Consider the following 70,753-nt stretch of genomic DNA (forward strand, 5'->3'; position numbering starts at 1 on the left):
AGACTTTTAACTGACAAGCATCACATGTGAAATCTTAACTTACCTTTCTCTTTTAGTTGCTTGATGACATACTGTGCATCTCCATCATTGTACCTTTGACCATTGAAATATTTTCCTTTGGGAATATAATTTTAAATTATGCACTTTTTCAACAAAAAAAAACTCCACAAGCTAACTTCTGTGAGAAAAAAAAAAACTTAGGTCTTGAAATTGTGCTGTGGGTAGGAATGATGTTCAACATTTATATTTTCTCCTTCCTCTCTCTGCTATTTAATCATAGAATGATACAGTGCCAAAGGAGGCCATTTGGCCCATCTGCCTGTGTCGGCTCTTTGAAAGAGCTATCAAGTTAGCCCCACTCCCCTGCTCTTTCCCCTTAGCCCTCCAAATTTTCCCCCTTCAAGCAATATGTTTAAAATCAATGGATTACTGCCTCCTTTTAAAAAGCAGAGAGATTTCCGATGAATATATTAAAGTGTTACACCTATTTATCTCTCAGCATACTTTCAAGAGATTATTATCACTTTGCCAGAAGCAAGCAACAAATCAATCCTGTTCAAATACGGTGTAGGATGGTTTACGAGTAAAATATTCAAATAAATCAGGTGGATATAATAGAATGTAACAAGCTGTTAAAATTGTACTTGAATGTAAAATGATACTTCAAACAGTGGAGAGAATCTGAAATTTAACTAAAATTAAACCAGAGTTCAAATGGAAGTGAAACAATGTGGATTTGTTAGCCTAGCACTCATTTTCATTGGAAAATGAGGTTAACATTTGTTCATTAGGTTTGTTTTTTGACCACTTTCTAGCATAGTTTGGTACAGATGGGCAGCAACTGATGGCAAAGGCCAGTTAGTACAATAGATATTGGCCAGTCCACACTAATAAATCAATTGTGCAGCGATACTGAAGTTATTCATTAAACTTATTTGTACATACAATGACATTAAACAAGCATGCAATGTACAAGAATATTTTTGTATTTGTAAATACTATAGCTTATGCATAGCACCAAATACAGCCATACCCCGTACCTATATGGGTGGCATGGAAGAATGTTTTAAAAATGTTAACTCCCCTATGGAGGAATTTGCCAACAATTTGGAATTGCAAAATAAATACAATACCAACCATAATTGAAAGGTCACCACTAAATCTTGCTTCCTTTGAGCAAGTATGATGCACAGCACTTACACTGTTACTCAGAATACATTTCATATCCTGTTTGCCATTTCTAGCAAAATCAAACACAGTATGATTTTGCAACAAAGTGACGAGAAATCCCCATATGGCCATTTGAATCTGTGTAAATGGGGCAACCAGATATACAAAAAGTCAAATATTTTCCCAGAACCTATATAGTGCATTTGTATAAAACACTCCTTTACTCAATGAAAATTGAAAATCAGAATCAGTGCTAATTTCCAGCTTCAGCCATCAGTTTATAGTGATTCAAAAGGCTTTGACATTGCCGTTAAAAAACATTCATCTGTTACCTATTTGTCCTTGGCTACAGACTTGTTTGCTTTTAGATACATCTATCCAAGCCAAGAGAACCACCAGATCATTTCCATTCAATGAATTATTCATACACTGGTACAAAACTCAATCCTTCTCATCACATTTTCCCAAACCTCAATTCTTTATAAGAGATTCAATTTCAAATCCAACTACTCTATGGGCATAACTTAAAAAGTATAAAATTTGCAGTTTTTAATTTAACAGTCAAAGACATCCAAAGGTGTATTTTCAGTTTACACATATGCAGACCTGATCCTAAAAAAACATGACTGAGAGGCTGAGAACAAGAGTACAGTTAAAGACAAAAAAAATTGAAGAGCTTAAAATTTTTTTTACAAAAGGTGTGGTTAGAATTTGGAATTCTGTCATAAACTGTTGTTGAAGCAGAGTCCATAAATTCTTTTAAAGAGAATTAGATAGGTGCTTGACATATAGGAATGTTAAAATGGCATGGAATGTGAACAGAGGAGTGGGATTAGACTAGGCTGCTCACACGGAGAAAAATTAGCAGAAACAGGCCATTTTTCTCACCAAGTCCATGTTATAACAACAATCTTGGATGGCCCTCAGCATATTGAGGCTGTAGACATTAATTTCACAAATAAAACTTTAAACTGAATACATATTTATTTTTCCAAACAGAAATTATGTACTTGCTACAGGCTTGGTATTTTAAAATTAAAAATAAATAAATAATGCAGGGCTATGGGGAAAGAGCAGGGAATGGGACTAATTGATAGCTCTTCCAAAGAGCCAGCACAGGCACAATGGGCCAAATGGCCTCCTTCCAGCTGTAAAATTCAATGGGGGTAATTTTGACTGAGATAGTGTAAAATGGTGATAGTGAATTGGCACCCTGTTTTACATCGCTACTGATTTTTTATTTCCATTTAAGTTAAATTAACCCTCTGTGAATAATCCCCAACTTCCAAAACAAATATATTTTCAATCCCAATTATTTATGCAGAATCATTCATCTCCACCTGGACTACACATGCAATGGCAAAGAGTATTTTTTATGGTCCTTAAAACATGTCCCTCTCCTACCTAATATTCGATGCTTCATTACTATTCCTGCCTCGAGTCTTACTGCCGTACAGTTCCAAAGCCATAGCAGCTCCAGTATTTTTCTGAAATGGCCATTTATGTGTGTGAATCTAGACAGAGTGTCTTAACAGGCTATTCAACTATGAATGTTACTACTGGCAAGTCTGATCTTGTCTCCACCCAATATGCATGTTTTCTAGCAGGGATCACTGCGATCAGAAACAGGAACCCTGAATGTTCTTTCACCTTCCTAGCCCAGCAACACTGAAGCCAACTGCTTCTGACTGAGTTCAGCTAACCCAGCACAGACTTGGAATTAAACCAGTGACCTTTCTTGTCTGTGACTAAACACCACAAGGCAAGGTAGTATATTTCCCATTAAGCCTTGTGAACTATAAATATGTTCTTTTTTAAAAAAAGATACAAATCTCTCTGCTAGTTACTTCAAGCCAACAGTAAAAAACACATTTGAAAGAAAATAATCCGATTGATATCATCAGCCAATAACTTCCATTCATGTGAATTATAACCCTACATATAATTCTATTGCATTGTAAGGCTTGTATGGTCCAGTGTAACTTGCATGAAAACTAAGTTCCAAAACATTTTTGATGACCATCACGAATCTTCATCATTCATTTCTAACATTTGCTTTTTCACAATTTCTTCCAGTTTTACTTTCCCCAAAAATCTATTTCATCTGCTCCAGCTTCTATGGTAGAGAGTCTGGATTATATCTAAACTTGTAGCCATATGGTCGTAGATGGTAAGTCATGTATTCCAAATAGTACATGGTCTTAGAATCAATGTAGTGGAACGACACTGCCAGATCAGAACAACATCCAGGCCCCTGTGAAGAAAACAAACTGCATCAAAAAAAACTCAAAATTTGCATAAATCTGGTCCCAAATACACTATTTGTATAATAAGTAGCTATTTTTAAAAAAGGTTCACTAGATAGGTTCGGTTGAAGACCATCGCATTTGATCTCATCTGTCCAGAATACAAACCCTACCATCTTCCCATTAAGCATGTAGTGGCTCAAGAATCCAGTATTTTGGTCTCAACCACTGATCCTGACAGCCTGCTTTTGCATTAATACTTACCTGACATCTGTCCTAAATTTGCTCTTCACAACCTCGAACTTGTTCCCTTGCATCTTGCTGAACTCTTGTAATTGTTATATGATATTATAAAGATAGAGAAGGGTCCAGTCAAAAACATGTATTCTTATTTGAGAGCTTCCATAATCATGGGAATTCCTTAACAAAGAAGGAACAATCTTCCAGTTATGTCAGAAAATAGACTGCAAACCTGCTACTCTAAAAAGGAATTTAGGATTCTAATTTTCCTGCCCAATTTGAAAACAACCACAGAACGTTCTGTAAGCATCTGTCTGGCTATTTGTCAAATACATATTCCAAGAAAGGTCTCACCAATGATTTTTGGTGAGCTTTATTCCAGTATTTTGCAATTTGTTATGTAAGCAATTGAGTTTAATACCTCAGTTGTGTTTCTGTACACTTGTGGCCATTATATCTCTCCACACTTTTTTTTTTAAACAGAGCTATCACACTCTAATAACTAGATAACATTATAGTATCATGAATGCCATAGTATGAGCGGAGAAGAGTGCAATCATGATACACAGGATAGCAATTTGTGGATTAAAAGACAACAGAATGTACGGTTTAAAAAAGTCATACCAGGCAAATATTGGGTTAAAGCTTAGAGAGTTTTTCGTCACCCTTTCCTGGATCATTACTTTCAATAGAGTTGAACAAATAACCATATGCAAATATTGTACAGATGATATCAAGATTCATTTGAGGAAATGCTGTGTTCAAAGTTCAAACACACAACCTGTAGATTAGATTATGAAACACAGAACAATCAGCACTGCAGCTTTCTGTGTGTTTAAGACAGCTGTTCAGTGTGTTTATTCTAGCTGTGGAACATGGGCTTTGTTGGCGATTCCCAAATATAACCAGCAGCCCAAGTTCTACAGAGTTCTGCTGTACTCCAGGAGGTCCATCCCATTGAATCTATTTTGCCAATCCACTCAAGCCCCATGTCACCCAGGCCATCTTTCTGCAAGATTTCTCCACACTTCTTAGGACCATCCTCAGTAGGGTGAAGAAAATGAGAAACTTCTTTTTCAGATTACTGTAGCTCAGAGACAGTTTAATTGATGAATTTCTTTAATTAAAATTGTATACCTGGCTCTTGGTATATTTAAAAAGGCAAACTTTAAAGTGAGGGAACAAATTGATCGTGTGTGTGGGAAAAAAAGGAGAAAAAAAATGTTCAACACTTCAGTGGAAGTCAATTGCAATACTTTAAGTGATAATGCTGAACATGCTGGATAAATACATACTTAGGATCAGGAAGACAGACTAAACAAGTATGGCCCTGAATGAAATCAGAAACCAAATATGGAGAAAGATCAACCTCTCCAAATCCCTCAGGGAAAAAAGGTGAAGGGATTCACATGGATCAATATAGAAACATACAGAAATAGGTTAAAACATAGTTCAGGGGTAAAGAGGAACCTGGTTTAAAAATAAACATAGCAGCAGGCATAAAGCATAAAAGTTTTAGTACTTCAATAGCAAGAGGGCAGTCAGTAAGAGGCAAGAAACCTAAAAAATGCAAACTATACTGAAACGGAGGATGAATACAAAATAATTAAAATACTAATAGATTAGTTCCTCCAAGTATTCACTAAGGAAAATATAAGAAACATAAAAGGTACTTAAGTACCAACAGTCTAAGTAGAATCAACAACTTTGATATAAATGAGATGCAAGTCCTAGAAAGGCTAAAATCGTTGAAAACAAATAAATCCCCAAGGACAGACAGCAGTTATCTCATAGCACAAAGACAGACAAGGGAAGAGATTTGAGCAGCATTCACAGTAGTTAAGAGGAGATCCTGCAGATTGAACACAGGCAACGACAAGCTTCGATATCAGATCAAATAATGGAATAGATCAGGAGTAAACTTGAAGGCTACCTGTAAATAGTAACCTAGTTAACAGCAGTCTACATGGATTCCAAAGGGATGATCCTGCTTGATCAATCTCCTTGATTTTCTGGGGAGTGACAACCCAAGTTGACTGTGAAAAGTCCTACTCTATGGACCTAGACTTGCAGCATTTGAAAAAGTTCTACATGAAAGACTACTCATTAAGGTCAAAGTGGTGGGGATTCAAGGTAAATCTTCAGAATGGATAAGAAACTAGCTAACAGGTAGAAAGCTGCTGATATTAGTTAGAGGAGTTAAGCTGCGGTGGGCAGGGAAGTGCCGAGTGGGTGCCCAGGGACCACTGCTGGAACGCTAACTGTTTCTAATTTAGATTAAATGACTTGCATTCAGAAGCTCATTAAAAATTGGTCAAATTTGTAGATGATAAACTAAGACAGGCAGTTGAATCTGAGCAGCAGCTTGGGAACTATACAATGAATTGGAAAAAAATGTAAGTGGCTCAAACAACAGCAGGTAAAATTTAATATAGACAAAGTATTGGACAGAGGGAAAAGAAGGACAATGCAAGTACTCCACAGATGATGTTGAAAAAGCTATGGATGAAGTTAAGAGATCTAGAGGTCTTCGTAAACTCAATGCTCAAAATGTCCAACCACCACAGAGCAGCAATCAAAAAAAAAAATAGAATGCTGAACTAAATACTAGAACAGTAGAGGACAAGCTAGATGAGGTAATGCTGAAATTGTCTAGAGCATAATAAGACCATGCCTTAAGTACTGCGTGTGCTCAGTTCTGGGCACTGAAACACAAAGGAGACGTTCAGACACAAAAGGAGGCACTTAGAAGTGCCCTGAGGTTGGTCTCTAGTTTTTTTTAAAAAAAACTAGACTCTTTATTTCATTAGATAAAACATAATAGACAAGATAAAAAGAAAGTCACTGAGGAATACACAACTTTAAACGGTCTGCGCCAGACAAGTGCCAGGCAATGACCATCTCCAACAAAAGAGAGAGTCTAACCACCACCCCTTGACATTCAACGGCATTACCATCACCAAATCCCCCACCATCAACATCCTGGGGGTCACCATTGACCAGAAACTTAACTGGACCAGCCACATAAATACTGTGGCCACAAGAGGAAGTCAGAGGCTGGGTATTCTGCAGCGAGTGACTCACCTCCTGACTCCCCAAACCTTTCCACCATCTACAAGGCACAAGTCAGGAGTGTGATGGAATACTCTCCACTTGCCTGGATGAGTGCAGCTCCAACAAAACTCAAGAAGCTCGACACCATCCAAGATAAAGCAGCCCGCTTGATTGGCACCCCATCCACCACCTTAAACATTCACTCCCTTCACCACCGGCGCACCATAGCTGCAACGTGTACCATCAACACGATGCACTGCAGCAACTCACCAAAGCTTCTTCAACAGCACCTCCCAAACCCGCGACCTCTACCACCTAGAAGGACAAGAGCAGCAGGCACATGGGAACACCACCATCTGCACGTTCCCCTCCAAGTCACACACCATCCCGATATTGCCGTTCCTTCATCGTCACTGGATCAAAATCCTGGAACTCCCTACCTACCATCACTGTGGGAGAACCTTCACCATATGGACTGCAGCGGTTCAAGGCGGCGGCTCACCACCACCTTCTCAAGGGCAATTAGGGAGGGGCAATAAATGCTGGTCTTGCCAGCGACGCCCACATCCCATGAACAAATAAAAAAAAACATAAAATGAGAATGCAATTTTTATTTCAGTAGCAGGCTATTATGGAGAAAACCAAGTATTCTCCTATTTTTTTGTTAGACGAATTTCATCTACTTTCTTAGTAGGCAACAGAATATCTTCACATCACGAGAAAGACAAGCTAGCCTTGCCTCTCTCCATCATTCCCTAACTTACCATTGTTGAGAAAGCCAGAGCGTGTGGTTCAAATCAGTTCTAAAAAGAGTACAGAGCGAGAAGATATCCCAAGGAGTAAGTTCTCCACATGTGGAGGGCGCAGGCACCCAACAAACTGAGTTGCAGTTCCAATATATGCTGGGATTTGAATTGCTACTCACTTTTCTACCCAACCTGGATATTTAATGCTTCTCCTAATTCCTTCTCTTGGCTCATAACCTTAAATAAAAAAGCTGAGCAGGAAAAATGACACCTGTTCATGCACACCCCCAATATGTGACGCTTAAGAAAAATTAAAATGAACTTAGTTTTATTGGTATGTGCCATTTTGTACCTCAAGTACCTACAGTGCCGTATATTAAAAAGGGATTTTATATGCAGCTTGGAACAACTCCATTCATTTGAATAGGAGGCAATGCTTTGGCCTGGTTTGGAGTTCAATCTCGAAGCATGCAAGCTGGGAAAAGTTCATACGTGAAAAAAGAGATGCTTAGAGAGATTTTTTTAAAAATAAAGTATAAATTGGGAGAATACTGAAGTCAATGGGAATCAGGGGGAAAACTCTCCAGTGGCTGGAGTTATACCTAGCACAAAAGGAAGATGGTAGAGGTTGTTGGAGGCCAATCATCTCAGCCCCAGGACATTGCTGCAGGAGTTCCTCGGGGAAGTGTCCTAGGCTCAACCATCTTCAGCTGCTAAATCAAGGACCGCCCCTCCATCATAAGGTCAGAAATAGGGATGTTCACTGTTGATTGCACAGTGTTCAGTTCCATTCGCAACCCCTCAGTTAATGAAGCAGTCCCTGCCCGCATGCAGCAAGACCTGGACAACATCCATGCTTGGGCTGATAAGTGGCAAGTTACATTCGCACCAGACAAGTGCCAGGCAATGACTATCTCCAACAAGTGAGAGTCTAACCACCTCCCCTTGACATTCAACGGCATTACCATCACCGAATCCCCCACAATTAACATCCTGGGGGTCACCATTGACCAGAAACTTAACTGGACCAGCCACATAAATACTATGGGTACAAGAGCAGGTCAGAGGCTGGGTATTCTGCGGTGAGTGACTCATCTCCTGACTCCCTAAAGCCTTTCCACCATCTACAAGGCACAAGTCAGGAGTGTGATGGAATACTCTCCACTTGCCTGGATGAGTGCAGCTCCAACAACACTCAAGAAGCTCAACACCATCCAGGACAAAGCCGCCCACTTGATTGGCACCCCATCCACCACCTTAAACATTCACTCCCTTCAAAACCGGTGCACTGTGGCTGCAGGGTGTACCATCCACAGGATGCACTGCAGCAACTCACCAAGGCTTCTTCGGCAGCACCTCCCAAACCCACGACCTCTACCACCTAGAAGGACAAGAGCAGCAGGCACATGGGAACACCACCACCTGCATGTTCCCCTCCAAGTCACACACCATCCCGACTTGGAAATATATCGTTGTCCCTTCATCGTCACTGGGTCAAAATCCTGGAACTCCCTTCCTAACAGCACTGTGGGACAATCTTCACCACACGTGCTGCAGCGGTTCAACAAGGCGGCTCACCACCACCTTCTCATGGGCAATTAGGGATGGGCAATAAATGATGGCCTTGCCACCGACGCCCACATCCCATGAACAAATTTTTAAAAAAAAATTTTACACTGGAACTGCTTCCCTGACCATTTCCTCTCCCTTAACCACCCACCTAATATTCCAAGTCCTTGCAATGCCATGTCATGATCTTTTAGGTCCCTTAATTCCACGAGATGCAGGAGACATAGTAGTGCAAGTTACTAACATAGGAGGCTCGATTTTAAAAGGGTGGCAGGATGGCAGCGGGGTGGAGTTATTCAATGGGTGCACGGCAAACCCAAATAATAAAAACTTACCGTTCCCCACGCGATCACGACTTAATTGGTGCCCCTGAACCTTGTTTCCGGGTTTGCCGTCCGAAAGCTGCGCAGTGGGCGGACTGCGCACCTGCACGACAGGCTGTCAGCTGGAGCGTCTGGATTTAAAGGGCCAGTGCTCCAATGGATTTTGCTGGAGCAAAGAGTAAGACCCCTCAATGGAGCAGCACAGGGCAAGGCTGCTCCAAGATTCAGTGATGCCTCACTTCAGGTGCTACTGGCTGGAGTGTGGAGAAGGAGGGAAACTATTTTACCCAGCAGACAGGAGGAAGTGCCCTGTCTCTGCCATCAAGGCCTGGCTCGAGATGGCAGAGGAGGTCACCAGCAACAACATTTCCCACACCTGGATCCAGTGCAGGAAGCGTTTCGATGACCTAACTAGGTCAGCAAAAGTGAGTACACTTACTAATTCTCCTACATTCTGTGTTCCACACCAACCCCCCCACCCCCAACTCATTCTGCACTGCCAAGACTTCTCCATCACATCACTCTTCACACCCACTTAAGGCTCATCCTCAACTTACCTGCACTTCCTCACCTCCCCATTTGTGACCCCACCACTGCCACTCACTCCAATCCTGATCCAATGTGATCTCTCTGACTGATGCTCACCCTCTGATGCACCTCTTTCACGGTCAGCCTCAACCAAACCAATGCATTCATCGGTTGGCCACTTCACCATCACTCACTCACACGTCTGTACTTTCTCCCCTTCTAGAAGAGAGCACAAAATGCACGCAAAAGGGCGAGGATTGGAGGGTGGCCACAACAAATAGTGGTCCTCAGACGTGGAGGAGGCAGCTCTGGAGATCAGCCGCACCCTCAATTGCCTGTCCATTGGGGACGCCTAGACTGGCACCCCACAAACGTCTGGTGACACAACTTTAACATTCATCACACACATGAATTGATGATAACAATGCTTGCAATGTGGAACACCTCAGTATGCTCATCACGACACATCTGTGATTATGCTTAATAGTGCTTTCTGTTCTCTTACAGGCCCTTCAACGACCGCTGTGATGGCAGAGGGCGATTCCTCAGAGGAGCTCCCGGTTTCTGAGGGCGCACCGTCACATCTTAGCGAGCCATCCACCAGCGCAGATACTCTCACCTCGGTGGGTCCTAGCAGTCAGTTAGTTGGGTTGGCACCTGGTGAGTCACCACACAAGTGAGCACAAGCAGACACTGGTGGCAGGGGCAGCTGTGGAGAGTCCGCGTCAGTGGGCGCACTCCTCGCCAGGCTCTGCGCAGCTGAACGCAGATGCTGAACCCCAGGGGCCATCCTTTAAAAGGAGAATAATCAAGGGACAGCAGCACATTTGCGAGGTACTGGAATAAGTGCTACGCACATACTCCAAAATAGCACAGAGGATGGAGTCCAACTCCTGCATTAGTGGAATGGTGGCACACGTACGTGAGAGAATCTCTGAGATAGTGTCAGAGACGTGAGCAACTGTCCGAGATTGTGTCGGATGTAACGGCTGAAACGTCTGAGATAGTGTCGCAGGTAAGTGTGGCAATGTCTGCAATGGAGAGAAGGCTAGCCTCCGTTGAGCTTCAAGCATAGCTCATAAATGAGTCCATTCCGGCCCGGACAGCGACCTTTTGGACTCACGGTGAACATTCTGCCACCTTCAACAGGCGGACAGAAACTTGACAACTGAGCTTCCAAGGCATCACACATGTCCTCCAAACTGTTCTCCAGCTGAGTGGTAGGAGTGGCGTGGGCCTAGTCCAGGAGAGGCGAAAGGGGACGTGGAAGTGGTAACACCACTCAAAGCGCTCCCATGTTTCACCCGTTGCCCCCCCTCAACCAGTACCCGCAATGCTGCCTCCACTCCAGGTGGCCGAGTCAGCCCCTGGACAGGTGCAGGTGGAGCAGTCTTTGGAGGGGCCCTCACGGGCTCCAAAACCCAGAGGGCGTAGGCCGAAAGCATCTAAGCAGTCCAGGCATGAACATGAGCAACCTGCCACTACCTCTGCTGCAGCCACAGGGGATGCACCACGTAGAAATAGTAGGAAGAGAAAGGCTAAGGATTTGTGATCACGAAGGGTATCTGACAGACTGGCATTATTTTCATTTATATTTGGTTTTTGATGAAAGTCACATTAAATGTTATCATTCTCACCACTACTGCCACGACTTGCCCATTCTTGACTGACTTTTGTGATAGAGCCATCTATGTGCTTCACCATGAACGGCGACTCGATGTCACCCAATGGGTCACTTTACAGTGGGTGTATGTGTAGTTGCAGACTGTTTTGTGCCGGCAAGGGCTGGTAAAAAACAAAGGGCTGGTGTTGGTGCTGGTCTTTCCAGGTGGCGTGAGGACTGGACTCTTCTCACTTTCTCGCTGGTGCGTATTGAAGCACTCCCCCAAAACGATCGAGGCACCAAAATCACATCTTCAGCAGTCCTATCACATGTGCAATTATAGACCTGGTGACGATGTGACGGTCATTGTATAGACACTGTTGCTCGGTGATGGGGTTCCTCAGTGATGTCGTGAGCCACATGTGCAGAGGGTATCCCTTGTCCCGAGGAGCCAGCCCTTAAGGGTGTTCGGTGCGTGGAAGAGGCCCGGGTGTTGGAATCCCTCAGGATGAGCGAATCGTTGCAGCTGCCAGGGAAACATAGAAAATAGGAGCAAGAGTAGGCCATTCAGCACTTCGGGCCTGCTCCGCCATTCAAAATTATCATGGCTGATCGTCTAACTCAGTATCCTGTTCCCGCTTTTTCCCCATATCCCTTGGTCCCTTTAGCATTAAGAAATATATCTATCGGCTTCTTGGATACATCTAATGACTTGGCCTCCACTGCCTTCTGTGGTAGAGAATTCCACAGGTTCACCACCCTCTGCGTGAAGAAATTGCTCATCATCTCGGTTCTAAATGGCATACCCCGTATCCTGAGATTGTGACCCCTGGTTCTGGACTCCCCAGCCATCGGGAACATCATCCCTGCATCTAGTCTGTCTAGTCCTGTTAGAATTTTATATGTTTCGATGAGATCCCCTCTCAATCTTCTAAACTCTAGTGAATATAGGCCTGGTCGACCCGATCTCTCCTCATAAGTCAGTCCTGCCATCCCAGGAATCAGTCTGGTAAACCTTCGTTGCACTCCCTCCATGGCAAGGACATCCTTCCTCAGATAAGGAGACCAAAACTGCACACAATACTCCAGATGTGGTCTCACCAAGGCCCTGTGCAACTGCAGTAAGACATCCCCGTTCATGTACTCATATCCTCTTGCAATGAAGGCCAACATACCATTCGCCTTCCTAACTGCTTGCTGCACCTGAATGCTCACTTTCAGTGACTGGTGTACAAGGACACCCAGGTCTCATTGCACGTCCCCTTTTCCCAATCTATCACCATTCAGATAATAATCTGCCTTTCTGTTTTTACAACCAAAGTGGATAACCTCACATTTATCCACGTTATATTGCCATGTTCTTGCCCACTCACCCAACTTGTCTAAATCACATTGGAGCCTCTTTGCATCCTCCTCACAGCTCACATTCCACCCCAGCTTTGTGTCATCTGCAAACTTGGAAATGTTACAATTAGTACCTTCATCCAAATCATTGATATATTGTGAATAACTGGGGCCCAAGCAATGATCCCTGTGGTACCCAACTAGTCACTGTCTGCCACCCAGAAAAAGACCCGTTTATTCCTACTCTCTGTTTCCTGTCTGTCAACCAATTCTCAATCCATGCCAGTATATTCCCCCCAATCCCATGTGCTTTAATTTTGAACACTAACTTCTTGTGTGGGACATTATCAAAAGCCTTCTGAAAATCCAAATACTCCACACCACTGGTTCTCCCCTATCTATTCTACTAGGTACATCCTCTTAAAAACACTAGTAGATTTGTTAAGCATGATTTCCCTTTCATAAACCCATGTTGTCTTTGTCCAATCCTGTTAATGCCCTCCAAGTATTCTGTTATCACATCTTTTCTAATACTCTAGCATTTTCCCCACTACTGATGTTAGGCCAACTGGTCCGTAATTCCCTGTTTTTTTCTCTCCCTCCTTTTTTAAATAGTGGGGTCACATTTGCCACCCTCCAATCTGTAGGAACTGTTCCAGAGTCTATAGAATTTTGGAAGATGACCACCAATGCATCCACTATTTCCAGGGCCACTTCCTTTAGTACTTTGGGATGTAGATTATCAGGCCTTGGGGACGTGTCAGCCTTTAGGCCCATTAATTTCCCTAGCACTATTTTTTTTTACTAATACTGGATTCCTTCAGTTCCTCCCTCTCACTAGACCCTTGGTTCCCTAACATTTCTGGGAAGTTATTTTGTGAAGACAGAACCAAAGTATGTGTTTAATTGTTCTGCCATTTCTTTGTTCCCATTTTAATTTCCCCCATTTCTGACTGTAAGGGACCTACATTTGTCTTCACTAATCTTTTTCTCGACATATTTATAGTATCAGGCATGCACATGAAGGAATGTTTTGCGGTGGTCACAAACGAGCTGAGCGTTGATGGAGTGATATCCCTTTCCGTTGATGAACAGTCCTGGCTTGTGTGGAGATGCTCGGATTGCTATATGCAATCAATAGCACCCAGTACATGTGGGAAGCCAGCCACAGAGTGAAATCCCACTGCCCTCTCCGTCCGGCTGAGGTTGTCCATGGGGAAGTTGACGTATTGCGCAGCTCTGTGAAACAAGCAGTCGGTGACCTGCCTTATGTACTTGTGTGCAGATGACTGAGACCCTGGCGATGTCACCAGTGGCACCCTGGAATGATCTGGAGGCGAAGAAATTGAGACCAGTGGTCACTTTGACTCCAACGAATAATGAGATGCCGCCAGGCCCAGCAGGGGGCAACTCGGCATGAAGGAAGCTGCAGATGTCTGCGACCACCTGGCGACTCACTCTCAGCCTCCGTATGCACTGCTCCTCAGAGAGGACCAGGAAGCTGAGCTTTGGTCTATAGACCCTCTGACGAGGGTAGTGCCTCCTGCCATGTTGCTCCCTCTTTTGTTGCCCTCTCTGCTCTTGTGCAGGTGCCTGTAGCACAGTACTGTGTTGTGGAGCTCCAAGTGGCGGAAGTGCACACTGTGCCTGGCGAGGATGGTGATGTTGCTCATCCTTGGATGTAGTGGTGAATGCAGCTATGGTGCCCCCATCCTGATGGTGTCAGTTTGAGGGGGTCCAAAAAGTTAGTAAATATGTGTAAACAGAACAATTCTGAGTGGAAACCAAGAATTCTCAGTCTGAACACACAGATCTCCCAGCCAAAAGTTTGTCTGAGAGAACAGAGTGCCCTGCTGCAATAACTCACCTTTTATCCCCATGTGTCAAACAACCATTTGAATGTCCAACTGGCTGCCAGCTGAAACACCACTTATTCCCCACGGCATGTTTCACACAGCACACGAAACACGCTGAGGCAGCGTTGAAATTGCTTGCCTTCACTCTTAATTAGATTCATGTACATTTCAAGTTCAACAATGCAGTGGTTCATGATCTGCTAATATGAGTGGGATTGTTTAAGCTCTACACTTTATGTTTAGGTATTGCAGTAGCAAATCACTTTACAAAGAAGTTGTTCATATTAGTTGCACTAGGGAATTCCAACAAGCTCATTTTTGAAAGGTTGAGTAAGAAAAAAATCACTTTTCACATTTAAAGTTAAAGTTAATCGGAAAGCACTTTACAAGTTACTGACTTAATATTTCTAAACAAGCAAATGCAGATACATGGACAATTCCCATTTTAAAAAACAGCCGTGAGAGCATCATTTTTCCACGTACGGCACACTTGCAAAAATATCAGCTTCTCTGCGTTTGAATGACTGTGGCCATGGATGCCTCCATAATTATCACTGCTGCTTAATGAACAGTTTTCCAATTAGTGTAATTCAATTGTAGTGAATGACATAATATCTGTGTTCTCCTTCTCCCAGTATGAATTACACAGCCTGGTTTGGACCAACTTGTTCAAGAAAATTAATGATTAAAGGGATTAGGTGAAAAAAAATATTGTGATCAGCCTAGAAAGTAGAGAGTTACTCATGTTTGATGCCTTACCTCCTCAGCAGGGTAAAAGCAATAGTTCCAGTACCAGAATGTTTTGGGTAGATAGCTTTTTGACAGATGATGCTCTGGTGGAAAAGGATGAAATGTTTCCTTTTTATTAGTGTCCCTGGAATCACCAGCTTCTACGTTAACGGTCTCCATACATTTCCCCATGGCCAAATCTTCTGTAGATGTAAAATGACCACATTTGCCCGTCTTGAAGGCATCAATAAATCTTTTCAATGCTTCCTTGCTCAGCACATACCCAGCTCCACCACTCATGTATCCTTGCTTAACATATGGCTTAAATTTTCTTCCAAAGAATATAGGCTGATCAGGGGAGTACTTTGATAGCAGCCAGCGCAGATTGTCAACAACAACATAAGTATCATCATCTGCTTTCATAAACCAATCAGCATCATTCAAGTGATGTTCATAAACATACTGAAAAGCTTTGATAGTTTTCCAATATAACTGGTCCCTGCCTTCTTTAACATCCAGACCCACCGTAGGGAAATCTTTGTTTTCTTCTGAGCTCATGAAAAGCATAATATTGCATTTTTTGCTCCAAGTGGCTTTGACATGTTTGGCCTTCGTGGCTAGGTTCTGGGGCCCAGTCATCACCCAGCAGAGGATTCGTACTTTCTTATACAGCTCATCGGCAATGCTTCTGTTTTCATCTGGGCAGAGAAGATACATGTATTTTTTTTTTAAAAAGATTGACAAAATATGAGAGAATTAGTCTAAACAATCAGCTATGAACATTCAGAATTCTGTGTACCCATATTACTTCAGTTAAAATACCTCTAAACTAGAGAACACCGGAAAAAAAACTTACTACAGCAAATGCAGGGATTCCAACAATATCTGTACATTTCATTTATCTTTTTCGTCCCTGTGCAATTGCCATTCTTTTCTGGCTGGGAGGGAAGACAAATTCTGGCTATTCAGCATGAACTGTTTTCAAGCAGGGGAGAGGGGGGCTGGGGAAAGAGAAGTGAACTGGAATTTAACATTGATGGAGATAGAATGGGACACTTGGAATGGTTCAGCGAAAATCTGAACATTCACCTGTGCTAGTTATGCCTCATTGCTGGTGGTAATTTGAACTCCCTAATCTATGTTAGGGATTAAAGCACTCTTTTGCTTGAGCTATCAGATTTTGCGTAGATGGTTACATTTGTGCAATCTATTGCAAAGCAATTACTTTATACCTTATAACTCAATAAAGTAAGTTGAGTCCGATCACATTTTACTGAAGTACCTTCCAGCTCAGGCCATCAATCCATAAAAGCTAAAATCAATCTCCAACCTCACTTTTCTTAACTTTTAAGCAATGTTTGGGTTACAAATTCATTTTTTCCATTTCCATCTGTATCATGTGGGAAATTCAAACTTCCTATCGCGTTATTTAGGAGATGGGTATAATTTTCTGTGAAAACTCAGAAGGAAAGTAATTTCAAGGAAATATTGAAGTACTGACCATTATATAGTTTTCTCTATCTTTGAACAGAGAGAGGAATAGATTGTTAAAGCAAAGGGAAAAAAAAAATCAGTGCAATATTCCTCGAAGTCTTTCCCCCCCCACCCCCTCAGTAGCCTCACTGATGACAATGCCCCTTAGACCCCTCCAGGTGAGCCATCTGAACTGCCAAAGTGAAGCAGCAGAGAAAAAATCTGAGAAAATGAATAAGGACAGCTGAATCTGGGACAGTCTTGACTAATGGCACTTTTAGTATGAACCTATTTGGCTGTTTTCTGCATACCTAATGGTTTGAGAGATTTATGTAAATAAATTACTTTTATAAGTTAAAATAGTGATAACTGACTCAAGGAGCTGAATGGCATATCCCTGTTCCTATGTGCACATTAGGCCTTATTCTGGATTCCTTCCTCAACTTTTAACAAAAAGGGAGCAGAAGCGACCGAGACACAATGTCAACTATAGAATAAAAGATGCAACCATGCCACCATGAACTAGGGTGAAATAAAGAGAAACACTATCAGGTAGACAACCTCATATTCTTCCTGATTTGTTCACCTTCTACACACAAATTAATTACACTAAAGCAGTAAAATAACAGAAGTGGGTAACACTTAGTGAGTGGTTAAATTAGCACAGTAATGCTAATAGGAAGTACCCCAACTCTACCATGTGGTGCCTCAAAGAGTCCACAGGACCTTTAGCATGATTAGTCCATGGATCTCGAGAGGGAAGAGCATCTGAATTGCATGGTGATAAAATCAATCCTATTGTAGGGATACTTTGCCTAGATATGACTTGAACCAAGTACCTATGGAGGACAGATTGTCTGACTACAATTTGTTGAAGAAATTGTTCAGCTTCCCCATGGCACTCAGGATCTGCTGGCTGGATGGTTGGTTGCCTTTGCAGATTTCCGAGAGGGACCTTGGAAATTTAGTCATCAGGCTACTGCAGAGTTAAATGAAGGCAGTCACCTTGAACAAGAACTTTGTGAATAGTGCTGAATGGGAATAACTTAGGGTTATCTAGGGTAGGGTTCTCTGCCTCTGTCGAAGTACATTTGTCAGGTCTTTGGTCAAGATGGGTACTGTTACCACACATCATTCAACTGGTCTGAATGATATACGAAAACAATACTCACCTGTAACATTTCCTGATGGATTAAAATAGCAAAGAGCCTTTGCTCCACTACAGGTCAGAAATCTCCCATACTTTTGGTGACAATGGGGTAAAACAGGGGTAGAAGCAGCAAGTCATTTTCTTGTGTTAAGGGAGCATTCTCCAGATTGATAAAGAAATCTTTACATTTAAAGCTAAAAGCCCCAACAGGAATACTACCTGACTCTCTCGTGTAAATTATTCCTTTGAACTGCAGGTTGCATTAAAAGTCATATGCCCTAGAAAAAAAGCGATGCTCAATCTTTTAACCAACGAATTATTACAGAATAACCAGTTTGTCATGTTAAATCACTAAATGGAAGACAAATCCTACTCCTAGCCCACAAACAAACAAACAGAAAACAATATTATACAGGTTTAACTAGTATACAGGTTATACAAAATGCCCCAAGACACTTTACATCAGAAGGAGGGAAAAAAAAAAATCAATCATTCACAGAACAAAAATTATAAGAGGAAAGGGAGCTAACTGAAGTTGAAGAAATAAGTTTTGAAAACGGAAAGAGAAAAACCAAGTTGGAGGGGTTTAATAGACAGAATTCAAGAGCAAAGGACCATGGTTAGCCGAAAGCTCTGCCACTCATATTTGAAGCTGGATGGGGACAACACTCAATCCAAACTCTCAAGAGCAGAGGAGGGGAACAAAAGTGATGAACTATAAAGCATCACCTTAACTATATTCTAAAGTAACTATAATGATATTTCTCATTCTTCATTTTGAAATAAAATGCATGTTCCAAAATACGTAGAAGACTTTTTTCCCCAACCTACAGTGGATTATAACGATCTGTTGTGACCCTGACCAATATAAGACCAGGAGTAGGCCATTTGGCCCCTCGAGCCTGCTCCGCCATTCAATGAGATCATGGCTGATCTGATTTTTACTTCAACTCCACTTTCCTGTCTTTTCCCCATATCCTTTGAGATTATATAACTTTACTCAAGACTTCACTCACTGATTTGGGTTTAGTTGTGATCTAAAAGATGGACTGTAAGATACCATACATCTTCTCTCCTTAAACTAAAAGTATGTTCCATACCAAATCTATTAACTTACATTTAGTTGAGCCACCTCACAATGTAATCATTCAAATTTAAACTTTATGGAGCCCATTCATGTGACAACAGGCATTGATGTTTTATATTTTATTAAAAATTCTAGAGTGCTAACAATAGAGTAGTATGCAGGTGGACAACATGCACAGAGTGATGGGACACAGACTCCATCTCAGTCCATTGAGTTGTTGATCTCAGCCAGGTCACTGTTGGAAAGCATCAAGTGGATACCATGGGCTCAATTTTAAAACGGAGCCAGGAAGGGGGCAGGGGAGTCAGTGAGGTTGGGAATCCCATTAGTATGGGTTTCCCGGATGTCCTTACAATTTTGACGAAAGGACTTTTTTTTTTTATCGGTTTCCCTTCCAACTGGGAAGGGAGACGAGCTTGGGGGGGGGGGGGGGGGGGGAATTTGGGGTAGGAAAATTGGGGTTCCGGTCAGTGCAGATAGGCTTTTTGGGCCTGGGGGAAGCACTCTTGCTCCTCCGGGCCCACAAGCTGTGCCCTTCTATGCACTTACCCGTTAGACTCGGGCCTTCTCGCCTCCTTCCACGAGACGTTAAACAGAAGGCCCGGAAATCCCAGCCCCCTGGGGTTGAAATAGAGAATTAGTGAAAATTGGAAGCAGAAGCCTCCTTGAAAAGGTTTTAAGGCCCATCCCGCCTCCTGGGAGCAGGTTGGCAGCCTTCCCCTTGTCCCGCCCCGTGAAAACTGAAAATGGGTGGGTTGGAGGCGGGTCTGAAATGGTGGCAATTTTCAATGCCCCCCCTCTGCCCACAACCCACCCGTTTTTTACTTTTAAAAATCGAGCTCCATACATTTGGCAATAGGGAGGGAGGAACAGTCAACATTGATCACTGTCAAACCTTTCCTACTGGCAGCTTCAGATCTACATTGCCAGAGGCCTCCTAAAACTCGATTGCCCACAGATTGATGACACAGGAAAGAAAAAAAGTGAGGCAGGGCACAGCATACTCTTTTATATAGGTTTGAAGTTAAAAAAAGACAATAGAATTTGGGTTGAAACAAATCTGTTGTAGCAAACATTCTCCAGGCCCCAACTGACGTTCCAATACAGCTAGCAGAGAAGGTCAAATTGCTGATTTTGTTTCGAGTCATCGCCATAGTTTCTGGTAAGTGAAGTCTGACTGTACATTAACAAATCTTAGTGAGATGCAAGCCATTTGAACCATCTCGTGCTTCAGATAGCATTTATTAAAAAAAAATTGAAGGATTCTGATTTATAATATTACCTGCAGCTATCAACTACCTTATAATTCCCCATTACCTATCGTGATGGTACAATATAGCTTTAATCAGGGTGTAAATATCTATGTAGTTCCACCATATATTACATAAAATGAGAAAGATACCTTTATGTTGACTGATATCGGCATTAAAGTTCATCTCTCCTTGAAGATGTTGATGGTGTTGATCTGAGTCCTCTAAATGGCCATGAGGGTCATTGTAGAGCAGATGACTGTGCTGCGGCGTTTCCTTATTTATTGCATTAATCGCTAGATGGCAGATGACAAATCCTAATCCCAACCCACAACAAAACATGAGCAGAGATATTATAGACCGCGACAATGCCATTTCCAAGCAGTAACGTGCTGGGGAAGAAGAGGAAAAAAATGTCACCCTTAATAGATTGCAAACACATTGTGACACTTCATTACAGGTCAATTCACAAATGTAACAGCCGATCAGGAGATTGATTGTTCCACTGTATGGTGCTTCCAACAAGGGGATATTTCCAGAGGTACAGGTCTCTGCCACCAAAACTTTCAAAAGGACTCACTGAAACTTTCACCCTTCAGTCTGTGCGGTATATTATGTTTCTGTGGAAACTCTAAGTGAGTGGCCTTGATTATTATGTGTTCCTTTACCTATATACTTAATTATATCGCTTACCTTTTTTAACGCCCAGGAGAAACAGCAAGATGGTCAGAAGGTATTGATGGCTTCACTAGGGTTGGGGAGTACTCATGGGGCCTGGCAGTAGTGGGGCTAGGGGTCATGGGTTTAGGTAGCATTGAGGGGCGATGTTGGGTTTGGTGTCACTGCAGTGGGGGTGCTACAGTCTGGCAACACTACATTGGGGATGTTATGATTTTTGAGGATTAGGACTTTCCTCCCTTGGAGTTTAGGTGCATGGGTGTGGGGGCAGGGTAAGATTTGGAAGGATATCAGTGATGGTACTAAGGGATGAAGGTTTATGGCATGGTGGATGTTGGGGGGTGGGCTCTCTGAATGTGAGTGTAGGGATGTTGCAGCACTGCAGGAAGTTTCTTTGTTGGGAAGAATTTATATGTGAGCCTTTACTAAGCACAAAATCCAGCAGTTTCTATAGTTTAAAAGCAACCAGGCATTTTGCATAATTAATAGAAGAACATTCACAAGATATTCTGCTCTATTGTTCGTACAAGTTTGTTCTTTGGTCTATGGCAAGTTGGTTGATCTCTGCCACAAACCACAGTCAGTACTAGCACCCCAAGGCTAAAGAATAGAAAGTTACCTCTGCTGTAAAGTCTGTGTCTGTCTGCATGGGCATTGGTTAATGATTTGATCAGACTTGGCTATGGTAACTCCCAATGGTTGGATAACTAACCAACATCTAGGCTTACACAAAGAATGGACATACTGGACGGTTGTTAGCATCTGTGGAGTCATACCCCACCACAGGTCAGCATTTTCAGGAGAGTAGGGGAAACAACTGGGGGACTGCAAGCACACAAAAAAAAATCATGGTTGATGAGAGTTGTTTGCAAACAACGAAATTGTGATTGCCGTGCCCCCTAACAGACCTTTGAAAATGATCAATAATGCAGAAATTAAGAACTGTGTTTAACAGTCAGTTACAAATGCTACTACCATTACCTAAAACAATACCGGCTGACTGAAGCTGAATTCAATATAATGATGATTAGTTGAAATTCAAATTAAGCACTACAGAAGGACCCTAAACCAGCAAATTGCACAACCACATTTTTACATTACTGATTGTCTGGCACTAGAACCAATTTAGCAACTTTATTAAGGAAAATATTTTATAGAATTTACAAAGGAAGCAGAGGACATTAAAAAGGTCCTCCAGTGTCTACCTTTAAGTATTTATTGGAAAAGTATTAATACTAATCGCAGACAGGTTACCATTCAATTGGGGCCACCATCCTCATTATTCTCTTCCTCCCACCCCTCCCCCCACCAACTCCTTGTTGCTTTCAATCGAGTAGTAGAGTACTGAAAAATGAGGGCAAACAATAAAACTTATTCTGCACCTAGTTGGATACACTCTACAAAGAGATTACCCCCAATTGAAAGGCTAGCTATCAAAAGGCTGAATTTCCCCATCGTCCATCGTAACTTCAACAGAACTTGATCTTTGGATCTTCCGCCAAATTTACGGCAGACAATTGGGAGAATCCCCACAGAAATTAACGGCACGTGTTTAGTTTCTATTCTAAAAAGGTCTGATATACGAGTGGACAAGGTAGGAACGTATACCGGAGAACTTCTTCAAAGTCAATTCATTACTGCACCAAATTTTCTCCTTGATGATTTTAGTGATCTTGTAATTCAAGCTAAACTCTCTGCCATTAAAAATTTTGACACTACATAAATCATTTTATTTAACTTTTACTACTTGGTTGAATTGGTACTCCTTCCATTTTTGTTTGCATGCAAGTTATGCTATTTACACTAACAGGTTAGGCAACAGTGCGATCACTCATACTAATCTGCAGGGGTGATTAAAAAAACAGGAACTATAAGTACTGTTTACCTTTTCTTCCTTAACCCGGGCCCCGATTTTCGAATCAAATTGCGGGTGCATTGGGGGCTCCAAAAATTGGGGAAATCCCGAGTGGGATCGGAAGCCGGCTCCAACCCACCGACTTCCGGGTTCCCCAAAGACGTGTCTGTGTGCGCGCCTCACGAATGCGGAAGTCCCACCGGCAATTAAAGCCGGCGGGATGATACTTTAAGTATTTGAAGTAGTTGATTTCATGGTGATTGAGGCAGGGAACTGATTTTCATTCAGCCTCAGCGTGTTTCCCGTGCTGTGTGAAACACTGTGTTTTAGGAGACATATTTCAGCTGGCAGCCAGTTGGACATCCAAATGCTTGTTTGACAGATGGGGATAAAAGGTGAGTTATTGCAGCAGGGCACTCAGTTCTTTCAGATCTCTCAGCCAAAAGTTTGTCTTTGTGTTTTCACTGAAAATTCTCAGTTTCCACTCAGAATTCTTCTGTTGATACATATTTACCAACTTTTCGGACCCCCTCAAACTGACACCATCAGGATGGGGAGATGCCATGGCTGCATTCACCACTACATCAGAGGACGAGCAACATCACCATCCTCGCCAGGCACGACGTGCACTTCCGCCACTTGGAGCTCCACAACACAGTTCTGCACCACAGGCACCCGCACAAGAGAGAACGATGTCGCAGGAGGTACTACCCACGCCAGAGGGTCTACAGACCAAGGTTCAGCTTCCTGGACCTCGGAGGAGCAGTTCACACGGAGGCTCAGACTGAGTCGCCAGGTGGTCGCAGAGCTGCTCCCGGCTCAGCCAAATGGCATCTCATTACCAGTCGCTGTCAAAGTCATCACTGCCCTCAACATCTTCGCCTCCGGATCATTCCAGGGTGCCACCAAGGACGTCGCCGGGGTGTCTCAGTCATCTGCACACAAGTGCATAAGGCAGGTCACCGACGGCTTGTTCCACAGGGCCTCGCAATAAGTCAGCTTCCCCATCGATGACCTCAGCCAGACGGAGACAATAATCAACGCTCAGCTCGTTTGTGACCAAAACATTCCTTCACGTGTGCGCCAGATTCCCTGGGAGCTGCCAGATTCTTTCATTCTGAGGGAATCCAACAGCCCGCCCCTCTTCCACGCACCGAACACCCTTAAGGTCTGGCCCCTCAGGGACAAGGGATACCCTCTGCACACATGGCTAATGACACCCGAGGAACCCCATCACTGAGCAACAACATCAATACAACGACAGCCACATCGCCACCAGGTCTACAATTGAGCATACCATAAGGCTGCTCAAGATGCGATTTAGGTGCCTTGGTTGTTCTGGGGGAGCACTTCAATACGCAACAGACACAGTGGGATGCATTATAGTAGTGTGTTCTGTCCTGCACAACAGAGAGGGGTGCCTCTTAAGGAGGCCCCATCCACCTCTGCCATCCACATTGGAGGAGAAGGCGGAGGAGGAGGACGAACCCATGGCCAGAGCAGCGGCTCACCTGGCTACTCGTGAGGCCAGTGAGTCACTGATATGCGAACAGTTCTCCTAACATCAGAAAGTGTGAAGAGTCCAGTCCTCAGACCACCTGGGAAGAGCAGCGCCGACACCAGCACCACCGCCCACCGCCCCCCCCCCCCGCACAAAACAGTCCTGCAACCACAGATATACCCAGTGTAAAGTGACCCAATGGGTGGCATCAAGTGCCACCGTTCATGGTGAAGCTTATGAAAGAGCGCCATCACAAAAGCCAGTCAAGAATGGGCAAGACATGGCAGTAATGGTGAGAATTATAACATTTAATGTTAATATAACAAAAACAAATATAAATGAAAAACAGGACAGTCTGTCAGACACGCTTGTGCATACCCTTCGTGATCAGAAATCCTTAGCCTTCCTCTTCCTACACCTTCTACGTGGTGTATCCTCTGCAGCAGAGGTAATGGCAGGTTGCTCTTGTTCATGCCCTGACTGCTTAGATGCTTTGGGCCTATGCCCTTTGGGTTTTGGAACCCGTGAGGGTCCCTCCAAAGACTGCTCCACCTGCATGGGGGCTGACTCGACTACCTGGAGAGGAGGCAGCATTGCGGGTACTGGTTGAGAGGGGGGCAACGGGTGAAACTTGGGAGCGCTTTGAATGGCGTTCCCACTTCCACATCCCTTTTCGCCATCATCCCTCTCCTGGGCCAGGGATACGTCACTACTACCGCTCTGCTGGACAACAGTTATGGAGGACGTGTGATGCCTTGTAAGGCCAGTGCTAGTGTATCTGTCTGCCTGCCCGTTTAAGGCAGCAGAATGTTGTTCACCCTGAGTCCAAACTGCCTGATTGAACTCATTTGTGAGGGGTGCTTGAAGCTCAACGGAGGCTAACCTTCTCTCCATCGCAGACATTTTCACACTTACTTGTGCCGCCATTCCACTAATGCAGGAGTTGGACTCCTCTATCCTCTGCACTATTGTGGAGAGTGCATGTGGCACCTGTTCCAGTACCTCACAAATGTGCTGCTGTCCCTCGATCATTCTCCTTTTAAAGGATGGCCCCTGGGGTTCAGCATCTGCGTCCAACTGAGCAGAGCCAGGAGAGGAGTGCGCCCAACCAGTGCGGACTCTCCAAGCTGTCCCAGCCACCAGTGTCTGCTCGTGCTCACTTGTGTGTGGTGACTCATCAGGTGCCAACCCAATTACTAGGACCCACCGAGATGAGAGTATCTGCGCTGGTGGATGGCTCGCTATGGTGTGACAGTGCACCCGCAGATGCTGGAAGGTCCTCTGAGGAATCACCCTCTGTCATCACTACGGTCGTCGAAGGGCCTGTAAGAGAACAAAAGGCAATATTAATCGTTATCACAGATGTGTCATGTTGCGATGAGCGTACTGAGGTGTTCAACATGCCAAGCATTGTTAACATCAATTCATATTGTGTGTGATGAATGTTAAAGTTGTGTCACCAGACGTTTGTGGGGTGCCAGCCTCGGCATCCACGACGGACAGACACTCGAGGGTGCAGCTGATCTCCAGGGCATCCTGCTCCGCATCTGTAAGGACCACTACTTGTTGTGGCCCCCCTCCAGTCCTTGTCCTCTTGTGTGCATTTTGCACTTTCTCCTCCCAGGAGGGGAGAAAGTACAGATGTTTGAGTGAGTGATGGTGAAGTAGCCAACCGATGAATGCATTGGTTTGGGTGAGGGTGACCATGAAAGAGGTGCATCGGAGGGTGAGTATGAGACAGAGACATCATATTGGATCAGGATTGGGATAAGTGGTAGTGGTGGGCTGAGTAATGGGGAGGTGAGGAAGTACTCAGGAAGTGCAGGTAAATTGAGGATGAGCCTTAAGTGGGTGTGAGGAGTGATGTGATGGAGTTGATGGAGTAGTCTTGGCAGTGCAAAATGAGATTGGGGGGGGGGGGGGAAGTGCATCACGGAATGTAGGAGAATCAGTAAGCGTACTCACTTTTGCTGACCTAGTTAGGTTGTTGAAATGCTTCCTGCACTGGACCCAGGTGCGGGAGATGTTGCTGCTGCTGGTGACCTCCTCTGCCACCTCGAGCCAGGCCTTCTTGGTCGCAGAGGCATGGCACTTCCTTCCGTCCGCGGAGTAAAATACTTCCCCCCACCTCCTCCTCCTCCTCCTCCTCCTCCTCACCCCAGCCAGTAGCTGCTGCAGTGAGGCATCATTAAACCTCGGAGCAGCCTTGCCCCTGTGCTGCTCCATTGTGCGTTTTTGGTGTTTGCTGCAGCAAAAGCCTTTGGAGCAATGGCCCTTTAAATAGAGCCGCTCCAGTTGACAGCCTGTCATGCGGGTGCGCAGTCCGCCTACTGTGCAGCTTTCGGACGGCAAACCCGGATAGCTAAGTTAAGGGCCACCAATTAACTCGCAATTGCGTGGGAAATGTTAAGATTTTATTAGTTGAGATACCCACACGCCCATTGACCCCCTCCCCGCTGCCATCCTGCCGCCCTTTCAAAATCGAGCCCTGGTCTCAATTGCCATTGGTGTCTAAATGTTGTAGAGGACAAATTCTTTGAAAAAGCTATTTTAACACTTTCATCTCTGACAAAACATAGAAACATAGAAAATAGGAGCAAGAGTAGGTCATACGGCACTTCGGGCCTGCTCCGCCATTCAAAATGATCGTGGCTGATCGTCTAACTCAGTACCCTGTTCCCACTTTTGCCCCATGTCCCTTGATCCCTTTAGCATTAAGAAATATATCTATCTCCTTCTTGAGTACATCTAGTGACTTGACCTCCACTGCCTTCTGTGGTAGAGAATTCCACAGGTCCACCACCCTCTGCGTGAAGAAATTTCTCCTCATCTCGGTTCTAAATGGCATAGCCCGTATCCTGAGACTGTGACCCCTGGTTCTGGACTCCCCAGCCATAGGCAACATCCTCCCTGCACCTAGTCTGTCTAGTCCTGTTAGAATTTTATATGTTTCGATGAGATCCCCTCTCATTCTTCTAAACTCGAGTGAATATAGGCCTGGTCGACCCGATCGCTCCTCATATGTCAGTCCTGCCATCCCAGGAATCAGTCTGGTAAACCTTTGTTGCACTCCCTCCGTGGCAAGTATATCCTTCCTCAGATAAGGAGACCAAAACTGCACACAATACTCCAGATGTGGTCTCACCAAGGCCCTGTACAACTGTAGTAAGACATCCCTGATCCTGTACTCAAATCCTCTTGCAATGAATGCCAACATACCATTCACTTTCCTAACTGCTTGCTGCACCGGAGTGCTTGCTTTCAGCGACTGGTGTACAAGGACACCCAGATCTCGTTGCACCTCCCCTTTTCCCAATCTATCTCCATTCAGATAATAATGTCTTTCTGTTTTTACAACCAAAGTGGATAACCTCACATTTATCCACGTTATACTGCATCTGCCATGTTCTTGCCCACTCACCCAACTTGAATAAATCACACTGGAGCCTCTTTGCATCCTCCTCACAGCTCACATTCCACTCCAGCTTTGTGTCGTCTGCAAACTTAGAAATGTTACATTCCGTTCCCTCACCCAAATCATTGATATATATTGTGAATAGCTGGGGCCCAAGCATTGATCCCTGCGGTACCCCACTAGTCACTGGCTGCCACCCGGAAAAAGACCCGTTTATTCCGACTCTCTCTTTCCTGTCTGTCAACCAATTCTCAATCCATGCCAGTATATTCCCCCCAATCCCATGTGCTTTAATTTTGCACACTAACCTCTTGTGTGGGACCTTATCAAAAGCCGTCTGAAAATCCAAATACACCACATCCACTGGTTCTCCCCTATCTATTCTACTAGTCACCTCCTCAAAAAACTCCAGTAGATTTGTTAAGCATGATTTCTCATGAGTAAAACACTCTCCAATTTGTATGTATTTTTGCTTCATTTTTGGACACTCCTGCAAATTCACAGCCAAGACAGCAGACATTCTACCACTGCTGCACCTAAGTCAACCTAGTTAGTTAGTCAACTGAACTTTCCCTCTGCGCAAGAGCTGCTGGGCCTCCATTACTGTGCTACTATGGGGAGGTTGAGATCAGGAACTTACAAAATTTATTTATTTTTTTTAAATACCGTAACCATTCCAAGGTCCACGCTTGGAGTTTATGATAGAACCCCTTAGACAGCAAACTCCAAACACACATCCCCACCTGTTGTACTTGGATATAGAAGATTGTCCAAAGTATTGAAAAACCAGCTCAATGTTAGGTTAGGTTATATCAGAAACAAAAATAGTATAGGAAGGATTAAAACAATGAACAAAGAGTTCACCTATCTGTGAGGGAAATATTTTCAATACAAAGAGCTTTCCTCTTTTAGATCTCCCACCTAAAATTTTAAAATATACATTCCGAGAAATCCTAGTTTGAAATCACTTCACTAGACCCACTTTACCTTTATTTATTCCAAGAAAATGTGTATCCCTATTGGGATAGAATTTCCCAATGGCTATTTATGCCATTTCTCAGGGCTTTCCACTGTTCTTCCACCAAAGTTACAGCCAGAGATTGGGAATTTTTCCATCGAAATTCTGGGTGATTATCAACTCACATTGAAACAGTGAATACCTTGAATGATTCTCATGCCTCCACCTGACAATATTCCACACTTGCTTGGGTTTAGCAAAAAAAAAGGCCTTCTCCTAAAAGAGATTTAAAAAAAATACCTGGGGAAGGGGGAAAAATATTTTTCATTGAAAATGATACCCTACACCTCTCTCATTTTCCTTTGGACAAAAACGTAACTGCAAGTATTATTACTGCAAGTTATCTGTAGATACCTCAATACTTTCACACTATAAATTACTTGTATTTACACTTCATGGAGCCACATATTCTTTGCGTGATACTGGAGGCAGTTTATTTAAAGTACAAATAAAAGCAATCTGCCTGCCAAGCTGGTTGGTTTATTTTTGATAACGGGAAAAGTTATGCCTGTAAGAAATTTAAGCTTTGTGATAATGAAGAATTGTATTGTCTGCCAGTATTTTATGAAGTAATTATCATTTTTTACACAAGAAACAGGGGAAAGGTCGTTCTAGCCAACCTACCATAGGTCCAAGATTGCAAATGCCCAGAGTATGGTGCAATGATCTTAAACTAGGATTTCTCCTAATACGAAAGACTTAAATACAAGGTGGGAGACCTTTCTAAATCACTACAAATACTTAATGGAAATGAATGAGGGACTTTTTACATCAAATATTGTGCCAAATTTAATATCAGCGTGCAGAATATATCTGTAAACAATTTTACAACACCAAGTTATAGTCCAACAAATTTATTTTAAATTCCACAAGCTTTCGGAGGCTTCCTCCTTCCTCAGGTGAACGGTGTGGAAATGAAATTTTCGAATCCTTCGCATTTGAAAATCACAGAACAATGCCTGGTGATTACTGCCCGTTGCCAAGGCAATCACAGTGAGCAGACAGAAAGGGGTCACCTAAAAGGCCACCGAATATACAAACCCCCCCCAAAAAAAAGGAAGACAGTCAATGACCCGTTATATTAAAAACAGATAACATTTGTTCGCTGGTGGGGTTACGTGTAGTGTGACATGAACCCAAGATCCCGGTTGAGGCCGTCCTCATGGGTGCGGAACTTGGCTATCAATTTCTGCTCGACGATTTTGCGTTGTCGTGTGTCTTGAAGGCCGCCTTGGAGTATGCTTACCCGAAGGTCGGTGGCTGAATGTCCATGACTGCTGAAGTGTTCCCCGACAGGGAGAGAACCCTCCTGTTTGGCGATTGTTGCGCGGTGTCCGTTCATCCGTTGTCGCAGCGTCTGCATGGTCTCGCCAATGTACCATGCTCTGGGGCATCCTTTCCTGCAACGTATGAGGTAGACAACGTTGGCCGAGTCACAGGAGTATGAACCGTGCACCTGGTGGGTGGTGTCCTCTCGTGTGATGGTGGTATCTGTGTTGATGATCTGGCATGTCTTGCAGAGGTTACCGTGGCAGGGTTGTGTGGTGTCGTGGACGCTGTTCTCCTGAAGGCTGGGTAATTTGCTGCGAACGATGGTTTGTTTGAGGTTGGGTGGCTGTTTAAAGGCGAGTAGTGGAGGTGTGGGGATGGCCATAGCGAGGTGTTCGTCATCATTGATGACATGTTGAAGGCTGCAGAGAACATGGCGTAGTTTCTCCGCTCCGGGGAAGTACTGGACGACGAAGGGTACTCTGTTGGTTGCGTCCCGTGTTAGTCTTCTGAGGAGGTCTACGCGATTTTTCGTTGTGGTCCGTCGGAACTGTCGATCGATGAGTCGAGCATCATATCCCGTTCTTACTAGGGCGTCTTTCAGCGTCTGTAGGTGTCCATCGCGTTCCTCCTCGTCTGAGCAGACCCTGTGTATTCGCAGGGCCTGTCCATAGGGGATGGCCTCTTTGACGTGGTCAGGGCGGAAGCTGGAGCATCGTGAGTTTGTCCGTGGGCTTGTGGTAGAGTGAGGTGCTGAGGTGCCCGTCTTTGATGGAGATTCGTGTGTCCAAGAACGAAACTGATTCTGAGGAGTAGTCCATGGTGAGCTTGATGGTGGGATGGAACTTGTTGATGTTATCGTGTAGTCTCTTTAGTGATTCCTCACCGTGGGTCCATAGAAAGAAAATGTCGTCGATGTATCTGGTGTATAGTGTTGGTTGGAGGTCCTGTGCAGTGAAGAAGTCCTGCTCGAACTTGTGCATGAAAATGTTGGCGTACTGAGGTGCGAATTTGGTCCCCATGGCTGTTCCGTGTGTTTGGGTAAAGAACTGGTTATTGAAGGTGAAGACATTGTGATCCAGGATGAAGCGGATGAGTTGTAGGATGGCGTCTGGAGATTGGCTGTTGTTGGTGTTGAGTATTGATGCTGTCGCAGCGATGCAGTCATCGTGGGGGATACTGGTGTAGAGTGCCGAGACGTCCATCGTGGTGAGAAGTGTTCCTGGTTCAACAGGTCCGTGGGTACTGAGTTATTGTAGAAAGTCTGTAGTGTCGCGACAGAAGCTGGGGGTTCCCTGCACGATGGGTTTCAGGATGCCCTCGATGTATCCAGAGAGGTTCTCACACAGGGTTCCATTGCCTGATACGATAGGACGTCCGGGTGTGTTGGCTTTGTGTATCTTTGGGAGGCAGTAGAAGTCTCCCACGCGGGGAGTACGTGGGATGAGAGTGCGTAGGATGTTTTGAAGGTCTGGATCGAAGGTCTTGATCAGTTTGTTGAGCTGATGGGTGTGTTCTTTGGTCGGGTCTGTGGGTAACCGTCTGTAGTGTTCCTGGTTGTCCAGTTGTCGGTATGCTTCTTTGCAATAGTCCGTTCTGTTCAGTATGACGATGGCTCCTCCTTTGTCCGCTGGTTTGATGACGATGTTGCGGTTGGTCTTGAGAGCTTTGATGGCGTTGCGTTGTGCTTGGGTGACATTCTGGACTGTCTTCCGAGTGCGGCTGATGAATCTGGCTTAGACGCATTTCCTGACAGCTTGAGCATACATGTCAAGCTGAGGGCAGCGACCCTCTGGAGGAGTCCAGTGAGACTCTTTCCTCTTCGGTTGCTGTACCGCGGATCCCTCTGTCTGCTGTTCCGGATCGTTGATTGTCTCATTGGGTTCGCTGCTGAAATCTTGGGGTTTGTGGTAGAATTCCCGGAGCCTCATTCTCCTGATGAATTCCTGTGTCTGCCGCGAGACTAGTGGGGTCCATTTTGGTAGTGGGGCAGAAATTGAGCCCTCGGCTGAGAACTTCGATTTCGTCTGGTTGAAGGGTGTGGTCGGACAAATTGACGATAGACTTCCCTGTGGTTGCAACCGTGGTACCAGGGGAAGCTTGGTCGATGCTGGTGGTGATGCCGAGTTTCTCAAGCTTCCTGCTCTTGGTTTTCACGTAGGCAGCGTAGTTCCGTTGCCTCGTCTGTTTGGCGGTATATCGTAGCTGGTCTGCTGTGTCCTGAGTACAGGTTGAGAGTATGGACTCTATCTTAGTTTCGAGGTTGCGGCGTCTGCTGTAGAGTTGGTGTACGAGATGGTTGCGGAGTGTGCGAGAGGTACGACGGCAGAGTCTCTCAGCGTAATCCGAGTTGTATGTGGACTTGAGTGGGTTCGTGATCTGTAGTCCTTTCGGGATCTTGTCTGCTTTCTTGCAGCTCTGTAAAAACTTGATGTCTGTGTCTAAATGCGCGATCTTCTTGGATATCCTTTCCACTGTGAGCCGCCAGCCATCAAAGACGGGCACCTCAGCACCTCACTCTACCGCAAGCCCACGGACAACCTCACGATGCTCCACTTTTCCAGCTTCCACCCTAACCACGTCAAAGAGGCCATCCCCTATGGACAGGCCCTGCGAATACACAGGGTCTGCTCAGACGAGGAGGAACACGATGGACACCTACAGACGCTGAAAGACGCCCTAGTAAGAACGGGATATGACGCTCGACTCATCGATTGACAGTTCCGACGGGCCACAGCGAAAAATCGCATAGACCTCCTCAGAAGACTAACACGGGACGCAACCAACAGAGTACCCTTCGTCGTCCAGTACTTCCCCGGAGCGGAGAAACTACGCCATGTTCTCCGCAGCCTTCAACATGTCATCAATGATGACGAACACCTCGCTATGGCCATCCCCACACCTCCACTACTCGCCTTTAAACAGCCACCCAACCTCAAACAAACCATCGTTCGCAGCAAATTACCCAGCCTTCAGGAGAACAGCGTCCACGACACCACACAACCCTGCCACGGTAACCTCTGCAAGACATGCCAGATCATCGACACAGATACCACCATCACACGAGAGGACACCACCCACCAGGTGCACGGTTCATACTCCTGTGACTCTGCCAACGTTGTCTACCTCATACGTTGCAGGAAAGGATGCCCCAGAGCATGGTACATTGGCGAGACCATGCAGACGCTGCGACAACGGATGAACGGACACCGTGCAACAATCGCCAAACAGGAGGGTTCTCTCCCTGTCGGGGAACACTTCAGCAGTCATGGACATTCAGCCACCGACCTTCGGGTAAGCATACTCCAAGGCGGCCTTCGAGACACACGACAACGCAAAATCGTCGAGCAGAAATTGATAGCCAAGTTCCGCACCCATGAGGATGGCCTCAACCGGGATCTTGGGGTTACGTGTAGTGATATGAACCCACCAGCGAACAAATGTTATCTGTTTTTAATATAACGGGTCATTGACTGTCTTCCTTCTCTCTTTCTCTCTTTCTCTCTTTCTCTCTTTCTCTCTTTCTCTCTTTCTCTCTTTCTCTCTTTCTCTCTTTCTCTCTTTTTTTGGGGGGTTTGTATATTCGGTGGCCTTTTAGGTGACACATTTCTGTCTGCTCACTGTGATTGCCTTGGCAACGGGCAGTAATCACCAGGCATTGTTCTGTGATTTTCAAATGCAAAGGATTCGAAAATTTCATTTCCACACCGTTCACCGGAGGAAGGAGGAAGCCTCCGAAAGCTTGTGGAATTTAAAATAAATTTGTTGGACTATAACTTGGTGTTGTAAAATTGTTTACAATTGTCAACCCCAGTCCATCACCGGCATCTCCACATCAGAATATATCTAGTTTGACTGTCATTTATTTTACAAATTAAAACGTGTAGATGTCTAAAAAAAACTGCAAAAGCAATTCCCCAAATCTCCATAAGCAAATTCACCATATGTTGTGGTATAGTGTCATACTGACCAGGAAGGTCCCATCTCAAGCACCAAGGCGCTTCTGCCCCCACCCCCACACTCGCCAGAAACATCAGCACACCCATTCCATGTAGCCAGCATCTCCTGCTAGAGAGAAAATGGGAGCTATAGTTTGCAGCCACGTGCACTTAACATTGACTGACAACTTCAGACCTTAACGAAAGCTCCCATTTTGACAATGGCATCGCCTGTTCTCCACTTAAGCACTCTACAAGTCATTCCATTTATTTTCCCTTCCCCTTGTTCTGTTCCTTTTTAAATGCTCTTCATCTGTAATATCTTCCAGCTCTGAGGAAGGGTCCATACCCAAAACTTCTTGTCTGTTCTCTCCATGGATGCTACCTGACCTGCTGAGCGTTTTCTGTTTTAGTTTCAGATTTCCAGCATCTGCAGTATTTTGCTTTTTGGAAAGTGAACCACCACTGCATACGGAGCAATTATCAAGTGTCATAAGAACATAAAAACTAGGAGCAGACCATACGGCCCCTTGAGCCTGCACCACCATTCAATAAGATGATGGCTGATCTTCCACCTCAACTCCACTTGCCTGCCCGATCCCCATATCCCTTGATTCCCTTAGTATCCAAATATCCATCAATCTCAGTCTTGAATGTACTCAACGACTGAGCATCCACAGCCCTCTGGGGTAGAGAATTCCAAAGATTCACAACTCTCAGTGAAGAAATTTTTCCTCATCTCAGTCCTAAATGGCCAACTCCTTATCTTGAGACTATGACTTCTAGTTCTAGACTCTCCAGCCAGGGAAAACAGCCTTTCAGCATCTACCCTCTCAAGCCCCCTCAGAATCTTATATGTTTCAATGAGATCACCTCTCATTTTCTAAACTCCAGAGAGTATAGGCCCATTCTACTCAATCTCTCCTCATAGGACAACCCTCTCATCCCAGGAATTAATCTAGTGAACCTTTGTTGCACCGCCTCTAAGGAAAGTATATCTATCCTTAGGTAAGGAGACCAAAACTGTACACAGTACTCCAGGTGTGGTCTCACCAGAGCCCTATATAATTACAGCAAGACCTCCTTATTCTTATACTCCAACCCCCTTGCAATAAAGGCTAACATACCATTTGCCTTCCTAATTGCTTGCTGTACCTGCATGTTAACTTTCTGTGTATCGTGTACAAGGACACCCAAATCCCTCTGAATAGCAACATTTCTCTCACCTTTTAAAAATATTCTACTTTTCTAACCAAAGTGGATAATTTCACATTTCACTCCATCTGCCACTTTCGCGCCCACTCACTTAACTTGTCTATATCCCTTTGCAGCCTCTGTGTCCTCCTCACAGCTTACTTTCCTACCTAGCTTTGTATCGCCAGCAAACTTGGATACATTACACTCGGTCCCCTCATCTAAGTCATTAATATAAATTGTAAACAGCTGAGGCCCAAGCACTGATCCTTGCGGCACCCCACTAGTTTCAATCTGCCAACCCGTAGATAACTCGTTTATTCCTACTCTCTGTTTTCTGTCCGTTAACCAATCCTCAATCCATGCTAATATATTACCACCAATCCCATGAGCCCTAATCTTGTGTAACACCTTATCGAGTGCCTTTTGAAAATCTAAATATACTATATCCAATGGTTCCCCCTTATCTACCCTGCTAGTTACACCCTCAAAAACCTCAGATTTGTCAAACACGATTTCCCCTTCATAATACTGTGTTGACTCTGCCTAATCATATGATGATTTTCTAAGTATCCTATTAGCACGTCCTTAATAATAGATTTTAGCATTTTCCCGATGACTGATGTCAGGCTAGCTGACCTGTAGTTCTCCGTTTCCTCTCCCTCCTTTCTTGAATAACGGGGTTACATTTGCAACCTTCCAATCCACAGGGATCGTTCTAGAATTTAGGGAATTCTGGAAGATCACAACCAATGCATCCACTATCTCTGCAGCCACCACTTTTTAAAACCCTAGGATGTAGGCCATCAGGTCCAGGGGATTTGTCGGCTTTTAGTTCCATTAATTTCTCCAGTACTTTTTCTTTACTAATCTTAATTACTTTAAGCTCCTCACACTCATTGGAAATAATGGGGAACAAAGGGTCTAGTGTGTTTTTTGTGTCTTCTACTGTGAAGACTGATACAAACCATCTCCCATCCCCTTTAGATTGTATGCAGAGGCACCTAATGATGGCTAGACTTGTTTCAGTACTAACCGCTCACTGAAGCTATTCGTGCTCATGGCAGATTGGAGAGAGGTAGGGGCAAAGGAAACCTCCCAGATTAGTTACAGGTTATTTGTTATTTATATTACACCAGTGCTTTGAGAGGAAGCTCTGCAAATAAGTCGCCTGTGGAGATAAGGGGTAGAAAATAGTCTGGTGCCCATTCTTGGGCCCAGACTCGGCACTGTGCCCAAACTGAAATTGGGTCTCATCTAAATAATGTGGATGAGCTCCTGGAGCTTGTTGGGCCTCCACAGACATCTCACCAATCTCGGAAATCAAATTTCTGGTCGCTTGCCTCGCAGGAGAGCAGCGGGAGAGGGGGTCAATCGCAGCCAACAGGAGCGCTGTGGAACCTGGAAGAACACTCCCACTCAGGGCAGCCCAATTTCAGCAGGAACTGCCCTGTGAGCACCAAACAGTGTAGGAGATTGGAGGAAGTGCACATAAATTATTGACTCACATGAAAATGGTGTTTGGAGCCCTGAACAATGGTGTGGGAGGAGCTAAATGAATAATTGTGCTTCAGATTATTTAATGTTTTTCTCCCCCATTCCCCCTTCCTCTTGGCTATTAAAATGTTTGCTTATCTTGCCCTTCTCACTTCTGAAGATGCATCCTGCCTATAATGCTGGCCTGTCTTTTCTCTCCAGGAGATGCTGACTGTGTGCCAAGGATTTTGTGTTTTCATTTCTATATTAACTGCAAATGAGCATGTACTTTACAGCAGTGTTCACAATATGCATACATAGTTGTGCTGGAGTGGCCAAACCTGTTCCACAGTACAAAACTGACTGGCGTCAGAATAGAAGCAAAATTGTACAGCAGAATTGTTTCATTGGAAGCGGTTCTATAATATAAATGGGATATCGGTAAAGACTGGGCACATTAATTGCTTCCAATTTGGCAGATCCTAGGACATAGCATAACCAACGCAAATATTTGATCCACTCCACAACCTGAAATACATCGGGCTCAATTTTAAAACGGAGCTGGGAAGGGGGCGGGGGGGGGGGGGGGGGTTCAAATTGTGGTCAGAAAACCCATGTACGGGTTTCCCGGACGTCCTTTCGGTTTTGACGTAAAAATATGAAAGATGTCCTTTGTTGTTTTCCCATCCGACTGACCAACTGAGACCAGCCTGTCAGACGTGAGACCAGCCCGGGGAAGGACGTCTTCAGGCAAGTCTTTGCTTGTATGGATGGAGGGGAGGCATGGGTGGGCACAGGGGGCATGAGTCATGGGGAATGTGATCGGGGGTCATCGCAGGGGTCCGCAATCGTTGAGGGGGAGGGTCAGGGTCGGAGGACCGGAATGTGGGGGAGGGGGAAATAAAATCGGGGTCGGAGAATCGGGGGTCGGTGCAGGTAGGCTTGATGGGCCTGGGGGAAGCACTCCTGCTCCTCCAGGCCTACAGGCTGCGCCTTTCTAGGCACCTTCCCGTTAGTCTCGGGTCTTTTCACTTCCTTTCACGAGGCGTAAAACAGAAGGCCCGGGAATCCCAGCCCCCCAGGGTTGAAATCGGGAATTAGAGAAAAATGGAGGCCTGAAGCTTCCTTGAAAGATTTTAAGGCCCGACCCGCCTCCTGGGAGTGGGTTGGTCGCCCGCCGCTCGTCCCGCCCTGGTGAAAAACGGAAATCGGTAGGTTTGGGGCAGATCTAAAGTGGTGGCAACTTTCAATGCCCCCTGCCCCCAACCCACCCGTTTTTTACTTTGAAAATTGAGCCCATCTTGTTCCACCCCCACAGTAGCACTGACATTCCTTTCTTGAATTTAATGAGATTGAAGGTTATTGGCGAAAGAATCAGAGGCGACATGAGGAAAAAAAAAAATTTACACAGCGAGTTGTTATGATCTGGAATGCATTGCCTGAAAGGGTGGTGGAAGCAAATTCAGTAGCAATTTTCAAAAGGGAACTGGATAAATACTTGAAGGGGAAAAATTTGCAGGGCTATGGGGAGTGGGACGAATTGGGATAGCTCTTTCAAAGAGCTGGCACAGGCACGATGGGCTGAATGGCCTCCTTCTGTACTGTATCATTCTATGATAAATGTGTTGTCAGGATGTGGCAGGAATGATTAACACAGAAAATCATTACATGAGCTGAATTTTTTTGTTTGCCATCAAACTAGCTTGCTTTGGAATTTTCTGTGACATTATTTCAGTTGAGTCATTATGTATTTATCCTTAATTACATGGCAATATCTATAAAAGGGAACCAGCCTTGTTAAACAAATGGCATTAAAGGGAATACTTACTATCTTACAGTGAAGTAATGTATTGCAGAGCTACAGTGCTTGTGCAACATACGCTGCTGCATGATTCACCATCCCTAGAAGAGAAAATTATTGTGTCGGACTGGAGTGACATGTGGACCAAAAGAGGTAGGGGTAGCAGAGTCCCTTCTCTGAAGGACGTTAATGAACCAGTTGAGGTTTTTTTTTAAAAAATGATAAGACCGCAACTATCATGGTCATTTTCTGGTGCTGGCCCACAAATAACCAAATTTGCTGAATTCAATTTCACAACTTGCCAGAACCACTAAGCTACCATGTCCCTCGCCACATTACAGTCACGCTGATTTTACACTTCATAGTTCCCAAAGACCAGGTCACAGCAGAGTGACCCAAGAATGCAACTCCCTTTTATGCCTAAACAGTGCAGCCGATCTCGTACAGACCTGCTGCACAAGTTCAACTAGCTGTGACTATTTGTCCAGGGAGTGTGCACAAAGTACTGGCAGCATGCCATCAGCAACATGACACTTGAAACATCTGTCCTGATGCCACGTCATTATGTCACGCTAAGGAGACATATTGAATCTATATCAGTACTTTAATTGGAGCGCCAAAGTCATGCGGCAGTTGGAACCGTAAAAATACATAAGTTTACAACACAGAAGGTTATTCAACCCACCATGTGATCAAATACTGATTCCACTACCAATAGCCCTGTATCCTCACTGCTTCAAATATTTATCCACTTTTCCCTCCTAAAAACTCTAATGACCCTAATCACTGACTCCCCAACCAGAGGAAATAATCTTTCCCTATTCACTCCGTCATAACTCTTCATAATTTTTAAAAACGTCTACTAAATCTGTTCCAGTAGAAAGGAGTCCTAGAATCTCAAGTCTCTCCTCATAACTGCAGTTTCCCATTCCTGGCATCATACTGACGAATCTACGCTGCACACTCGACAGCTTTAACTTGTTTTCTATAATAGGCACCCAAGGCTGAACGCATTAATCTAACTGTGACAACACTCGGGACACACACCTGCAACCTGGTCTTCAGCGACTATAAAATGGATAAAAGCAGTTTGATTGTAATGTGGCTACATTGTTAATGTTTTCTTTTATTTTTCTCCTCTTCTGGAGGTAGTGGGAGAGTGGGACTAGCTGGATTGATCTTGCATAGAGCCGGCGCAGACTCGAAGGGCTGAATGGCCTCCTTCTGTGCTGTAACCTTTCTATGATTCTAGTGACTCATGCTGCAGCATGTGTTCTACATGCACTATAACTCTTTCACACCTCACTTAGAAGAAAGTTCTTTAATGACATTTGTTTACAGCATCCATAAGGAACCAACATTGTGTATTTAACCTTAGTTACATTGGCAATGACTCAATTGAACTAATGTCACAGAAAATTGTAAAGCAAACTAGTTTGACAGCAAACTTAGAACATCAGCTGGTGAATGATTAACATTTCTCCAACACATTGTATTCAATTTGGCAAATCCTGATAACACACACAGTCAATCTAATTCAAGAAAAGAGTGAAATTGCCAATGCTACTGAGAATGCTAGAAGGAGGAAAACACTGTATTGTAGGTAGAATGGAATGAGAAGGCTGATTGGATAAAATATTGGATAAGCTAAGCCACATCCCCAGAGTCCACCAACTCTGGGACAATTGTTCATTTGAAAATTGCCACCTTTTATACCATGGAACGGATTTGGTAACTCCAGCATAAATACTAATCAATAATTGAAGAGAACGTTAAAGCAATTGTACATGTGCAATGAGAATGTAGGTAGATTTTTTTTTATTCGTTCATGGGATGTGGGCATCGCTGGCAAGGCCGGCATTTATTGCCCATCCCTAATTGCCCTTGAGAAGGTGATGGTGAGCCGCCTTCTTGAACCGCTGCAGTCCGTGTGGTGAATGTTCTCCCACAGTGCTGTTAGGAAGGGAGTTCCATGATTTTGACCCAGCGACGATGAAGGAACGGCGATATATTTCCAAGTCGGGATGGTGTGTGACTTGGAGGGGGACGTGCAGACGGTGCTGTTCACATGTGCCTGCTGCTCATCCTTCTCAGTGGTAGTCATGATGTGGAGATGCCGGTGATGGACTGGGGTTGACAATTGTAAACAATTTTACAACACCAAGTTATAGTCCAGCAATTTTATTTTAAATTTGAATTTAAAATAAAATTGCTGGACTATAACTTGGTGTTGTAAAATTGTTTACAATTCTCAGTGGTAGAGGTCGCAGGTTTGGGAGGTGCTGTCGAAGAAGCCTTGGCGAGTTACTGCAGTGCTATTCTTTTAAAAAAAAAAGGCCAATAGAATTTTGGGATATATAAATAAGGGCTGGCATCTTTCTGGAATTTTTTGACCATATTTCCATAGAAATTATCTAAATGAGTTGTTTTAAAATGTGCTTTTAAAAAGTGAAAGGGTTAAGGGGGGGGGTGGGGGGAAGAGGAAGGAGTCAGCTTTGACTGAAAGCTGATACTGCAGTCAAGCTTTTAAAAACACAGTTGGACTTTTGCAAATAGAATAACACACAGCAACAAAGGGCAGTAAAAGACAGGGGACTGCAGAGAGCGTGGTTCCACCCTGGACTGTGGGACAGGATGCAGAGAGATTAAATTAAGCAAGACAGTTCACCAAAATGGGATAGCATTGTGTGTTCTTCATTTTGTACACAAATTTAAGTTTTACTGTTTGAACTAAGCAACTCAGATCATATCTACTGCTCTGTACGTTTCACCTTACTGTGGAATAAAACAGCTTACAATTCGAACCAAACTTAATGCCATCTAGTGCTAACACAGAAGAAACATGTAAAAAAAAGTCACATATATCCAGTCCAGAAAGCGTGGTGATGCAATTGTTACATTCCAGGTTCTCAAGGGCAATTAGGGATGGGCAATAAATGCCGGCCTCGCCAGCGACGCCCACATCCCATGAACGAATAAAAAAAAGTTATGTTAAATGTAAAAATAGATATAGAACAGGTGAGTCGACTCACATAAAAGTAAAATAATCAGACTACTTAAGAGAACGACCAATGCAACTGAACCCAAAAAAAAAATCTATCTAGCAGACTCAAATTTAACAATTAAATTTAAATAGCATTTTGGGTTTTATAAACAGGGGCATACAGTACAAAAGTAAAGTAATGATAGCAAGCATTGCCATGTACTAAGTTAAGACTCGGTTTAAAAAAAACCAAGTTTTGCCTTAGCAAATTTATTTTGGGGTTGCCATGGTCTACACAAGACCCAAGTATCACAAGTATAAAAGCAGTTCTGAAGTGCTTGTTCTGCTGTTACCAGCAGACAGAGAATGAATATAGGGCGTTATCAGATTAGTCAGAGTTCAGATTGCTGACATTTTTTCTTATGCTGAAATGCGATGTCCTGTGGTAGATGTGTCCCGTAATCTAACCTGCTGCCTTTCATGTTCATTTAAAACTTGAGTATATTTGGCAATCAAATCCTAGCGTTATTCTGCCGGCCCGATTTCCTTTACTGGTGCTATGCTTCAATGGCCAATCACTTTTCAAACTGAATCAGATTTTAAAAAATTAAACGCTCTACAGTATCACCTCTCTTCAGCTTGATTTTTGAAATTACCACCCATTTATTCGTCCCAAAACTCTGTAACCTCCTCCAGCCCTACAACCCGCCGAGATCTCTGCACTCCTCCAATTCTTGCCTCTTGCGCATCCCCGATTTTAATCACTCCACCATTGGCAGCCGTGCCTTCAGCTGCCCAGGCCCTACGCTCTGGAATTACCTCCCTAAACTTCTCCGCCTCTCTATCCTTTAAGACGATCCTTAAAACCTACCTCTTTGACCAAGCTTTTGGTCATCTGTCCTAATACCTTCTTATGTGGCTCGATGTGAAATTTTGTTTGATAATGTACCCATGAAGCACCTTGGGTCATTTTACTACATTGAAGGTGCCATATAAATGCAGGTGGTTGTTGTTGTAGTAGGTGAACTGTCCAAATTGCAATTCAAAAAAAGACCAGCAAGTGCAGATAGTGAGTCCAATGAATTAAAAAAGACCCCTCACAACAAAAATTATTGATACCATAAAAAAGATTAACTTAAAATTTAACCAAAACATGTCAACGTTTTAAGACTGAATCTGGACATCCTAGACAAAAAAAGTCTTGCCCTCTACCATTGCGACAACTATCTATTACCGAACAGTCCTTCTATTTCAATGGAATGGACCAGCACAATGTTCCCAAAACTGTTCATCCTGTCAACTCATCTACCAAAAGCCATTGAAGCAAGTCTTTATATAAAAAAAATATCATTTGGATGATGACTGAACAGCCAAGCTCTCATTTACTGCGAAAACAATTTGGCAGCCAGCCCCACACCAATTTACAATCTACATATCTATAACCCCACAGCTATTTACAATCTATATTACTGACTTAGAAGAAGGGACTGAGTGTCATGTATTCAAGTTTGCTGATGATACAAAGCTAGGTGGGAAAGGAAGCTGTGAGGAAGACACAAAAGAGTCTGCAAAGGGATATATACAGGTTAAGTAAGTGGGCAAGTTAGTGGCAGATGGAGTGTAATGTAGGGAAATGTGAGGTTATTCACTTTGGTGGGAAGAATAGGAAAACAGAATATTTTTTAAATGGTGAGAAACTATTAAATGTTGGTGTTCAGAGGAACACAAAGTTAACATGCAAGTACAGCAAGCAATTAGGAAGGCAAATGGTATGTTGGCCTTTATTGCAAGGGGGTTGGAGTACAACAGTAAGGAAGTCTTGCTGCAATTGGTGAGGATACACCTGGAGTACAGTGTACAATTTTGGTTCCCTTACATAAGGAAGAATATTCTTGCCTTAGAGGCAGTGCAACAAAGGTTCACTAGATTGATTCCTGGGATGAGATTACTATGAGGAGAGATTGAGTAGACTGGGCCATACTCTATGGAGTTCAGAAGAATGAGAGATGGTCTCATTGAAACATATAAGATTCTGAGAGGACTTGACAGGGTAGATGCTGAGAGGCTATTTCCCCTAACCAGAGAGTCTAGAACTAGGGGTCACAGACACAGGGTAAGGGGTCAGCCATTTAGGACTGAGATGAGGAAAAATTCCTTCAGAGAGAGTTGTGGATCTGTAGAATTCTCTACCCCAGAGGGCTGTGGATGTTCAGTCAGAGTATATTCAAGACTGATAGCCACAGATTTTTGGACTCTAAGAGAATCAAGGGATATGGGGATCCTGCGGGAAGTTCAGTTGAGGTCAAAAATCAGCCACGATCTTACTGAATGTCGGAGCAGGCTGGAGGGGCCGTATGGACTACTCCTGCTCCTATTTCTCATTTTCTTAAGGACTCATACGTTTCATCCTTCACTTCACTAAGCGGTTTCCTTTAATAATAAGCGTGTGCATATAGTTACGTGTAAAGAACTACAAACAGAAAACCATATCAAAAGTCGTTTGTATCGGAGGGCCTACTCGCTCTCTTTTACAGCAATAGACTGCTATTTCAGCCGACTTTAGCATTTTGCCAGGCGTGAGATTTAAGAGGTACTGACCTGTCAAAACGGACGTCAAATTCGTCCTGACCCTGGAAGCTAAAGCTTCACTCCTCGGTACTTCCCTGGAATCCCCCTTATTCACAGAGGTCCAGACTTACGCCAAGCTGCAGCTTACTCTCCCCTGCACAGTCTGCAACCACGGCAAATGTCACTGACCTTTTAACAACCAACAAACAAAACAAAACAAAACACGAGCTCGAATCCCGGAACACTAAAATCAACTGAGTCCTCGTCCACCTAACTGTCACCATTTATACCATTACAGGCTCGGGGAGGTGGAGCGAGCGTGCGTGCGCGCGCGCACACACACAGACCCCGAGGTACCGTCTGCTCGGCCGGTTTCTCCCTCCTGTCCCCGGCGCGTGTTGTGTTCACCGCCCCTCGGCCCTTCGGCCCCTCGCTCTCAGGGGGAGCCCCGGCTGCACGAGCTCCGGCCGCAGATTGTTACACTCGGAATTCCATCTCCGACAACATTGAGGCGCGCTCCCCGCGCGCACCGACGTCACAATGCGCGCACCACAGACCTCGCTTTGGCGCGGGAAGGAGGAAGTGGAGGGCAGGGCAGGGCAGGCGAGCGTGGTCCGAGCCGGGGGGATGTGGGTCACTGGGTGTTATCATTATCCCTTCTCCAACTTCAAACACAGCTGCTTATTTATTACGGAAATACTTTTAACATCCACACGCAAATACCTATGTAATACGGAGGATTTAAGATTCCTGGGGGAGGAGGGATCTGTTCAAGATGGACCGGTTGCACCTCAGCAGAGCTGGGACCTCGTGGGGAGGTTCATTAGTGCTGTGGGGGGAGAGTTTAAATTAATTTGGCTGGGGTTGGGCACCAGGATGGAATACTAGAGAGGAGAAACAAGGTGCACAGAGGACTGCGAGGGACAAATAGCACGACAGTAGAGTTCAGGAATGGAAGTGATCAGACAGGGGGCAAGTTTGAAGCAATCTAAGCTGAGTTTCGTGGTAAATAAGGTTGGTGAGCTGCAGGATCAAGTCACCACATGGAACTATGATATAATGGCAGTAACAGAGACCTGACTCAAAGAAGGGGAGAATTGGGTACTTAGTATTCCTGGCTACAAGGTATGCAGGAAAGATAGGGAAGGAAAGAAAGGAGGGGTGGAAGTAATGATCAAATAAACTATTATAGTGCTGGAAAGGGATGATGTAGTTGAGAGGTCAAAGACAGAATCTATTTGATTAGAATTAAGGAACAGTAGAGGAGCTATTACGCTACTGGGTGTATACAACAGGCCACCAAATAGTGGGAAGGCGATCAAGAAGCAAATTTGCAGGCAAATTTGAGAAAGATGCAAGAATGATAAAGTAGTGATAATGGGGACTTCAATTATCCACATATAGACTGGGACAGCAACAGTAAAGGGCAAAGAGGGGGAGGAATTCCTGAAATGTATACAAGTGAACTTTTTTGAACAGTGTTTCCAGCTCAACAAGGAAGGTAATGGGGAATGAAGTGGAGCATGTTTCAGTGGGGAGCATTTGGGGAACAGTGATCATGATATCACTAGGTTTAGAATATTATGGAATAAGACTAGGAACAATCAAATGTGAAAATGCTTAACTTGAGGAGGACTAATTTCAGTGAGTTAAAAAGGGATCTTGCCCAGATGGATTGGAATCAAAAATTGGTAGGCAAAACAGTAATTGAACAATGGGAGGCCTTCAAGGAAGAGATGGTTCAGGTATAGAGTAGACACATTTCCACAAGGGGTAAAGGAAGGGCATCCAAAGCTACAGCTCCCTGGATGATATAGAGATTAAAATGAAACCAGAAAAAGGAGGCTTGTGACAAATGTAAGGTGCGTTAGACAATAGAGAACCAGGCTGAATACAGAAAGTACAGAGGAGATCCAAAAAAGGGAATAAAAGGGGCAAAGAGCAAGTATGAGACTAGATTAGTGACTAACATAAAAGGGAACCTGAAAGTCTTTTATAAACATAAATAATAAAAGGGTAGTCAAAGGAAGGCTGGGACCGATTACAGACAAAAAAGGAGATCTTGTGGAGGCAGAGGGAATGGCTGAGGCACTAAATAAATACTTCGCATCCATCTTCACTAGAGAAGAGGATGCTGCCATTGTAGCAGGAAAGGAGGAGGTAGTAGCGATATTGGATAGGATAAAAATAAATAAAGAGGAGGTGCTTAAAAGATTGGCAGTACTCAAAGTAGAAACATCACCCGGTCCAGATGGGATGCATCCTAGGTAAATGAGGGAAGTAAGGATGGAAATTGCAGAGGCTCTGGCCACAATCTTCCAATTCTCCATAGATATGGGAACAGTGTCAGAGGGCTGAAGGATTGTAAATGCTACAACCCTGTTCAAAAAAGGGGAGAGTGATAAACCCGGCAATTACAGGCCTGTCAGCCTAACGTCAGTGGTGGGGAAACGGTGAGACAATAATCTGGGACAAAATTAATTGGCGCTTGGAAAAGTATGGGCTAATAAATGAAAGTCAGCACGGATTTGTTAAAGGAAAATTTTGTTTGATTAACTTGATTGAGTTCTTTAGTGAAGTAATGGAGAAGGTTGATGAGGGTAGTGCGATTGATGCTGTGTATATCGACTTTCAAAAGGCATTTGATAAAGTATCACACAATAGACTTGCTAGCAAAATTTAAGTGCATGGGATTAAAGGGTCAGTGGCAATGTGGATACAAAATTGGCTAAGGGACAGAAAGCAGAGTAGTGGTGAATGGTTGTTTTTAGGACTGGAGGGAAGTATACAGTGGTGTTCCCCAGGGTCAGTATTAGGACCTCTGTTCTTTTTGATATATATTAATGACCTCGACTTCAGGAGGACATAGACAGACTGGTGAAATGGGCAGATGAAATTTAATGCTGAGAAGTGTGAAGTGATACATTTTGGTAGGAAGAATGAGGAGAGGCAATATAAACTAAATGGTACAATTTTAAAGGGGGTACGTGAACAGAGAGACCTGGGGGTGCACATACACAAATCTTTGAAGGTGGCAGGCCAAGTTGAGAAGACTCTTTTATGAAATCCTGGGCTTTATTAATAGAGACATAGAGTACAAAAACAAGGAAGTTATGCTAAACCTTTATAAAAGGCCTGGTTGGCCTCAGCTGGAGTACTGTGTTCAATTCTGGGCACTACATTTTAGGAAGAATTTCAAGGCCTTAAAGAGAGTGAAGAAGAGATTTACCAGAATGGTACCAGGGATGAGGGACTTCAGTTATGTGGAGAGACTGGAGAAGCTGGGGTTGTTCTCCTTAGAACAGCGAAAGTTAAGGGGAGATTTGATAGGGGTGTTCAAAATCATGAATGGTTTTGATAGACTAAATAAGGAAAAACTATTTCCAGTGGCAGAAGGGCCAGTAACCAGAGAACACAGATTTAAGGTGATCGACAAAAGAGCCAGAGGCGACATGAGGAAACATTTTTTTAGGCAGTGAGTTGTAATGATCTGGAATGCACTGCCTGAAACGGTGGTGGAAGCAGATTCAATAGTAACTTTCAAAAGGGAAATGGATAAATACTTGAAGGGGAAAAAATTACAGGGCTATGGGGAAAGAGCAGGGGAGTGGGACTAATTGGATAAATCTTTCAAAGAGCCAGCACAGGCATGATGGGCCGAATGGCCTCCTGTACTGTACCACATTATGATACTGTGTACACTAGTCAATCATCCATGGCATTGCACCCAGAGAGTCAAGACCATGTCGTCTTCAGGTGAAGGGAGTTCGAAGGTGGTGGGGTTATTTGGATCAGAGCATGCAAGTGTAATTCAGTCCCCATTTTAAAATCATACATTCTGTCCTTATTTCTGTATCATTCCATTATAAATCCTTGAGAGCACATTTATAATGTAAACTTGTCATGTAGTAATTACATCTTCCTGGCAGTCCAGTGCAGTGCTGAAGTGAGGGGGGGGGGGGGGGATGTATTGGCAGGATGGAGTGGAGGGGGAGAGGAGGAGGCTGTGTTGGTGCTGGGGAGGGTGGAGAACAGGAATAATGGGGATTGGACAGGCAGAGGGTGAGCAAGATCGGGGAAGGGGAGTAGAGGAGGCGAGGATACAGAGATTGAGTGGATAGTTCAAAGAGGAGGAGGCAAGACATGGGTCATTTTTATATCCCCCCCTCCTCCCTGTGCCACTGGAACATTTTATGATTCTGAGGGTAAAATTCAACTTCAGCAGGGGTGCAAAACCGGCGGTAGCGGTTTGGTCAACCGTTATACACCCGCCACCCACCCCCCCACCCCTGATTTTCCTTTCCATTAACTGCACTGTATTGCTGATTATTGTATTCCTTTTCCTTCTATGCAATAAAAATCTTGTAAAAAGATTTGACTTTCAGTTTTAGCATTAATGATACAATCTGACACCATGGTGTCTTCTGACTTTCTGAGTTGACAGGAGCACCTGATGGCAGTCCATGCAACCTCTAGAGTGAAATACTGTAGTGAAAGGGCAGGGTAATTGTTAGTCCTGTAGTGTGGTGTGCCCATTTATGACACACGTAAGGGTGTAAATTTTGGATGATAGCAGCTGCAGATCTGCCTATGGAAACTGTACTTTGCTGTGAACAAGAATAAAGGGGGTTGGGAATAAAGAACCCGAATTGTAAAATAATGTATATGTCAGAAACACAAGGGCTGCTATAGCTGCGTATTTGCATCCTGCAATACATCTAAAATGTCCATATGAAATAATAATAGCAAAGCTTTTATCACCATTTCCTTTGTGGTTACTTGAAAAATGCTATCCCTTGAATCTCTATACAAAGTGAACCATAGTAAACTAAATCAGACTTGATGGTGCATGGATTAGGCCAGATGTAGCCAACCTTCTGAAACTCAACATGTGGCAAGCTCAACATGTGGCAAACAGCCAAATGTTTTAAATATAGTATCACAAGATGAACGCTTATGAACTTCTCCACTTTGGAAAAAAAATGAGGTTGAAGTTAAAAAAGTTAAAGATCATTTTAAAAACCCACCAGCATCTAATACAAAAAAACTCATACGTGGTTCTTCTAAATCAGATATAAATTTCTACTCAGTCACTGCCGATGTGTGCTTCCACTGATAGAATGCAAGCCCAGGAGAAGAGCATCCCCTTATTGTTTAGGAAACTGCCCAAATCTGAATAATTCACATGTATAAGCATGCAGAGTGCCTCAGGGCCTAAGAATCAGCTAGGCAGTAGAACTGGTGACTAAAAATTGAACTCAAAATTGCTATCTCATCCTGCCCTGCTCAGTTTGCCAAGTTCATATTCTCTCCCATAACAGGTCTTATGTATGATGTGCAGATGCCGGTGATGGACTGGGGTGGACAAATGTAAGGAGTCTTACAACACCAGGTTATAGTCCAACAGCTTTATTTAAAATCACAAGCTTTCGGAGGCTTCCTCCTTCGTCACCTGAGGCTTCACCTGACGAAGGAGGAAGCCTCCGAAAGCTTGTGATTTTAAATAAAGCTGTTGGACTATAATCTGGTGTTGTAGGTCTTATGTAATCATTATATAGCAGATAAACGAATATGCATAATTGGAAGCAATGCTGCAGTATGAATCTCCACCTTCAAGAGAGAAGGCTGAGTTAACTAATTTCAGATGGGATAAAAGTTGGGGTGTTACAATTGATCTGAGCACCCTGATAGGAAAAGGGGGAGGAAATCTGCCACATTCCTGGTCCTGTTTGCTATCCCTGTTTCTGCTGGAAGGTGCGTGTGTGTGTTTGTGTGTGTGTGTGGATGTCGGGCTCACCTCCGATGAACTCCTCCATCAATTAGAATGTCTAGGCACATACATGAACATTAGTCACTTAGGTGAAGTTCAGGGAACTTCTGGCACCCATGGAACTGCATGCCACTAGAAGTCAGCACTTTAACAAGAAGAAGGGGGGAAACTGGGCAAAAGATATAAGCCTAGAAATTACGTTTCATTAGCGTAATCTGGGAGGGGGAGGAAGTTGAGATAGAATCCAGTTCTGCTGGGTTTTTGCCCCTTCCTGCCCTTAATCACAAATTCTGATGGAGGGATGGCATTCCTTCTGCCCACCACCCCTTTGCTTTGTGCTATCACTTTTGGAGGTGGGATTAACACGATGTCATGCACCCCCAGAAATCTCACCAGTTGTAGGAGGCATCCTACATGAAGCTGAGTTCGGATCGGTCAATGCCCTGTGGGTGGCGCAGAGGGCCCAGGGGCTGTGTGGCTGGGTCCTGCTCCTACTTCTTGTGTTCTTTAGATTTGTGGTTGGGATCAGATCAGCCATGATCTTATTGAATGGCGGAGCAGGCTCGAGGGGCCGATTGGCCTACTCCTGCTCCAATTTCTTATGTTCTTATGTTCTTATCAGTAAGTACACTTGCATGAATCAGGCATATTTGTCATACAGGGGCCATAAGCGAGCCCCACAATTCTGTTTCCAAGAAGCAATTGATCGAAGAGCAGGCTTGAGTTTGAAATTTCTTCAAAGGTGAAAGCAGATTCAACAATCACTTTCAAAAGGGAATTGGATAAATATTTGAAGGAGAAAAATTTGCAGGGCTATGGGGAAAGAACAGGGGAGTGGGACTAATTGAATAGCTCTTTCAAAGGACTGGCACAGGCACGTTGTCCCACGGTAGAGGAGTAAGATGCCGATCTGAAAATCTCCATACACCCTAGTAGTGCAAGTAGCGTGAGCACCGCCCCTATTATTCACCCCTGAGATTTGCGACAGGGTCAACACAAGGGCAAGCAGGCATGTAGAAGTGCCACTCCCACTTTACTTCCGGCGGCCGAGCGGGGCAGCCAGAATTTTGGCCCCTTCTAAATTAAGTTTTCCAACGCCACAGGAGACTTAAATCAATATGGGCAATTTGAGTTACTAGCATTGTAAGAGTTAAATACTGTAAAAATGTAGCATTGGATTCTGTGAGTCATTATCACTTTTTTGCCACTCCTTTGTTGGGCAATGTAATATACACGGCAGCATTTCCCAAAGCAGCTAGGCCAAAGGGTATGACAAAAAACATTAATATGTCCTGGATGACATTTGTCAACCGTTTGGGCTCCCCATTCATGATGTGTGCTGTACAAAAGTGCATGCTTTTATCTATGCCGGCATTATTTATTCTTGTGAGAGTTCTCTGTGGGAGTGTCATTATATATTGAACAGATATGCAACTATGAACATTACAATGCAGCCCTAGATGTCCCATATTTTCTGTGATGTGCTCGCACAGCATTAAGTTCACCCATTGAAAGTGGCCATTTAAGGCCATTAAGGTTATTGCCTATCGAGAAGGCAGTTCTTTGAAAGTGTAATGTGATTTTTTTTTAATCAACATTTCTTGGAAAAAATGGGGATTGTTTTTAAAGGGCCCCATCATAAGATTTCATGCATGAAGATCAAAGGATCCATGCCACAGAGATCACAAGAACCAGATTCGTCATTATGGCACCAGCTGTACCTTCAAGCCCATGCACACATACTTGGCGATGACCAAGGGGAACTACTGCCAGGGTGCTGCCTGGTATGAGGAAAAACAAATACGACAAAAGACTTTAGATCTTTGGGCTGTTTTTGTTAGAACAGAGGAGATTATGGGCTGATTTGATAAAGATGTTTAAAATTATATGGGAACAGGGAGTAGACAGAGCGAAACTGTTTCCAGTGATCGAGTGGTTTAGAACAAGGGAATGTAGAGATAATAAGATTATGAACCTACGAACTTATGAACATATGAATTAAGAGCAGTAGTAACAGCATTGGGACAGAGAGCAGGAGAATTTTTTTTACACAGTTTGAAGTAGAGACCACATCAACATTTAAGAATAGGTTACATAGGTGGTTGAAAGAAAGGGGGATAAATAGATCTAGGAACAATGGGCACATGGGATTGGGACTACTGCTCGTATGGAGGATAAACACCAATGTGGACAAGTTGGGCTGATCTGTCTTTTCTGCATTGCAATTTCTATGAAAATTAATGCTGGTACTGTGGTCTGCTGTGCAAAGAATCATGCCTACTTCCTGGATATGGGCCATTGATGTGCACTATGATGCCATCTGTACAGTAATTTAGTGAAAACCCTTTGTGCCGATGTAGGCTATGCGGTCGATATAAGGATCGACCTTAGCAAGTATCTAAGGAAGGATATACTTGCCTTAGAGGTGGTACAATGAAGGTTCACTAGATTAATTCCTGGGATGAGAAGGTTGTCCTATGAGGAAAGGTTGAGTAGAATGGGCCTATACTCTCTGGAGTTTAGAAGAATGAGAGGTGATCTCATTGAAACATATAAGATTCTGAGAGAGCTTGACAGGGTAGATGCTGAGAGGCTGTTTCCCCTGGCTGGAGAGTCTAGAACTAGAGGGCACAGTCGCAGGATAAGGAGTCAGCCATTTAAGACTGAGATGAGGAGGAATTTCTTTACTCAGAGGGTTGAGAATCTTTGGAATTCTCTACCCCAGAGGGCTAGAGTGGATGCTGAGTCGTTGAGTATATTCATGGCTGAGATAGATAGATTTTTGGACTCTAGGGGAATCAAGGGATATGGGGATCGGGTGGGAAAGTGGAGTTGAGGTTGAAGATCAGGCATGATCTGATTGAATAGGCTCGGGGGGCCATATGGCCTACTCCTGCTCCTATTTCTTATGTTCTTAGGAGCCATCGTCAATATGATTACTAGACTGAGCCCTGCCACCCAGTGGAAGCTTTGTGTCCTATCCAGCTGGTGCCTCTTTTTCACAAGGAAAGTGATGATGGTACACTCCCTTGCAAACATAGAGGCTGCCACTTAGGAACATAGGAATAAGAGTAGGCCATTCAGCCCCTCAAGTTCCATTCAATTAGATCATGCCTGATCTGTATCTTAACTCCATCTACCTGCCTTGATTCCGTAACCCCTAATACCTATGCCTAACAAAAATCTATCAATCTCAGTTTTGAAATTTTCAGTTGATCTAGCCTTAACAGCTTTTTGGGGGAGAGCGTTCCAGATTTCCACTAACCTTTGTGTGAAGAAGTGCTTCCTGACATCACCCCTGAATGGCCTAGCTCTAATTTTAAGGTTATGCCTCCTTCCCTAATACATGTGCACATAGCAGACTTGGCAGATATCTCCTGGGGTGTTTTGAAAGAATTCAGTTCCCTGAAAGTTTCAAGGTGTAGAAACCTTCACTTCATTAGGAAGAACCATCCCTGTTGCAGATGTTCTTTGAAGATGGTACAGCTCTTTCATTGCTTGTCTTCTGAAGCAGAGGTGGTGAATACAGACCTCCTCCTCTGACATGTCCATGTATGTTTGGAGGGCTCTATAAATACAGATCCCGTGGCAGTGATAAGTGTGGACAAAATACATCAGGTGTCATTGCACCTATAATTTTAAGCCCCTCACGATCACCTCTTCTTTGGCTCAATCTGCAGCGCATTTGGAACCTCCAATGGAATACCAGTCCACAACACTTTGGTGCAATTTAAATGGCAACAGCAATCGAGAATAATGACTACCCAGCAAAAACAATTAATGCATGCAGCAAAATGCTGCAAAATATCATTGAAAAAGGAAAAAAAGTCAAAATACTGAAAATTATCATTTGCCTCTAAGAGGCCAGGTCCCAGGATTCCCCATGTGCCAAGTTTAAATTGGTGAGCAGCATGTTGTGGTTACAGCCTCATCCACAGCTGCAAGATTTGGTGTTGGACCAGATTTTAATATTAATGCCATATTAATCGGACATGCTTCTAGTACTGCCTTTGTTTTTCTGCTGAAATCACACCGAGAGCCCGCTACCAGCAAGGCCCCGCATCACCACTGGGATCTCAGAAAATCAGGGTGCAGGAGTTTACCCACAGCTGAGGTTAAAACTAACTGGCCTATAATCTTCTGGCTTATTCCTTTTTCCTGTCTTGAACAGAAGTGTAACATTTTCCCCTTATAACACAGTTCCCATTTCCAAAAAAGTTTTGAAAGATTGTGGTTACTGCCTCTGCTATCTTTTCTCTGGCCTCACTCAGTATTCCGGGAACATAGCCCAAACCCACGACCTCTACCACCTAGAAGGACAAGGGCAGCAGGCACATGGGAACAACACCACCTGCATGTTCCCCTCCAAGTCACACACCATCCCCACTTGGAAATATATCGCCGTTCCTTCATCGTCGCTGGGTCAAAATCCTGGAACTCCCTACCTAACAGCACTGTGGGAGAACCTTCACCACACGGACTGCAGCGGTTCAAGAAGGCGGCTCACCACCACCTTCTCAAGGGCAATTAGGAATGGGCAATAAATGCTGGCCTTGCCAGCGAGGCCCACATCCTATGAATGAATAAAAAAAATCCATATCATCTGGGCCTGGTAACTTTTCTATTTTCAGTTCCATTAGCTTTTTTAATACAGTTTCCTTGTAACTATATATCTACAGTAGTGGTTCTTCCACACCCTCCTTAGGTACCATCAACAACCCTACTTCAACTTCCTCTGTAAAACTGAGGCAAAATACTTATTAAGCATCTCAAGTGCAAATGGTTTGGTAGTCCTACCTAAGAAGCATTGTTGAGATGTTGGAAGTATCGAGAGCACATACAATGATACCAATGTGATTACCGTGAAGCTCAGAATGTGTGTGAATAGATGAACACGCATAGAACCATAGAGCTGTATACAAAGAAGACGGATATTCAGCCCATCCCACCGCCTTGCTCTCCCCATTGCCCTATATCTTTCTCTGCTTCAAATGTTTATCTATTCTTCCCTTAAAAGATGCAATGGTCTCTGCCTCAACTACACCCTGTGGTAAAGCATTCCATATTTTAACAATCCTCTGTGTATGAAAAGTCTTCTCACTCTCGATGACAACTTTAAATTAATAATCCCCACCCCTGTCACCCAAACGGAGAAAGTAGTCTTTCCCTAGTCACCCTATCAAAAGCTTTCATAATTTTAAAAAACTTTATTAAATCTTCTCTGCTGCAGTGTAAATAGTCCCACTATATCAAGTATCTCCTCAGAACTATAGCTTCTCATCCCTGGTATCATCCTGGTGAATCCACACTGTACACTGTTTATGGCTTTAATGTCTTTTCTATAATGGGGCACTCAAAACTGCACACAGTACCCTAACTGTGGCCTATCTATTGCCTTGTACAAATATATCATTACCCCTTTGTTCTTGTACTCTTATGTTTCAATTTATTAATCCGTTAATGCAGGGTTGCATTAGATGTATTTTTTAAGTGAAGCACTTTTAAGCTGTCACAGTTTGAGATTAAGTGGCCATGCATAACAAGCAATCAAAGAGCTGTAAGGTTATCTGAGTACTTTACATGGGTCAGCAGTAAATATTGTAATGGGTTGAGAGAAAACACTGACATGCACACTTGGCCCATCGACTTGGCATGGGGAACGCTGATTTGCTAAATTCTTCTAAGCCCGAGCTGGACCTGGTTCTGGCTGGGGCAGAGATCACCTCGTACAAAAGGTAGATACTGTATAATACGAATCAGAAGGTGAGTGGTCTCCTGGACTAGCTTCGATTGCCTACAGTGGTCGGACAGCAATTTTCCAAATTTTTTCCCCACCTAATTGGCCTGGGTTTTTATCTAGTTGTTCATTTCACCCAGGAGATTACATGGTTTTTGGGTGAGTGCATATATTGTGATGCACAAGGCATTGCAGTTGTGTGGGACGGGCTGGATGGACCAGAAGGTCTTTTACTGTCCGTTATTATTTGTATGTTTATAACTGTTGGGTTGCTTTACTTTGCAGCTTTCTTCAAATCTTCATATACAATTGTTTTCATGTCTTCTGGGTGTTGGAAATGGTATTCACTATGGCAGCTACCTCCGCCCAGGCATTCTGCACTGCCCTGGAGCTCCAAACCAAATATCCCTCCTTAGCACAGGTAGTTCCTCTATTTGAGCTCTCTGTTAAAAATCAGGAAACTCAGTTTTGCTCCATTGCGGTTTTTTCACTGCAAGCTCTCCTCCCCTCTGCTGCAGTTCTCAGAAGTTAGTCAGCTCTAACAGATCACTGATCATTCTGCAGCTTCCTCTCAGGGTAACCACACATCCACCCAACCTAACCTATCCCCCAAAGGATTGAAGAAGCGCTGGTTAGCTGGCAGCCACTCTGTATCTGTCTTTGTATCTGTCTTCACAGTGGAAGACACTAATAACATACCAATAATAGTAGAAAATCAAGGGGAGGGAGGAACTAAAAACAATCACTATCACTAGAGAAAATGTACTAGGTAAACTAATGGGTCCAAAGGCTGACAAGTCCCCTGGATCTGATGGCTTGCATCCGAGGGTCTTAAAGGAAGTGGCTACAGAGATAGTGGATGCATTGGTTGTAATCTTCCAGAATTCACTAGATTCTGGAAAGGTCCAACGGATTGGAAAACCGCAAATGTAACACCCCTATTCAAGAAGGGAGTGAGACAGAAAGCAGGTAACTATAGACCAGTTAGCCTAATATCTGTCATTGGGAAAATGCTGGAATCCATTATTAAGGAAGTAGTAGAAGAACATTTGGAGACTCATAATACAATCAAGGAGAGTCAACATGGTTTTATGAAGGGGAAATCATGTCTGACAAATTTATTAGAAACAATTTTACAACACCAAGTTATAGTCCAACAAATTTATTTTAAATTCCACAAGCTTTCGGAGGCTTCCTCCTTCCTCAGGTGGTGTGGAAAACTTGTGGAATTTAAAATAAATTTGTTGGACTATAACTTGGTGTTGTAAAATTGTTTACAATTGTCAACCCCAGTCCATCACCGGCATCTCCATATCAAATTTATTAGAGTTCTTTGAGGAAGTAACGGGCAGGGTGGATAAAGGGGAACCAATGGATGCAGTATATTTGGATTTCCAAAAGGCATTCGATAAGGTGCCGCATAAAAGATTACTGCATAAGATAAGAGCTCATGGTGTTGGGGGTAATATACTGGCATGGATAGAGGATTGTCTAACTATCAGAAAACAAAGAGTCGGGATAAAAGGGTCATTTTCAAAATGGCAATCTGTAACTAGTGGGGTGCCGCAGGAATCAGTGCTGGGGCCTCAACTATTTACAATATATATCAATGACTTGGATGAAGGAACAGAGTGTCTTGTGGCCAAATTTGCTGATGATACAAAGATAGGTGGAAAAGCAAGTTGCGGTGAGGACACAAAGTGTCTGCAAAGGGATGTTGACAGGTTAAGTGAATGGGCAAAAATTTGGCAGATGGAATATAATGTGGGAAAATGTGAAGTCATCCACTTTGGGAGGAAAAATAAAAAAGCAAAATATTATTTTAATGAAGAAATACTACAAAATGCTGCGGTACAGTGGAATCTGGGTGTCCTCGTACATGAAACACAAATAATCAACTTACAGGTGCAGCAGGTAATCCGGAAGGCAAACAGAATATTGGCCTTTATTTCTAGGCGGATGGAGTATAAAAGCAGGGAAGTCATGCTACAACTGTACAGAGTGCTGGTGAGACCACACCTAGAGTACTGCGTACAGTTCTGTTGCCCTTATTTAATGAAGGACATACTTGCATTGGAGGCAGTTCAGAGAAGGTTCACTAGGTTGATTCCGGGTATGGAAGGGTTGTCTTATGAGGAAAGATTGAACAGGTTGGATCTATACTCATTGGAGTTTAGAAGAATGAGAGGAGATCTTATTGAAACATACAAGATTCTGAGGGGACTCGATAGGGTAGATGTTGAGAGGATGTTAACCCTCATGGAGGAATCTAAAACTAGGGGGCATAGTCTCAGAATCAAGGGTCGCCCATTTAAGATGGAAATGAGGAGGAATTTCTTCTCCCAGAAGCTCGTGAATCTTTGGAATTCTTTACCCCAAAAAGTTGTGGAGGCTGAGTCGTTGAATACATTCAAGGCTGAGTTAGACATATTTTTGATCAGCAAGGGAGTCAAAGGATATGGTGAAAGGGTGGGAAAGTGGAGTTGAAGTAAAAATCAGATCAGCCATGAGGGGCCGAATGGCTTACTCCTGCTCCTATCTCTTATGGTCTTATGGTCACTCTTTGCCCAGAACTGGCTTAAGCTGTAACAGAACCATCTTGTACCACCACACTTGCACCTCCTACCCAGGAGCACTGAGATGTAGTAGTAGGTTAGGAAGTGGGAGAAACGCACCTCATAGGGTCACCAAGAGGAAGCATGGCGGTAGGCATTAAAGGACCTCCAGACAGTTTTTGTTGGGAAGGGCCATGTTAAAGTACCAACTGGTTTAAGATATAGTAAATGGAAATATATAGCATGGTGATTCTGGGAACTCTGTGTGTTATTTGACTACAATACAGAGGCTGGAAACAATTAACAATCTTCTTGCCTGCACTTCTACTTTCTCTTTCACATCCTCCTCTGCTACTGATGGGTTTACTCTTTGTCCTAATATTCCTCTTTGCAATTTGAAGTTATGTAGCATGCAACTACTATGATCATGTTTCCTGGTCTATAGAGGAGGACTTCGCATGTGTGGGAGTTCCAAGCAGCAGAGTCTTTGCTTCAGCATCCCAATAGTGTGTTCCTCAGAAATCCTGGTTGAGACATGTCCCTCATTATTGTTACGTTCTGCTGCTGTTTGGGGTTTCTTGCATTATGATGTTTCTGTGATCCGACAACCACTGAACGGTAATTGATTGGGTGCCCATGTAGGCTATGGGGTCGATATGAGAAGCCCTAATGTGCACATCATAAAGTTAATCTCCAGAAAATAAGGAGTACCGCCAAACCGGCGTGCTGACCTCCGCACCCAATTCTCTGATCCACGTTCCCATCAAGCAATGCTCAATACTGAGAGCACAAACTCACAAAATTTACCATCAAGTGTAGGCTGGAGTACATTATAAAATGCAAAGCTACATTGAGAGGTGTGACATGATGTCTGTATGTCAGGAGAATGGAATTTGACCAGTTTATTGATGTCATTTAACACTGACATATGTTAGGCCTTTAACTCTATAACTCTATAGTAACTCTATAACTCTATAGGTATGATCAGTAAGTTCGCTGATGATACAAAAATTGGTAGGGTGGTAAATAGCGAGGAGGATAGCCTCAGTCTGCAGGACGATATAGATGGGTTGGTCAGATGGGCGGAACAGTGGCAAATGGAATTTAACCCGGAAAAGTGCGAGGGACTAACAAGGCAAGGGAATACACAATGAATGGGAGGACCCTAGGCAAGACAGAGGGTCAGAGGGATCTTGGTGTGCAAGTTCACAGATCCCTGAAGGCGGCGGAACAGGTAGATAAGGTGGTAAAGAAGGCATATGGGATACTTGCCTTTATTAGCCGAGGCATAGAATATAAGGGCAAGGAGGTTTTGATGGAGCTGTATAAAACACTGGTTAGGCCACAGCTGGAGTACTGTGTGCAGTTCTGGTCGCCACACTACAGGAAGGATGTGATCGCTTTGGAGAGGGTGCAGAGGAGATTCACCAGGATGTTACCAGGGCTGGAGCGCTTCAGCTATGAAGAGAGACTGGGAAGATTGGGTTTGTTTTCCTTGGAGCAGAGGAGGCTGAGGGGGGACATGATTGAGGTGTACAAAATTATGAGGGGCACAGATAGGATAGATACTAAGGAGCTTTTTCCCTTCGTTGAGGGTTCTATAACAAGGGGACATAGATTCAAGGTAAAAGGCGGGAGGTTTAGAGGGGATTTGAGAAAGAACTTTTTCACCCAGAGGGTGGTTGGAGTCTGGAACTCACTGTCTGAAAGGGTTGTGGAGGCAGGAACCCTCACAACATTCAAGAAGCATTTGGATGAGCACTTGAAATGCCATAGCATACAAGGCTACGGACCAAATGCTGGAATATGGGATTAGAGTAGACAGGGCTTGATGGCCAGCGCGGACACGATGGGCCGAAGGGCCTCTATCCGTGCTGTATAACTCTATAACTCTATGAAACACATTTTATCTGTTATTTTATACATTGTAAAAGGTGGAATTCAGTGGGCTGTTTTCAATAAGCTTTTGTTTTGCCAATAGTGATTACTGTAAAATTGCTTATGCTGTATAATATTTTGCCAACATCTTTTGTGCATTATTTTATCAGTAAATAAATCTGACGCTAGTTTTAGCCAGTATGCAGAGGTCTAGCGGTGTCGTATATTCCACTCTCTGAGGCAACAGGAGATTTGAATGGGCATCCTATTTATTTTTTCAGTAAGCAATTTATCTCAACTGGGCTTATTTAGTAGACCTGTGCTATGCTAACCAATATGTGACAGAGAGCAAAGTTGAGGTTTCTATTCAAAAGAGACTCGATCTGCTTATGGAAACTGCTACTGAGCCATTTACAAGAAGAAAAGATGTTGAGAAAAAGCCCAAACTGTAACAAGGACACGGGCTTGACTATAAGTGAGGGGAGGGAAGATAAGAAAGTTGTATCTCCACAAATTGAATAAATAACTGTAATTTAATATGGATATATGAAAAATTCTTCTCCGACCCCCTCAGGTGATCAAAAAAATCCGGTAGACCACAATGACCAAGATTTATATTACTTAATATTCCACCTACCTTTTGTATGCCATGATTTCTGTCCCAGCCAGGAATTGATCCAGCTCTCTTTAAAAGGTATGCAGAATCAACACTCATCACACGAGCTGGCAACTTGTTCCAACGGTCCACTATTCTCTGGGAAAAGAAGAATCTCTTGACATCTAACCCAGCCCTGTCCTTGTGTAACTTATACACATGACCCCAGATCTTTGCTAACCTATTTAATTGAAATAATCTGTTAGTATGAACACAGTCTAGTCCCTTCATTATTTTAAACACCTTTATCAGATCACCCCAGTCAATACATCTCAAAAGTAAATAGATCCAGCTTTTTAAACCTCTCTGGGTAACTAAACTGTTGTAAGCTGGATATCATTCTTATGACCCTCCTCCGAACCTTTTCCAAAGCTTCTACATCACTCACAATGTGAGGGGTCCAAAACTGGAATTCTAAGTTAGGCCTAATCAAAGTCTTATAGAAAGACAAAATGGTGTTTTGCTTTATACTGAAAGGTTACATCGCCCGGACCAAATACTCTATTTGCTTTGCTTATCGCTTCACAGCATTGGTCATGAATCTTAAGAGAATTATGTACTGTAACAGACTTCAGTTCTGTAGTCTGTTGGGTGTAAGTATACTTGGTGTTGGTCCTGCCCATGTACATAACACTATACTTATCTAAGTTCATAGAATCATAGAATCATAGAAGTTACAACATGGAAACAGGCCCTTCGGCCCAACATGTCCATGTCGCCCAGTTTATACCACTAAGCTAGTCCCAATTGCCTGCACTTGGCCCATATCCCTCTATACCCATCTTACCCATGTAACTGTCCAAATGCTTTTTAAAAGACAAAATTGCACCCGCCTCTACTACTGCCTCTGGCAGCTCGTTCCAGACACTCACCACCCTTTGAGTGAAAAAATTGCCCCTCTGGACCCTTTTGTATCTCTCCCCTCTCACCTTAAATCTATGCCCCCTCGTTATAGACTCCCCTACCTTTGGGAAAAGATTTTGACTATCGACCTTATCTATGACCCTCATTATTTTATAGACTTCTATAAGATCACCCCTTAACCTCCTACTCTCCAGGGAAAAAAGTCCCAGTCTGTCCAACCTCTCCCTATAAGTCAAACCATCAAGTCCCGGTAGCATCCTAGTAAATCTTTTCTGCACTCTTTCTAGTTTAATAATATCCTTTCTATAATAGGGTGACCAGAACTGTACACAGTATTCCAAGTGTGGCCTCACCAATGCCCTGTACAACTTCAACAAGACATCCCAACTCCTGCATTTAATGTTCTGACCAATGAAACCAAGCATGCCGAATGCCTTCTTCACCACCCTATCCACCTGTGACTCCACTTTCAAGGAGCTATGAACCTGTACTCCCAGATCTCTTTGTTCTATAACTCTCCCCAACGCCCTACAATTAACGGAGTAGGTCCTGGCCCGATTCGATCTAATGAGGGCCCATTCCCCCGTCGCATGAAGATCCGCTTGCGGTAGTTTATTCTTATCCATAATCCTAACACTCGCACAATTCTCCATATCATCCACAAACCTACATCCAGGTCATTAATGAAGATAGTAAATAACCAACACCAATCCCTGTGGGACACCACTGGTTACTGGTCTCCAAGCAGATCAACAACTATTAATAACTATTTTCTACCTACAGGAATGCAGCCAATTCTTAATCCATGCAGCAACTTCCTACCAATTCCATAAGATTCTATTTTGTAAAGTAACCTATTGTGATGTACCTTATCAAAACTTTCTGAAAATACAAGTAGTTAATGTCTACCAGGCTACCCTCATTCACCGACTCAGTAACTCTTTCAAAAAATGCAATAAAATTGGTAAGACACGACCTTTTTTTCCAGAAGCCGTATCGAGTGTGTCTAATAATATGATGGCACACAGAATTTCTTCACGTTCTCCACATTCTTCTTAAAAGGGAAGCGGCTCACAAAGACAAAGAAGTGTCACCTGAATCTCCTGCTGCAAATCATTAGTCAGGCACCTCAGAACCTCTTGCCACCATATGAGAACTACAAAGCTAAGACTGAAAGGGCACACAAGAATAAGCACCAAGGGGAGCCACGGTGACCTTAAACAGTAGGAAGGATGTCAAATTTGTTGTCAGTGAGATGTTTTTGTCAATGATGGATATTTGCAGAATGATTCAGGTAATGCGGAGGAATGCTTGCTGAAGGAGTAGTAGAATGATCTCCAGATGGGAACTTTGGAGGTTATGGAGGAGAGCTCAAGGTAAGCAAGTGGCTGAGTTGAGTTTGTTGTCAAAGGGGGACTGTGAAGTAGCCCACTTGGATCTATAGGTGGAGAGATATGGATACCAGAGGGCAGGGGCTGGAACCACCTACAGTTCCTGTGCAACCTGGCATCTCTGTAACAGTCCTCCTGATACTCCTCCTATTGCTTATCAAAGCAGAGACCTAACAGAAGCTCAGTCTGTACGATTAAACTTTAAAAATAAATGTAAAACATTTAAAATTTGTAAGAAATTCTTAAATATACTTTTTACATACTTAAGGACACTGTTTAAACAAAATGTCTACTCCCAGGCAGCCACTTAGCAAAAGTTTCAAAACATAAAATGCAGCCACAACAGAAGGTTAAGAGACACGACCAAGTGCACAAATATATTGACCTGATTCCCAACATGACCTCAGCACAGCACTTGAAGGAATGAGACTGGAGCAAGAGTCAAAAGAACAGACCTTTATTGTAAAATTCTCAACTTCAGCAGCCTTAAGATTCAAGAACATAGCTTATAGGTGTCAACCTTGGCTTAGATGTAACCCTCTTGTCTCTGAATGAGAAAATTGTAGTTTCAAGCTTCACCCTAGAGAATTGAGCACCTAATCTAGACTGACACTTTAGTACACTACTGTCGGAGGCTGTCTTTCTGAAGAGACGTTAAAACGAGGCCCGTCCTGGCCTCTCATATGGATGCAAAAGATCCCAGGACATAATTTGAAAAAGAGCAGCGGAATTCTGCCAGTGTCCCTGACATCATTTATCCCTCAACGAGCACCACTAAAAACAGATTATCTAATTATTTATCTCATTGCTGTTTGTAGGACCTTGCTGTGTACAAATTGGCTGCTGTGTTCCCTTAGATTACAACAGAGATAATAGGGGTGATTTTAAACCCCAAGAGCGGGTGGGTTGGGGGCGGGTGGAAGTTGAAAATAGTTGTTTTTTGGGTCGCGACCGCAACCCGGCTTTATTTCGGGGTTTAACGTCGGTGTGTAAAAGTACAGGCTTCCCCTAGGGAATGCAAACTCCAAAAATTTTGCGGTTGCGACCCAAAAAACCCAACTATTTTCTACTCCCACCCTCCCCCATCCTACCCATTCTTGGGGTTTAAAATCACCCTCAATATTTGAAAAAGTGCTTAATTGTCTGTGAAGCACTTTGGGACACCCTGAGGATATTCTTTCTTTCTAAAGATTTTTCTCTTTTAAAAGCTCATTTACCCTTTGTCTTCTCTCCTCAATGTGGAGATGCCGGTGATGGACTGGGGTTAACAATTGTAAACAATTTTACAACACCAAGTTATAGTCCAACGATTTTATTTTTAATCCCACAAGCTTTCGGGGGCTTTCCCCTTCCTCAGGCAGTGTGGACTGAGGAAGGGGAAAGCCCCCGAAAGCTTGTGGGATTAAAAATAAAATCGTTGGACTATAACTTGGTGTTGTAAAATTGTTTACAATTCTCTCCTCAAGACAATGACTCCCAGTGAGGTACAAATCCATCATTACTAGCAACCTTCCACTCTCTAGGCCTGGAGGGCAAACACAAGTGGGTAGTTCAAAGGCACATTGTTGGTGTTGAGTTAAAATTAATAGTTTGGTTACCATTCGACACCACTTATTTACATAGGCTATCAATTCTAATGCCAGTGCTAGAATTTCCTAATCAGAGATTGACGCAATTTAGAGGCCCGGGCTAGTCTTGGGCCACAGGAATGTTTGCCACCTGGGATGCCAGTGGCAGCTGCAGGTTGGTCCCGGGAGAGGGGGGAGGGTGAGAACAAGGAGAGCGGTGTGAGGCCAACGGGGGAGGTGAGGCTGAGGGGGGGTGGCGGTGAGGCTAACGGGAGGGTGGGGGGGGGGTTCGGTGTGTGAGGCCAAGGGGGGCGGTGAGGCCGAGGGGGGACCGTGAGACCAAGGGGGGGGGGGCCGTGAAACCGAGGTGGGGGCGATGAGGCCGACAGGGAGCGGGGGAGGCGGTGAGGCCGAGGGGGGGCCTCGTACTCCTGGCCCCACAAAAATAAATGCAGACTACCCGCGGAATCCTCTTCAGCTGGACCAGCAGCTGATACTGGACAGACTGTGTGCACTACAGAGTGTCTGTCCTGTACTCCTAAAATGGCATTCGGAATCCTGCGTATGTCACAGATCCCCCATTTGCATCTTAAATGTACCTAACGCCTGACTCAGCGGTAAGCCCGGGGGAGGACTGCTGCTGCAACGGGGGGTCAGGGCGCCCTGCGATATTCGGGGTGCCACTGCCCCATTTCTGCCAGGTGGGAGGCCTCAAAATTCAGCCCGTGCAATGTAAATCAGCTGGTAAAGCCCGAACGAAGTAGTGTACTAAAGTGTCAATCTAGATTAGGTGCTCAATTCTCTAGAGTGAAGCTTGAAACTACAATCTTCTCATTCAGAGACAAGAGGTTTACCTCTAAGCCAAGGGTGACACCTATAAGCTTTGCACTTGAATCTTAAGGCTGCTGAAATTGAGACTTTTATAATAAAGGTCTGTTCTTTTGACTCTTGCTCCAGTCTCATTCCTTCAAGTGCTGTGCTGAGGTCATGTTGGGAATCAGGTCAATATATTTGTGCTCTTAGTCGTGTCTCGTAACCTCCTGTTGTGGCTGCATTTTATATTTTGAAACTTTTGCTAAGTGGCTGCCTGGGAGTAGACATTTTGTTTAAACAGTGTCCTCAATTTGGAGTGAGGTCACTGCTACACTTTATTCTGGTGTCAGGTTGGGCCCATCACATCTGAGCTAGCTCTCTGAAAGAACAATCCACTTAGTCCCGTTCCACAGTTCTGTCCTTCTATAGTATTTTCATGTAATTATCCACATCCCTTTTAAAAGCTATTATAAATTCTGCCTCCATCATTATTACTGGTAGAGCATTCGATGTCCCAACAACCCTCTGCAAAGAATCAATTTCTCTGAACCTCTTCCTTCATTCTTTTGGTGAAGATCTTAAATTAATGCTCTCTAGTTATCAGCTGACCAACCAATTAAATTAGTTTTTCCCGATTTAACTTATCAAAACCCTTCATGATTTTGAATATCTTTATCGGATCTCCTCTTAACCTCTGCTTTAATGGGAAGAATAGGGGAGGGATCCCCGCCTTATCCTCTGCCCCAACAAGTCTAACGCTGGTGCTGCAAGGGGGCAATGGCCAGGACAATCAGCCCTAATATTCTAAGTGCAGCATAACCAATTATTTGTATTGGTTTAGCAATACCTCTTTACTTTTATACGCGATTCCCCTATTTATAAAACTATGGTCCAATATGTGTGTTTTTTCTTACAGCTTTATCAACTTTTCTTCCCATTTTTAAGATTTCTGTATCTGAACCCGTAAGTCTCTCTGCTCCTCTTCTCCTATTAAAGTTTTACAATTTAATGAATACGTCCTCTCCTTATTGTTTCTCCCAAAATGTATCATCTTACATTTCATCACATTAAATTTCATTCAGCATCTATCTGCTCAATTTACTAACTGTTCACAGTTAACTTCACATTATTTTTATGTTATTTGAAAATTTAGATTTTGTACCCCCTACACTCAAGTCCAAATTATTTATATATGGTCATAACACTGGCCCTGGAGGACACCACTGTTTACATCCCTCCAGTCTGAAATGTTTCCAGTGACCATTGCTCTTTGATTTCTGTCATTGAACCAGCATCCTATCTGGACTATCATGTTCCTTTTAATACCAGAGGCCGGACATTCACCGGTCTCTGATCCTACCTGCCAGGAACCTCCATTGCTGACCCCACTGGAGTATGTGGTGATAGGAGGGAGGTTCCCTATTTTAAATGTTCTTTGAGGGTGTCCGCACCACTATGGGTGCATCTAGGGCCAGTATGCTTTGTTCTCCCAACATACTGGCCGCCCAATAGATCCCACGCTGGGGCTAAGGACATTCCTAGTCTGGGATCTTCAGGTCCTGGCCTAATTCAGACACTCCACCACACTCCCACCTGACTTACAGAAGGAGTGCGCCAGGAGGCCTGCAGATTTTCAGGGCTCACATGCCTTAATTTTATCAAGAAACCTCCTGTGTGGCATCTTATCAAATTCTTTTGAAAGTCTATATGCTCAACAGTCACTGCATTTTCTTTAGCAATACATTGAATTATTTCCTCAAAGAGCTGTATTAAATTTGTCAGACACATTTGTCTTTTACAAATCCCTCCTCGTTGTCCTTAATTAATCCACGTCTTTCTAAGTGAGTGTTAATTTGACCTTTATTGAGGCCTCTAGAAGCTTATTCACTATTGATTTTAGATTTATAGTCTATACCTACCTCGTTTATCTCTTTCTCTCTCATTAAACAGAGATGTTACATTGGTAACCCTCCAGTCATCTGGCACAACTACCATTTCCAAGGATGTGTGGAAGATATTGGCCATAGTCTCTATTTCCTCTCTGACTTAGCTCAGTATTTTAGGATGCATGTCATCACGGCCTGATTCCTTTTCCACTTTTTTCAGTACTACTTACTTATCTGTAAATATCCTAATTGCTCCACCTCCTCCTTTTGAATTCTTGTTTCCACTACCACGTTCTTCTGTGAAAACTGAGGCAAAGTACTTATTTGGTATCTCTTCCATATCTTCTTCCTCCATTAGGTTTCTTTTTCCATCTCTAATTGACCCTGCTCTTTCTTTAACTATTTGTTTACTATTTATGTATTTATAAAATTCTTTACTATTTCCCATTATGTTAGAATCATAGAATCATACAATACAAAAGGAGGCCTTTCAGCCGATCGTATTTTTCCCTGCTCTATGAAAGAGCTATCCAATTAGTCCTGCTCCCCTGCTCTTTCCTCATAGCTTTGCAAATTTTTCCTTTTCAAGTATATATACAGTTCCTTTTGGAAGTTACTATTGGGACCAATAACATAGGGAAGAAAAGGGAGGAGGTCCTGCTAAGAGAATAACTGAAGTTAGAAACTAAATTAAAAAGCAGGACCTTATGGGTGGTAATCTTGGGATTACTACCTGAGCGTAGGGGTAAACAGATCAGGAAGGTGAACGCATGGCTCAAAGATTGGTGTGGGAAGGAGGGGTTCCATTTCATGGGACACTGACACCAGTATTGGGACAGGAAGGAGCTGTACCATTGGGACGGACTGCACCTGAACCGGAATGGGACCAGTGTCCGAGCGGAAAGGATAAATAGGGCTGTCGGTAGGACTGTAAACTAGTGAGACGAGGGGAGGGATCTGGAGAAGATAATATAAGTCTGAAGCAAAAAGAAATCGGAAACAAAAATAAAGGTCAGACCAAGTTAAGGAATAAGGGTAACATAAACAGTCAGGGAACAAATAGAGTTATAAAACATAAGTACAAAATGACTGTTAAAAATAAAGGGAGGGGAACAATTACTAAAAACAAATTAAATTGCCTGTACAACAATGTGCACAGCATCCGAAACAAAATGGGGGAACTGGAGGCAATGATTAATAGCGAGGAGCCGGATGTGGTAGGGATAACTGAATCATAGCTACATAAGGAACAGGGCTGGCAGTTAAATATTGCAGGAAATAATGTATTTAGAAAGGATAGGGAAGAAAGAAGGGGGGTGGGGTAATTAGAGACAACATAATGGCAATAGAAAAAGGGGACAAAAGTAATATTAAGATAGAAACAGAATCCGGATGGATTGAGACAAAGGATAAGAAGGGATCGATCATATCAATAGGTATATTCGACAGACCACCTAATAGTGGAGGATGGAATATGTGAACAAAGCTATGAAATGAGTAAAAAGCATCGAATAGTAATCATGGGAGATTTCAACTACTCCAAAATAAAATTCAGTAGAAAAGGGAATAGTGCCAGAGGAATGTTATTCCTATATTTAAAAAGGGAGATAGAACAAGTCCTCAGAACTATAAACCAGTTAGCTTAACGTAGGAAAGATAATGGAATATTTACTTCAAAAGTAAACATTGGTCCCTTAGAGGTTGAGACAGGAGAAATTATAATGGGGAATCAGGAAATGGCGGATGCGTAACACAAATATTTTGTATCTGTCCTCACAGTAGAAGACACAAAAAGCATACCAGAAATAATGGGGAACCAAGGGGTAAATGAGAGTGAGGAACTTAAAATAATTAATATCACTAGAGAAAAAGCACTGGACAAAGTAATGGGACTAAAAGCCAATAAATCCCCTGGACCTGATGGCCTACATCCTAGGGTTCTAAAAGAGGTGGCTGCAGAGATAGTGGATGCATTGATTATAATCTTCCAAAATTCTCTAGATTCTGGAACGGTCCCAGTGGACTGGAAGGTAGTAAATGTTACCCCACTATTCAAGGAGGGAGGGAGAGAGAAAACAGGAAACTACAGGCCAGTTAGCCTGACATCGGTTGTCGGGAAAATGCTGGAATCCATTATTAAGGAAGTGGTAACAGGGCACTTAGAAAATCATAATATGATTAGGCAGAGTCAACATGGTTTTATGAAAGGGAAATCATGTTTGACAAATCTATTAGAGTTTTTTGAGGATGTAACTAGCAGGGTAGATAAAGGGGAACCATTTGGATTTTCAAAAGGCATTTGATAAGGTGCCACATAAAAGGTTGTTACACAAGGTAAGGGCTCATGGGGTTGGGGGTAATATGTTAGTATGGGTAGACGACTGGTTAAAGGACAGAAAACAGAGAGTAGGGATAAACGGGTCATTTTCAGGTTGGCAGGCTGTAACGAGTGGGGTGCCGCAAGGATCGGTGCTTAGACCTCAGATTTTTACAATCTATATTAATGACTTAGATGAAGGGACTGAGTGTAATGTATCCAAGTTTGCTGACGATACAAAGCTAGGTGGGAAAGTAAGCTGTGAGGAGGACACAAAGAGTCTGCATAGGGATATAGACTTGCTGAGTGGGCAAGAGGGTGACAGATGGAGTATAATGTGGGGAAATGTGACATTATTCACTTTGGTAGGAAGAATAGAAAAACAGAATATTTTTTAAATGGTGAGAAATTATTAAATGTTGGTGTTTAGAGAGACTTGGGTGTCCTCGTACAAGAAACACAAAAAGTCAGTATGCAGGTACAGCAGGCAATTCGGAGAGCAAATGGCACGTTGGCCTTTATTGCAAGGGGGTTGGAGTACGGAAGTCTTAACAGTTGTACTGCGCATAGTTTTGGTCTCCTTATCTAAGGAAGGATATACTTGCCTTAGAAGCGGTACAACAAAGGTTCACTAGATTAATTCCTGGGATGAGAGGGTTGTCCTATGAGGAAAGGTTGAGTAGAATGGGCCTATTCTCTCTGGAGTTTAGAAGAATGAGAAGTGATCCCATTGAAACATATGAGATTATGAGGGGACTTGACAGGGTAGATGCTGAGAGGTTGTTTCCCCTGGCTAGAGAGTCTAGAACTAGGGGGCTTAGTCTCAGGATAAGGGGTCTGCCTTTCAAGACTGAGATGAGGAGGAATTTCTTCTCTCAGAGGGTTGTGAATCTTTGGAATTCTCTACCCCAGAGGGCTGAGGATGCTGAGTCATTGAATATATTCAAGGCTGAGAAGGATAGGTTTTTGGACTCTAGGGGAATCAAGCGATATGGGAATTGGGCGGGAAAGTGGAGTTGAGGTCGAAGATCAGCCATGATCTGATTGAATAGCAGAGCAGGCTCGAGGGGGTGTATGGCCTACTCCTGCTCCTATTTCTTATGTTCTTATGTTTACTCAAAGATATAATGGAAAGACATCTAGAGAACAAAAATATAAAAGAGAATAGATTTCAGCACAGATTTCAGAAGGGAAAGTCATGCTTGACCAACCTTATTGAATTCGTTGAAGAGTTAACAGAAAGAGTAGACAAGGG

At 43.6% G+C, this 70,753-nt stretch overlaps 1 protein-coding gene across 1 annotated transcript; it reads right to left on the minus strand.

Moving 5' to 3' along the window:
• Positions 1-1,427: 1,427 nt before the first annotated feature.
• On the minus strand, positions 1,428-44,568 carry LOC137341173 (glycoprotein-N-acetylgalactosamine 3-beta-galactosyltransferase 1-like). The gene is made up of 4 exons (XM_068004173.1): positions 44,095-44,568; positions 20,521-20,760; positions 15,439-16,106; positions 1,428-3,424 (listed from the first exon to the last, which is right to left on the minus strand). The coding sequence occupies exons 2-4, from the start codon at positions 20,741-20,743 to the stop codon at positions 3,287-3,289; spliced, it is 1,029 nt and encodes a 342-aa protein (XP_067860274.1). The 5' UTR covers positions 20,744-20,760; positions 44,095-44,568; the 3' UTR covers positions 1,428-3,286.
• Positions 44,569-70,753: the final 26,185 nt, after the last annotated feature.

Source organism: Heptranchias perlo, chromosome 2 (genome assembly GCF_035084215.1).
Source record: "Heptranchias perlo isolate sHepPer1 chromosome 2, sHepPer1.hap1, whole genome shotgun sequence".
NCBI lineage: Eukaryota > Metazoa > Chordata > Chondrichthyes > Hexanchiformes > Hexanchidae > Heptranchias > Heptranchias perlo.

Bases quoted from the DNA above. Each gene is read 5' to 3' on its own strand.
- LOC137341173 (XM_068004173.1), bottom strand. From the start codon at position 20,743: ATGGCATTGTCGCGGTCTATAATATCTCTGCTCATGTTTTGTTGTGGG. The intron at 16,107-20,520 runs GTATCTTTCTCA...TTCTCTGCCCAG, and splicing joins CGATATCAGTCAACATAAAG to ATGAAAACAGAAGCATTGCC. The intron at 3,425-15,438 runs GTAAGGCATCAA...TTTTCTTCACAG, and splicing joins GCTTTTACCCTGCTGAGGAG to GGGCCTGGATGTTGTTCTGA.